Raw genomic sequence first — 72,089 nt, 5'->3', positions numbered from 1 at the left:
TAGGAGAGTGCTAGTGGTAACTGACATTATTTTGATAGTATACTAGGTCCTGGAAAACCAAAATACGGTGACACTGGACTGAAAATATAAGGGGGGACAAATGCAATGGGATCAAATATGCAGAAAGGAGAAACTGGCAGGAATGGATTTAACAGGTTAGACAGTGAAGAAACGTTATAAGGAAAGTAAAAAACATAAGGAGAAAACCATGTTTGGAAGACTTCAAGACAATTTTAGAAGTTGTAACTATATCAGGAATAAAAGGATTTCTGTTAATGTTTTTTGTCTATTTCTAGGAATGCAAAGATATGCTGTCAATAAACATGCAGAATAGGCAGAAGTCTTCTAGAAATATTGTTATTTTCATTTTCGGAAAGCATATTAGGTGATGCTACAGTAAGGTCATGCCCAAATATATTCCACTGCAGCAGTAACTAATTGTTCTGGTTTCAGCTGGGATAGAGTTTATTTTCTTCCTAGTAGCAGGCATAGTGCTGTGTTTTGGATTTAGTGTGAGAAGAATGTTGATAACACACTGATGGTTTAGATGGTTTAGTTGTTGCTAAGCAGTGCTTATGCTAGTCAAGGACTTTTCAGCTTCCTGTGCTCTGCCAGGTGCACAAGAAACTGGGAGGGGGCACAGCCAGAACAGTTGATCCAAACTGCCCCAAAGGGCTATTCCATACTATATGATGTCATGCTCAGTATAGAATCTGGGGGGGGTTGGCTGGGGAGCAGCGATCGCTGCTCGGGAACTGTCTGTGTATCGGTCGGCAGGTGGTGAGCAATTGCATTGTGCATCACTTGCTTTGTATATTATTATTATTATGATTATGATTATTATGATTATTATGTTATTATTATCATTACTATTTTACTTTATTTCAATTATTAAACTGTTCTTATCTCAACCCAGGAGTTTTTCTCACTTTTCTGATTCTCTCCCCCACCCCACCGGGGTAGGGGGAGTGAGTGAGCGGCTGCGTGGTGCGTAGCTGCTGGCTGGGGTTAAACCATTACACTAATGAAGGTATTAGATGTCACCCATTATAATGCATACTTTAAAATAAGCATATAGGGATAACTTGCATCCAAATGTGTTTTGGTGTTTTGTTTTTTTTTTTTTAAAGCTGCCAGAGGAGGCCTCCGCACTTTTAATACTGATTTTAATAAGTCTTCAGATACTTCTTAAGAGCTGGAAGAAAGCTAACACTGTGTCAGTAAGTGGCTATTGTTTATGTAGACTGTAGAAAGGTTTCAAAATAATGTTTCATAGCATCTTGAAACCAAACTGAGGAGGTGTGTACTGGGTAACTGGGCAGGAGTGATAGGTATGCTGGAGGGCAGGGCTGCTACTGAGAAGGATTTTGACAAGCTAGAGAAGTAGACTGACAGGAAACTTTTGAAGTTCCGCAAAACTAAGTACAGGGTCTATCTGGAGAAGAGTAAGACCATGTAACAGAACAGGCTGGGGACTGACTTGGTAAAAAACAGCCTTGCAGAGCAGGAACTAGTAGACAAGTTGAACATGTGTCAGCAGTATGCCCCTCCAGCTATGAAGGCCTGCCTTATACAAAGCTGTATTAGCAAGAGAGTAGCTAGAAGGTCTAGGGAAGTAATTATTCCTCTCTACTGAGCACTCAAAACTGCATCTGGGATGCTATGTCCAGTCATGGGGCTCTGAAGTAGAAGACACTGGCAAACTGTAGAGAGTCTGCAGGAAAGCTGACAAGATGGTTAGGAGTCTGGAGCACATGATGTATGAGGTGAGAGAGCTGGGTTTGTTCAGCCTTAGGAAAAGAGAGCTATAGGGTGATCTTGTTGCTGTCTCTAACTACCTTATAGGTCCATCTTTGAGAAAATGGAGCCACACACTTCGCAGGGATGAACAGTGGAAGGCTGAGGGAAATAAAGTGCAACAAGGGAAATTCCAGTTAGATACAGAAATGGAAGTCTTTCACTGGGCGGGGTGGGGGGGCAGTGATCAAATGATAGCACAGGTTTCCCAGAGAGGTTGCGGAATCTCCATCCTTGGAGATTATTCAAAAGTCAGTCAGACACAGCCTTAAGCAGCCTGATCTAACTTTGAAGGCAGCTCTGTTTTGAGAAGTGGTTGGACCAGATGGCCTCTTGAGATCCCTGCCAGCCTAATTTCCTGTATAGTTCTATGGTCTAACGAGTAAAGGGGATCAACCATTCAATGTTCAGCTTCTATTATTTATGGACTTTCTTGTACACAGTTTGGGTGATAGGATTCTTTTACTGCCACAAATCAAGATGGAAGGTAAGATATCCATTTATAATTGTTAAAATAATTTTAACTTCTCTCTGAGAAAAAAGGAAAACTAAAAACTCAACTACACAAATACCACAGAATCCCTCAAAAGTATGAAGGAAATGTGAAGTTAATGGCACAAATTTACATGAGATTTTGTCTAAGCTCATATCAAATATAGGAAAGAAATATCTTGTATTTGGGTGGTCCAAATTTGAAAGATGCAGCTTTTGAAAACATTCGTCAGCTGTCTCAATTGGATGCTTTTAAATTCCTGTAATGTCACAGAAATGCCTCTGTATTCTGAAATTATTTTTAAAATGTTTCCTTTCAGAACAAAAGGATATAGTTCAGTCTTGAAAATACCTTCACACCCTAAGCAGCAGTAACTCCAGTATTGCTAACAGCATTGTCATTCATGTTGCTGCTTTTTATTTAAAAGATCCAATGTAATATGTTTACAGTGTATCTTTACTAAAACTTTTAAGTGCTTCAGGCATCAATTGTTCTTAACTGCCAGTTCCACGCAGAAATGATAAATAACTGCGTGTCATAGGAATGGGTTCTTGAAGAAGAGGTAATTTGCTTTTGGCCCTTTTCAGTAGCAGTGTATTGCCTGATCCTTTGGTAGGGTGGAGCCAAAGTTTTGTTACTCTCTTTTTTTTCTTTTTATTTCCCTCCCACCTGGGGATGAAAGAAATGACCGTGCGCTGAGCCTACCTGTGTGTAATGCAAGAAACCTGGTAGTGGGGCAGAAACAAAACTGAAATCCAGTTAGGCCGTATCATAGTCTTATACATCAGCACATACTTAAGCCATGAAACAGTACTGGGCAGAACCACTGCTGTATCACCACCTGTCATAAGAAATTAAAGGGAACCTGTTCTTTGGAAGTAGAAATACTTCAGTACCAATTACCTATAGTATATGATGGGCTTGGGGGTAAATAGCAAGCATCACAGTGACAGCTCTGAAAACTGAAAAATGGACACAATAATAATGAGATTTTAATAAATTTGTACTGTTTCCTGGTAACACTAAGACCATTATCTGGGAGTGGAACATGAGTCAGTTGTTTTCTGTACTGTCTTAAGTCAGGAGTGTGTGTATTTAAACAGTTGTTGATGAGTGTATACTTGCTCACTTGGTTATCTCGCTTTTCTGGCTAGATTTTATAATTCCTTCTGTGATTTTTTTTTTTTTTTTCTTCATAGTTTTGTCACCCACTGGAGAATGAGGCGAGAGGAGTGCTTACAATCTCTAGTTAATGGTAGAACAATTAAACTGTCCTAGATATAATGGTTCAGATTCAGTTTCATTGAAGAGGCTACAACACTCTCTCCTGGTATTTCCTGTCTACTATATGGACTTGGAGGAGCTCAGATAGGTTACACTCTGTAGATGCAAGTACAGTACAGTAGGTTCTTAGCCAAAAACAACTCTGACAAGCACCCTTGTGAATTTTTTCAACTGCAAGACCTGTGCAGTATTTGTACAGGGAGCAGGAGTCTTATCAACAGTGCTGACTCTACCACTGTTTATCAGTATTGTGCATGTAGGTTAAAACTGGTGTCAGTGGGTGAATGAACTCAAGCCTGAAACCAGTGTCTGCCTGTACCTCCTGTTTACCCCAGTCCTTATCAGAGAAGTTATAAAGAAGCTGTTCTATCTGAAACCATTTGGATTATAAAGAAGCAACAAGAAATACCATGCTTTAATTGCTAAGATCCCAGATACCTGGACTTTGCACATAACAAATCTCTGTTGGCTGCAACCTTTGCACAGCACAATAAATACGTCTGCTGTGTGGCAGTGAGCTCATTGAGTTAGTAACAGAAAAACAAAGAAATGGTTTGAAGTCAGTAATGTAAAAATACTCTTAAATGCAGAAGGAAACACTGCTTTACAGCAAATGTATGCTGTAATTTGTTTCAATAAAGAAATTACCTTAATAGAGGAAAAAAGCCTTTGTCTTTCAGTCCTGTTAATTAATTATAGTTTTATGGCAATATTTGAATTTTACTCAGACATGGAAGTGAGATATAAACAAACCAGAAAAAAGTACCTTTTGGCTAGAAAAACAATTTGATATGTGCCAACTGTAATGCCAGATGTACTCTGATACACTTTCTGGAAAACTAAAACCAGATAAATAATTCAAATTGTATATGTTTTCACCTAAACTTTTTTTTTTCCCTGGGAAAAGCAGAGAAAATACACATTATGTTTTCATAAATTTCCCCTTTGCATTTTACAGTCAAGTAAACAGACCTATAGTTACAGTGTTAAAAGTTGAAATTTTTAAGGGAACTGGGCCTTGAAGATAATTTCTTAAAACATCTGGGCAGCGAAGTAGAAGTGACATAAATGGGATTGCCTGAAGTAGTAGCATAAATGGAAAACATAAACTGGTATTCCCATTAGGTGCCTTTATATATCACAAGATTTTTAAATGCTTTTGGAAAACTGGCTCTAGCCATTATTCTGCCTTCATCAGTTGTAATTGTTTTAGATTAGAAAAAGAAATGCAAGCTATTCACAAGTTGCAATTCTTTATTCTTTAAAAAAGCAATCCAAGTGTAAATTTCAGGAATACTCATATTTTGTTAATTCGCAGTGTTCAAACTTATCTGGTCATTTTTAACATACATGTTTTACAGGGAGATAAGTGTAGAATACTGTGCATGGAAGTGCACTGGACTAACACAAAGCCTGAATTCCATCCATTTGCTTTCAAAGGGGCAGGGTAAAAAAAGACCGCTGGGCACATGAAATTCAATGCAGTTAGGATTTTAGGCAACTGAGTTAATTAGAGTTTTTTATATAAATCTTATTTAGGCACCTAAAGTTTTGTGGGTGCTTATTATTTTAGTGCAAACTGAATTTGGTGCCAAAATGTTTTATGTTCCCTGAAGCATCACCGTCTTGGCTTCTCAGTGCTACTCTCTCCCTCAAGCCTGTTTATGATTTACAAACAAGGCATTTCAATGTCAGCTCCTTTGGGAGGTCAGTTCAATCAGTGGTCTCTCGGCACCTCTAACACACATGGACAGCATTTATTTCAGCACAAAGTACAGCAGTCACAGACAGTTTCATCCAAAAGTACAGCTGGAGGAAGCATCAGACTTGTGTATAACAGTCTAGAGAGTTAAACGAATTGTCCAGGAAATGGAAGTCAGGGTTTCCAGACTCTTCTCAGTCCATACTTGTTCTATCTGACTTTGCTCAGCTTTCAGATGACTGCTCTGTCCCTTAGCTGATAGACAAAAATGCAACACAAACTAGTCACCACTCCTTTTACTAGATAATTTAGTAAATAAATTTGAAGAACATTTTATTTTTACTTTTACTCAGATATTTTATCTGTGTAGCATAGCCCTTGCTTAGTCAAAATTCCTACCTAGATAAGAAGTCCTGAGCAAGCAAAGAATACAAGACTAAGCTCTGTTTCTTACAAAGGTAACATTGACAGGCTTACATCGTCTTTTTAATTTCTAGGGAGATGATAATAGTAGTGATAACATGCTGATTTCTTGAATTAATCTTCTAAAAATAGAAGACCACTTTCTGAGAAGTGATGCTTAATCTTACATGTTCTTTAGTGGAAGAGACACTGTAAGCCTTTTGCTTTCCAAAATACACAAAATAAAAGCAAAGGAATGAAAAAGAAGCAACTGAAAGAAGTTAAAAAACAAGCAACCAAATCATTGAAGAGTCAAGGAAGTAGAGAAACAGCTAAACTTTCACAGTGACAGCTGACAGTGTTGCAGGGATAAGAGGAGATACAAGACACTCCTTTATGTTATTGTTCTAGCTATCGCTATTATGAGGAAGAGACAGGGGAATGAGAAGGAGGGTGTGATGCAGGTAGATACTCCAAAAAGGACTGAATCACTTCAGATGATCTGAAGATGCAACTACATTCACTTCTTAATCTGGATCCAGCATGTGTTCCTGAAGCAAACCTCCCACTTACTCTGCTTTGATTCACATTATGGAGCTGTCTTGGAGTGCACAACCTGGATTCCTTTCAAATGAAACTAAACCAGGTGTGCACCTTAAGCTCTTCAGTCCTAAGTTGTATTGTCTCTGGGACCAGATCAAAACTAATCTGAAATCCACAAAAAGTGCATACTATGGCAACTAGGTCGTCAGCATGAACAGTTTTGGTCTGCGTGTCCACTTCTTTTGATCTGCAGTACTTGCTGGTGAAGGTATAGCATGATTAACGCCCAGGAAGAAAGTACATCTTTCTACTGATTGTAGGTGAATCTTGAAGTATTTGCCAGGTCAGTGCCTAAGAATAGGTGGCTGAATAAGCTCAGTGAATCTCATTATTTTTTTCTATTTTGCCATTAGCCACCACATAAGCCTGCAGCTCCTTATTGTCAATGTGTGGCAAAGCCAAAGGTCATTTCCAAAAAGAGTACCATAGTTAGGAATTATTTGAAAATTAATATGAAGTTGTTTCCTTCCTCAGCACTTATTGTACACTTACATAATTTCCTGGTAGGAATTTGTTGACCATTCATTACCACTTCCATGTTTCCTCAGAATCCTTTCTGCCTGGCTCAGTGAAAAGAGCAATAAGCAGTATTGAGCTCTCCCACAGTTTTCATGTGAATCCCCACAGAAAGGTTGCTCAGAAGACAAGATACACAGAAGGGAGTGCAAATGTTGACAAAATGTGCCAGCTCAAAATAATAACCTCCTATGCCAAGATAGGAGACCAGTGTTAGATAACTGCTGACAGTGGGCAGAGAAAAGCAAGCTCTGTAAGAGATGCTTGAAGCAATGTGAGAGAAAACTGACAAGAAAGGTAATTTTTAATGGAAATGTAAAATATATGAGCCAGGCGTGTTTCTGTAATAAGAATACCCTGTAACTTAGAAAAAGAAAGGTAAAATATATCAGACAGACAGAGCTTTGGACTATACCGGTAGTCCAAAACAGTTAAAACTTATGCAGCTTTGAGGAGCAGTAGATGTAAAGTGCAGACAGATCATAAGGATTGTAACCAAATGCTGCTCCATTTCAGAAATCCATGACCAAAATACTATATTTATTAAAATAAAAATAAATAAAAACTAAATATTAGCATTCAACTTTCAACTCGGATATAAGCTCAATTTATTCTGCCTTCAAAAGTTATTTCATGCCAGCTAAGCTGATCTAGCTGTTGACATACATGTGCTTAACCCTACGGAGATGTGAACTTAACCTGACATTAAGTTTCATTTGCTGCAAGCTAGGAGTGAGCACATGGAGAATTACTCTAGTAACTTGGCTGTTCGACTAAACCTTCATTCTATTCCTAGTGGATAAGCATTCAACCATATGAAAAAAAATACAACCATGTACCTTGCATATTATTATTTCTTTTCTTTGGGGTAATAGGGATGGATATATTTTATAATTCACTATAGAGCAGTGGGAGTGGTTCATGACCTAAATTATACTGAGCTGCAAAACCCAAGATTTTGAACCATGAAAACTAATTCTGCAATTTATCTCTAACAAACAATACTTTCTTATACCTCTTTGTAGGTGAATAGTGTGGCACTTACTGGCATTCAGAGAAACAAATGGTTAATGGTGAAGATAGCAAAATAATCTTTGTAGAAACAGTGGCCACCAAATAAATGTTTAACTAAAATAAATTTGCCCTAGATTTCTTTGGCAAAATAACTAGGACACTGAAAAGTATATAGAAGTTTTCCCAGCACTTCTCATTCCCTTTTCATGGAAAAACAATGGTTTAAAATTAGAGAAAAGGAGGTCTAGTCTCAAAATACTTTGCTTTCTATTAGAATTTGTTCATGAGAAATTTTTCTTAAATCTGTGGAGGATTTTCTAGGAGAAGTTTTCCATCTTGAAAAGGCTTTTTAAAACTAACAAAATATGTGATGAATCTCAGTTTAAAAGATCTGAGTTCAGTGGTTTTCCTTTCTTTTTTTTTACAGTGCATCTTTACCTGTCAATATTTGTGGCTTCCACATAGTGCTGGAAGGGAGCAGAAGTGCAAACCCACCACTGGGAGGGACCATGGCAACATGGCATATGACTGCTTTTAGCAAGAAAGATCTGGTAGAGCTGTGAACCCAGTAAACCCTGACTGTAACTTTGGGCCAAAATCTTTATATTTCAGTAGCCTTCACCTGCTGTCACCCATTCTGTGAGCGGTTTGAGAGTCTCAATCTGAGCATCTTCTGTGCCAACCCTTGTCCAACTCGGATATCTATGAGTGTGCTGATAATATAAAGACAGAGCAACCAGGATTTTTTTAGCTTAACCTCTTCCCTTAGCAGATTTTTTTAACAGATAAGTAATGAAGGCTTACAGGACTGAAAGATTTCTGAAGAGGCTGCCTAGGGCGAGCTCTATTCCTCTCTGTGAACAAAAACTCAAAGGATGAAATCCTGGCTCTTGTAGTTGATGGCAAGCTCCCATTGACTTCAATGGGGATAGGATTTCTTCCAAAGTGCACAGAGTATTCCCAAGTCAAAATGTAAGCACACCGGCTTATTAATAAATGCACAATAACACAGCAAGCCAAAGGCAGTATAAATACTTACGCGGCGTGTGATTCAGTTTAAATGCCAATAGCAGACTTACTTTTGGAATCTGTGAAGGATCCAGATGCCACAGCTAAGATCTCTCACATTCAGACATCTGGATTTACTGATTGCTATTCAAAAGGAAATAATTAATAAAGAAAAAGTGGCAGAGTGGTGCTATATATGTAATGGCACAGGACTTTATAGTGATTATGAGCTATTTTTTAATGTTTAAGTAAGTGAGAGCTGGATTCTTTTTGTACAGTCCTTATTCCACCTTTTTCCAAGAGAAAGTGAAAAATAACAACTGGAGTTAACAGAGTGCATATGAAAGTATCAGGAAATTTTGAAATTGTGATTTAAAAACATGAGAGAAGATGAAAATTTTAATTAATTTGCTTTCCATTTTATAGGTCTCTCTACAAGCTGGTTGGCATTTGTGTATATGTTTGAGTTAAAAATGAGTATCGCACTGTTGACTGCTTTCTACAAAGAAACAAGTAATACGTGTTACGTAGATTTGATTTAGCGTGGGGACATCTTTCCTTTATGCAGTGTAACTGTGGCTGAGTGCAGTGATCTGTTCATTTTCTCTGTGCTGCAAAGGAATACCTCTGCTAATTAACTGCAAGTGAGACAATTGTCTTATATAATAGTTGAATTTGCATGTTACTTTTCAGTGTTTCTTATCAAAGAGTAGTCTTGAAATCGTTCTTCCTGTCTGTAAGGGCCACAGAAAAGATGCTTCATGCCTTAAAAGAGAGAGAGAGAGAGAGAGAACAGAGAGAGGTCTTTTATGTAAGTTGTTTTTTCTGGGTGTTTTAATCCTATCTTTGGAGGACTGGTGACCCTAACAAGGGGTTGCAGCAACAACCTTTTAACAGAGGTCTGATAAGCCTTTGAAGTAATCACCTTTTGTCTAATCATTTCCACTGCCATGTCTTATACTGAAAGCATTTGCAAGGCAGGGAGGAAGGTACTCAGTAAAAAAATTTTCTTTGCACTCATTACTACATGATTTTTAGTTTAAGAAAACTATTTTTCCCAGTTCATACAACTGTAAGGAGACATATCATACATATGTATAAGACTGCCACTTGAAATTCGCACATCTGCTTGTGACACTGAGCTTGGAGCAGTGCTCATTTCTATACTGTAGGTATCAAACATAAGCAAATGCTGACATCCTCTCTTCTATAATTTATCTTAAGAGGCGGGAACTTTACACATGAACTGAATAGTTGTTTGCAGTGAATTCATTGTCCTTGATACAAGCAATGCAATTTCCCTTCCACTGCTTTCCTGAAGGAACAGGTAAAGGATCCTATTTCAGACTATAAAAGGCAATTTATATTTTATTCAGTCTCCTAATTAATAAATATCTTATTACTGGTTTACAAAGAATCGGGAATGGTGACATAAACATAGAAAGCATATATGAAAACAACTTAGATGTCTATAGAGCAGTAACTTAATCTCGTGTTCCATAGCTTTTCTTATAAGGAGGAAGGGTAATAAAAGTTTAGACCACTGAAGAACACCCAGAGAGTGAAATTCAGTTCAACTGTTTATGTAACTGTAAACACACAATCATTAGGCATCTATTGTAAGTGACTCCTCAAAGTTAAACTAGGTTAGATGCACAAAGTTAGATGAAATAATTCCTAGGTAATTAAGGTATTTATAATCTTGTTTAATTTCATCAAGACTTAAGACTTCTGAGGGATGTATTGTAAAAATTCTTAGACACCAAAATGAGAAGATAAGCACTTTCTGAGATTTTATAAAATCTCTTTATACTTTGGAATTTAGGAGAGTGCATCTTATAAATATTTAGTGTGTAGCACTAAAATCTGCACCAGCTGTCCAAGATACCATTATATGCAGTGGAAAGAAATAGGCATGTTTAGCACAAGTCACCTGCTCTATTTTAGATTTAACTTCAGGAGGAGATGAGTTCTGCCTAGAGGTCCCTTTTTCTCCCATTAGGTATGGGAGGAATCTGGGTTCTAGATGAAATACATGTATTTGTATTAGAGATGTTTGGTCAGATTAATCTAGATGGCAAATTTAAGATTGTAGATACCCAAAGTTAGGTGAAAATAATCCCACTTTAATTCCATACCTGTAGGTAACTAAATGCCATTAAAATGTTGCCTGAGGATATAAATCAAGAGAAGAAAAAAAAAAAACCCAGCAGCAAACTGGAGGTGTTTTAACATAAAGCGTCTTGCTATAATGTGGAATCTTCTGGTGTAGGGTGTCCCTCTGCAAGCCTAAGAAGTTTCAAGTCATTGAAAGTAAAATACATACTCTTCAGAACCCTAACCAGAAGACGACAAGGACTCATGGCACTGAGGAAACTGAGGAAATATATACTTTAAAAATGAGAAAAGAATAAAAAAGAAAGGAAAAAGAATGAAAATTTTGATATAACATGGCTTGCAAACCTTATCCCGATAGAAGAGCTGTAGTACGGACATCTTGCATAGGTTTTACTGAACTGAACAATGAAGAATACTTTGGCTTCATGTCAGGTTATTTCATTTTGGGCCCAATACAGCCCCCCTGCTCACACATACTTCTAAAAAAACAGGTTGTAATACTCTGTGCATTTTTGTGTGCCTGTCCTCATTTTTCAAGATGCTGAACATCATCTCCTCAAATCACTACTTGCTTACTCCCCAGCTCTGGCAACATCATCTGCTGTCTTCAGCTGGGCTACCAAACAAAGGATTGGCATGGAAGTAATGGTCACATTTGTTGGCTTTGATTTGTCCATGTCCTCAGGTTACACTTTTGTCAAATGACAACCCTGTAGTTCAGAAAGCCAATGATGTCCCAAGACTTCAGTAATGCTTGCAGCACATTTGACAAAAATTAGTATAGGAAGAACCATAATAAGGCATTTAGTTATCCAGGTTTTTTAGGACACAAAACATCCTTGTCTGCTTCCATGGAACATACTGGTGGTGCTATATAAGGGGGATGAGACCCTGTCAGCAGTAACGGAGCCTGTCCTGATATCCCTTGAAGTTCTTTCCATCAGGTCTAGCTCTTTTTTATCTAGTAAAATAGCTTTTTGTCAATCAACCATACCGTGGCAAACTCATATCAAAATATCTTTTATTTAGTTTCTTCTTTTTTAATGCCTTTGTTATCTGTTAGGTTAACAAGTTTATGCTGAGTTTCTTCACTTTGATCTTTCTTCTTTTTATCCCATGCACTTTGCTCCTTGACCCCTTCCTCTGAGCTTGCCTTGGCATATATTTATATAGTAAGGACTGCAGTGCATGGAGATGATCTTGAACTTGGTAATAAGGATTCTGCTCTCAAGCAGAGCCAGAGCAGGGCAGAGATCAGTGCAACTTCACTACCCAGTCATTCACCCAGCTTCTGAATTGGGTTTTGCTGCTTTCTCTCAGCTTTTTTATCATGACTGATAACAGTCTAAAATTGCCCTTCCCTCTATTTTACTGTTAAAAACCAAAATTGGTACTTGGTTTGTAACAAGACACTAAAAAATTGTTATCTTAGCAGCTTCACTGATGCAGAAATAATCAATGCTGTACATTTTCTGAATGTCTGTAATTGCAGAAATACGTTGTACTAAAATGAATGCAAATACAAAGACAAAGCATTTTTGACGGCACTGCTTACTTTCTTGGAGATATTCCATGGAAGCAGCTACTGCTGTGTCCTAGAAGCAATTGTTCTGTGCCTGTGCCTCTCTCCAGGGTTTCACATGAATTCCCAGTCAACACAGGGCACACATTTCACATGCAGTGAAATGGTATGTCAAGAATTATTACCTTTAAGCAATTTCAGATACTTGAGGAAATTTCACTGTTGTGGCAAAGAACTCTAAGAACTAATTTATGCCACAGTTTTCCAAATACATCAGTGAACACAAAGCATCTTGCTAGTGCCTTTAAAGATCCACCACAAAAAAAGAATGAAAGGTACCACTGAGTGGCAATAAGTCACTACTCTAACAAGACCAAATGTTTTTAAAATGTTAGGCTCCCAAGTCTGTATTTAGTATTGGAAACTAGTAGCCTGATTTTCATTGCAACTAACTTTTTAATCAACTTTTTAAAATTTAATGGAGGCTACTAGATTCTGAAAAAATCTCTGTAGTCTTTAATTGGTTAAATAGGCACTCATATTTAGCACAGTTAGCAGCTTCATTTTGATTATCACCGTTATTCAAAATCTTGGCTCAGATCTTTTCCATCATTAACTTTTATGACTCTATCTATATCAAACACCAATAAACATGTAATTTAAGCACGTCTCTCTTTTAACTACGTTCATGACACCATGAGTTTATGCCTGTTCTAGTGAAACACAATGTACATGTTGTCCCCCCACATCACTTGTAAATCATTCCTTGGCTGACATAAGTAGCTAACTGTAAGCCAATGGAAAGAAATCTTAAAAATATTCGTAAGAATTATCATGGTTAATGACAATGTAACAGATTAATAGACTCCCCCTGCAAATATGAGAATAGTCACTACTTTCTACCAGTAAAGTGTCAACATTAATTTACAACAGTAAGTGCTTTATGAAGCTCTTTGCATGGCCATCACATTGCCCGAATTTTAACAGAAAGGTAAACTAAAATTCAAAGAGAGTTTGATGAGTTCTGCTGTCATTCAGCAGTTCATTGACATGCCTTCTGTTCTTCGTAATTCCTTTCTTGCCACGGAATGGTACAAATTATCAAGCATATTCTAATAAACAGTGATCTGAAAGGTTGGTTTTCTTAATAAAAATCCCCACTGTAGGAGAAATCTTTTACAAGTGTTTTGGGAGAAAAGCCAGTGAAGGGCAAAATGGGACCTGGCAAGGTGTGACTGTCAATAGAGGTGGCTAACCCTCCTGCTAAAGAAAGTTGGGATGATCCATGGGTGGCTTCTTAAAGTGTTGAAATCTACATCCATGGGAATGACTCGCCTTAAATCCTGTCCACCACTTACTCCAGACATTATTACATAGTTTAGGGGAAATTATTTTAAATGTCATTCCTCTACATTAATTAATAGTATGGAGTGTTTAATAAAAATAGTGTTTTATATAGGCAGAGCTCTTGGGAGCAGGCTGATTAACTTGGGTTTGTCAGATAGTTTAGAATAATAACATTGTCACACGAAACTAGATACCTCCTTGAAAACTGATGTTTTCTACCAGTTCCAGTCATTGTGGAAAACCAGGCCTGTTTTAATATTCTTTTGCATTGTAAAAACATGGATTTTTGTCTCAAGTGCAATGAGGCAAACTTCTTTAGTTAAGGTAAAATTTGACTAAAGGTTTTAAGGGAAAGACTCTCTCAGAGAAAGAATGTATCCAATTGTAGACCAATTGCTCTGGCAGAACTGGGTTTTTTGCATATATTTTTGCAGATACTGGTAGCCCTATGTACATCATTAATTGCAGAGGTTATGAAATCTATATGCAAAGGAGTAATACCCCTTAGGCACCTAATTTCCATTGATAAACTGTTCTCGGTGCCTTTGAAAATCTTGCTTTTTGTCTTCCTCTCTGTTTATGCATTCCCTGACATAATCATGTATCTAATAAGAAAACATAAAAAGGGCAATACTGGGCCTGAGTATTTCAATGTCATAACAATTTAATAATCTGTGTTCTTCTGCATAGTTGTCAGCCATTAACACTAGACAGAGTTCTTATTTTAGAAACAATATTCCTGAAATCTCTGGTGTAGGTTTTTAGTGGGATTTTTTACCTTTTTGTTTTTTAAAAATCCATTACTGTTTGAGGAGAAATACCATCTGATGTTGCAATGAGGGGCTTCACCTTTCAGGGTAATGTTTAACCTTAGGGGTAAATGTACGCAAACAGAAAGGTTTTTCCATAAGAACTCGGTAGATTTAGTCTACTGATCTTGTCAAAGAAGTAACCACTGTGTATTTTTATCATTCTCATAATTCATTTCTGCTTAGCAAAGTTCTGCAGCATTTCTGAAGCATAAAACTGCAAAGGAATATTGAAATCCTTAGGATCAGAGTCCTGCCTGCAATCACAAGCAACTGTGTTTTCTTATGCTAGTCATAAATGTATTAAACTAGGCTCTAAAAATGTTTAGTTTTGGCCCCTTAGATACCACCATTCCTCTTCAAAGGCTCATAGACTGAGGCATAATTTCCAGTCTTCAGCCTTGAGGTACCTTTGACTGCTTTATTTTGGGCCCATAACAACATCATCCTTAAGCTTGTATGGCTCTTCTCTCTTCCTGTGGATTTACAGGGATCAGTCATAGCCCTCTCAAACTTTTCTAGGATAGAAGTGTCAGGCTGCTTTGTACCCTCTTGAAAAAACACTTTTTGTTTCTGTATTGATTCAAATAGTCCTTCCATTCCCATCTAGTTTGAATTCATGTTTGCTGAATATGGGTAACAAGAAGTGCTTAGAATGTTCTACATGAGGTCCCAGCAGTACCGGGGAAAATAATCGATAATTACTGTTATATTCTAATGAGTAATAGGTAATACAGCCCTATCACTAGTACAAATACTTTCACTGATAGAGCCTAAGATGGCAGCTGCTCTCCACTTGTGCTACAGCTCACTATGCAGTTATCCTGCCCATGAAGGTTATATATAAATCCTTCCCTTCCTCTCTTTTTTTCCCAGTATACAAGTTTCTAGCTTAAAGCAGAATTTCCTCCTATCTGTTCTTAAAAGAATGACCTTTCCTTTTGTACTACTGAAATTCATGCTATTCCTAATGTTCTGGTTCTTAAGATCATTTAGTTCCTTCCTGGGTGATCTGCTAATCTTCTGTGTTGACTATAGACTAGATCCACAGAAATATATAGTAGGATTCAGTCAAATTTTTAGGTTTGCTGTTTTCGCTGAGTAGCTCACTATCTCTGATGGCATTGTCGTTGCTAAGTACCTCTCTCTATCACTAGAAAGTTCCATAGCAATCTGTTCCTGCATGTGCCCCAAGCTTTGATGGTGAGAATTGAGGTTGATGTCAATTTAATTTTCAGACCAAGCTTAGCAGTATCTTTCTATCAACTCCTTTTTTCCTATCCTTCCTCTGCTTTCTTTTTTCACAGCAGTCATACTTTCCCTCTGGAGTTTTGGCAGTTCTCCCTTAACCCTTCCAAGATCTAACTTTTTTGCTGATCTGCTTCTTTTTCTTATTCATTCCTAATGTTCTGCTTATTTTAATAATATTTTCTGACAAGGTTATTTATTCAGTTAGGCTTGGAGTTCTTCCTTTAAAGTTTTTTCCCCTTGTTTAATATGGAAATTCCAAAGTGGTATTGCAGTAAAGAAGTTACATTCTTCTTCCGCATAGTTAAGATCATGCTCCTCATTTTAATTTTTTCCCTGAGAACAGTTCTCTTTTCATAAATGCTTGCTGGTGGCTGAACATTTCTCAGTTTCCTAGGAATACCAATCAATAACCTACCTCTATTCCTTCCCTTGTCAAATCTTTATCCTCCTCCTTTGGAAGAAAAAAAATCCCTGAAATTCCACTAGAAGAATCACTGGAAATAACACCGCTTTCTTGAATGTTTTCCCTAAACTGACATTTCCCTAAACTAGACCTGTTCCAGTATGAAACCAGCAGAATCATTGCTTTGCAGCATACCTAAAAATGAGTAGAGAGTTTTTCAGCCTTCCTCAGATTCATATCTCATATCCTTACTTTTGGCAAACATTGCATACTTTTGTTCACTGGGTACACTTTAATGACAACTTATAATAGCTTTCATGGCGTATTAAGTATTTCTTCATAAGATGCTTCCCAGGTTTTTAGACCTGACCTCTCCTAGAGTTTAGAGGAATCCCAGTGTTTTTCCTCCCTGCTTTTCTTTGGTCCTCAGGTCATGGCATTCCATTTAATCTTGCAGCTCTTTGTGTATTATCTTCATGTCTCCTTGGGCTCTACTCTCCCAGGCTAGCTCCCTACACTAGTAAACTAAACAGAACTATGGCAATTGGGTCTTACTTTTTCTCACAGCTAAATAGCACAGTCAACAGCATGTTTTTAACCCAGCCCAACAAGCACTTTCCCAAATAAAGCCCAGGCACCACTTCAGACTTATCTCAAGTCAGGAACCATTCCTAATACACGTTGCATGTGAGCACTTTGGTGACATGAGAGAATTTAACTTGATGGACATGGACTGTATCACGACCTCAGAGCCAGAAAGTGATCCTTGGCCCATTTCATTTTTTAGTACAAACAAATGGGATTGTCCTCATCACCCTTTTCACCTTGAACTGATTTCATTTCTGTTCTTCTTTGCCAGACATTTTCTGTTTGTGTCTCTTTCTTATTCTCTACTACAGCAAATCTGTTTGTCAAATCAGTCTTTCTGTAGTAAGGAGTGTCTTAATTTCTCTTCATGAAAGTTACTATCTGCATTTCCGGGCACCTTTAGGTGTGTGAATATTTCAGTGGCCCATTCATTCTCCTAAGTTGTCTGTTCCATCCCTGTTTGAACACCACCTTTCTACTCCTCAGACCTTTTTTCCCTTATATTCTGTTTTTTAAAAATACATAGCTTCATTCAGGTCCCCATCCAAAGACAACATACATTCTACCTTTCTGGACCTACTCTCTCCTAACCATCATCATCTTCTCTCTCTGGACCCTAACTTCAAAGAAATAGGGAAAAATTTCCATCCAAAGTAGCCTGTTTGTGGTCTATTTGACTGCTGACCATTTGGTGTTTCAATCTAATCCTACTTCTGTGCTGTGGCTGAGTTAGATGTCCATCAGCAGTGATTAAAGGAAAAAAGCTTCCAGCACAGACTCAGCTAAGAGCTGAGATGGAAATGTTAAGCCCATATGTAATTTAATTTCAGAATAATTTTTTACCAAAGTGTAAAGTCATGAGAAAATTTCAAATACTTTCCCAACATAAATCTCAGATAACTGAAATTCAACATTAGGCTTCATATTAATCCCATGAAACTGAATAATAAAAATGCTAACATCTGAATTTCTAAGTACAACTGCCATTTGTTGTCCACATGGACAACTTTTAGATTCTCAGCTTTACCCATTTCAAACTCTACCATCCATCACAAAGGAACCTGATTCTACACTCTACATTTTTCCTTAATCTACATTCTGCATTCTTACTTGGGTGCATCGGGAATTATTTCACGTAAGATACAGGAAAACAAATGCCTATTGATGTAAGTCTGTTGAAAGCAAATTTTATGTAGGAACATAATTGAATCTTTGAAAATTATTTTCTAGCCCCACTAGAATCATGCATCATGAATTAGTATTCAGACTAAAAGATGGATTTTTATAGAATATAAAGTAGACATACAGAAACAGCTACACTCTTTTCCTAGCAGCGTCAGGTGATTCACAGAGAAATACTAGAAGCTATCAGGAGGAGTTACAGAATTACCTTCGTCTGAAGGAAAATTCTTAGCTCACATGCTTAAGCATGAAAATTTGGATCATTTCAAAACTATGTTATCTGTGATGTAGGTGTCTGCAGGTAATCTAAATGTCTAAGTTTTCATTCCAGTCAGTGGAGATCTATATGTTTGATCAGATGCCTAATTATGAGTGTCCAGTGCTATTTGAGATTCTTTATGTTACTGAAGTAACTAACACCATTCAGTTGCTAACCGGGAACGGTGCAAATCTCCTCTCTCCATACAGATGTCCTTGATACCCAAAGAGTTGAAAATAAAATTGGATGGCTATGTTTCAGGAACTGTTTCCACACACAAACACCCCACAAATGTCTTCTTGTACTGCAAGAAAAGGAGACTGTCAGTGGTTTTCATCTTTCTCTATATTTGTAATTGGTTTGTGTGCCTTTATCTTACCTCTTCTTATCTCCTCTTCAAAGCAAACAATTACAGTCTCTTCAGTCTCTCTCAGATTGGAATATTTTCCATGGCTCTAACCTGCCTATCTCTGATGCTTCTCAGTTTCCACTATATTTTTTTTGAACTGGAACCACAGGAACTGAATAATAGCTCTGTTTGCTCCTGTCATTATTATTGTTACTGTTGAGAACATACCATTGTTTGCATTACTATAATATTTATTATAATATTTTTACACTCTTCTCCATTCTCTTCCTTTGTTGTTACTGCTTTGCTTTTTTGGCCACCTCTACACATTGACCGCAACTCTGAATTGCTTACAACTATGTGTACATTCTCTGCCCACCAAATCCTTACCATTACAGTAGAATACATCTTAACTAAACTTACCATCTGAACATTGTAGGCCGGAAGTCTACATTAGACTAGGAAACAGTGCACAAGCATTGCATCATGAACTTAGGAAATGGGCAGAGGGTTATTTTGGGAAGCCACACAGTAAAGCACTCTGAGGTTATGCATGGTTTAATACAACAGAAGTGGCCATTTTAAGGAGCTGAACTGGTGTGAGAATCTGCTAGGTTGTTCTCACAGAGGAATTCTGGATAGGATAGTAGATTACAAGGGCTTAGTGAACAGGAAGATAAAGAGAAGATTTTAGCAGTCTAACACCAAAGCAGGACTTAGAAAAATGCTGACTATGAGGAAGAAGTAGTAAAGGTAACACTGGGATAGTGTGGGGTGTAGGTGATGTGCTGAAACAGAGAAAATAGGAAGAAGAAATGAAAGAATAACACTAGAAAATAAAATTCTTTAAGCGTAATTGTGGCAATGAAAAATCTAACAGATACTGGATACAAGGGGAAAGATGGTGAAAGGTCAAGGAATAGAAAGACAAATGCTGGAGCAGTCAGCAGAGAAGTAGCTACTGAGAGCATCAAATAAGAACAAAGAGGCAGCTTCAGAATTGAGCCATATCAGATAGAGTAACATAATTCCATCATTGTCAACCTATTCATTCCTGCAGATAAAGTGACTGTCAGTGTTACATTTCTCTAAGAAACCTGTCCTTTTTCATTAAACTATGTCATAATTGGCATGTTGATATGTTGACTTTTTATGCCAAAAAGTATAATTCAGAAATCTTCATTCTTGCCAACTAAATAAATATTTAGATGTTTTATTTAACTTGATTAAGCATGTTTTCAAAGAACTTAATTTTAAGTTCTGGAAGTTTTCCTTCTGTTACTAAATAACATTTAAACTAAATAATATCTGAACAACAGGATGTTCCCTTTTCTTTTCTGAGCCCCAGCTGCTATTGAAAGATGAACTTTAACCTATTTTTGTAGTTTATACCTTATCTTAGTGTTAAATGAGGTTTGGTTTCATTTGAGTGATCAGCATAATGAATCACTACATTGTTGATAGCAGACACAATTGGACAGTCATACACAAACAAAACAAAATGCTCCATCTTCACTGAACCCTTCATCTAAAGGAGTTTTAGCTTAAGTGGCAACTCTTTGCAACCCATTATTATCCAGAGAGACGCATTTTTCAAAGATGTCATGGACTGATTTTGAAACCCTCAGACCCCAAAACAGAAGCTGTATACAGAAGGAATTCAGTACCCAATGTGAGAATCCAACCATGTAATTTGATGCTTAAAATTGGAATCATGATACGATGTCACTCTAGCCCCTGGGACATGATCAAATGTGAAGGCAATGCTAGTGAGGGGTAGCATGCTTGTTTCCAACATTATTCTTTCTGACTGTATAGTGTAATTAACATGATTTTACTAATAAAAATGTACTACTATTGAAAGTAAGTTTTAACCAAAATTTCAGATTTGGAAACACCGTGATTTTGGCAGAAGTCTGTATTAATCAATGCATGGAAGTGTGTTATCTATAGACAAGTGAGGAAATAACAATTCCACATGCAAGATGTTCACAGTAGAACTCCTATTTACTATGTGAAATAATAGGGACAAGTTAGTATTCTGAATAAATACACTTCTCTCATGCTGATTTATATTCCATCAAGGCCATATTCCATCCAAACTGAATTTCAGTTGCAACCATATAACTTTTACTAGTGTGGATTTTAGGAGACACATTTCCTTGTTCAGCAATACAATATCAAAATAAAGTCTCATCCTAGTTAGAAGACTGCTATTTTTTTTCTTTTTTAATCCAAACCGGTAACTTCCATATACCCAGTGCAAGCTGTTGAACTCATTCTGCTGAGAACAATGAATTCATTTTTGATTATGACCACATGCAGGGGTGGATTTAGGTATACATACTTCACTGACCCACCACAGATCCACAACAGAAAGTATAGATGACAAAAATAGCCTTTCCCCTTTCCTTCCTTCCTCCCTCCTTCCTCCCCTCCTCCTCCTCCTTCCTTCCTTTCTTCCTTGCTTTCTTCCTCTTTACGTACCTCCTTTTTTCTCTCCTTCCCTCCCTTTTGCTTATTAATACTGTATTTTTACCATTATCTATTAGTGGCTTATCAAGTACAGAGGTATCTAGTATTGAAAAGGTCCGTTCTTAACTGAATGAAAGGAGTGAAAAAGCACTCAGAAAGAAATAAGAGCTCATATATAAGCTTGAATTATGCTATGAGGATGTAAAGTCCTTAAAAAGATAATACAGTGGAACTGAAATAAGGTGACTTCAGAAAGGGGTTTCTGGAATAAAAGCAGTATATGAAGAGGATAATACTTGTCACTGTAATTTTGCTGAACAGAAAAGGAGTAATAAGAAATTAATGAAGAACAGGAAAGAGAATACTTGCCAGTAAACTGAAAAATTAATGAGGTAGAGACAAATGCTTTACTTAAAAAAATACATTAAACTGGTTAAGATTTGACAGCACATTTTAGATGAGTTGTACCTGCAAAGAGGAAGTATGTATAGAATCATAGAATCTTTTAGGTTGGAAAAGACCTTTAAGATCATCCAGTCCAACCATTAACCTAACATTACTAAGCCCACCACTAAACCAGTAGTATTTTCTGGCACCACAATTTTGCCCCAGGTAAGTAAGGATATAAATATTTAATGTCATAATTAAACATATCCCAAATATCTGTTTTTAAAATATGAATTTGGTTCCTGTCAGTTGTAAGTTAATCTAGGCTGCTATATTGAGTTTAGAAAGGAACCCAGACAGGGGGTAAAAGGACCTTTCTTCTCAGAGGACTTTTCTAAAAATCAAGAATTTTGGTTATCATCAGTAGAATTGTGCTGTTCAATCAGTAAAATACTCAGGGGTATAGGTAAACTGAAGTTATTTCAATAATACAGTGTGAAGCCTCTTTGGAGATAAAAGGCAGGTTTTTTTCTAAAATCTCTGTGACTCTTGGCCTGTCCTAGAATTTAAAATCACAACCACTACAATAATGTTTCTAATTTTGAAAACATTTTTACCCTGGGAAGGAAACTGAACCCACTGCTTATTAAGGCTATATTTATGAAGGTGACCAGAAAGTGAAAAGCCTTTGATGTCAGTACCAATAAGCTGAATGACATGTCCCCTTCCCTTCTAACTTTTCAGAGCCTCAAGCCTAACAGGTGCAGTTCATCATCCAGTAATGAAATTTATAACCTGGTCCATATATAGATTAAAGTTCAGTCCCTGCCTGACAGGCATATCTGCTATCACTCTTGTGGCTTCATACATTTTGTTATCATTCCTGGTAATGTCATGCAAAAAGTACTGACTCATTTGTTTTTTTCTTCCTTGTATAGCATCAGCGCCTTAGTAAAATGAAAAAAAAAAAAATCTCTTTCTCTTCCTCAGATGAGACATTGGGTAAACCTAACTATTTCCTTAACTACAATGTGTGAGCTTAGTCCACAGACCCTTTCTTCTGTCCTTCAAGCAGCTAGTATGTCACAGGGGCTTCTTCTGCAGTATTAATTACCTAACATTAGGAGAAAGCTTGTAGTGAGGGCTTCCTATGTTCTGTGAGGCAAGTTAGTCCGTTTACTCGTTCTGTTCTCTATTGCTAATGTGAAGACAGAATTTTTTTCCCTAAGGAGAATAGTACTTTGAAAAGGCTTAGGAATGATCTAGTAAAATTCCATGTAATATTGTGTAGAAATTTGTGTTGCACAATACCAATCAGTTAAAACTATCAATTGATGGATCAGCTCAGACACAGAGTGAAGGCAACCTGTCAGACTCTTTGACTTTGAGTGATTATTGAACAGCTCTCAAAAGCAGAAAGAAAAATGAACTGCTCAGAGTGGTGGAAAAATGAGCTCCCAAAACAACTGGAAAAGATTTAAACATGACTCCTTAGTGTATTTGTGAGCAGCAAAAGCCAGCAAAAAGAAAAACAGCAGGGCAGGAGTTCTATAAGTGACAATTCTTACATTCAAAGCTTCCATTTAATTGCAGTGCAGAAAGCTAAGTATTTAACTGTAGTGTGCCTATTTGAGGAATATGGTATTCTGTAGAAAATTAACGTGTGACAGATAAATATTTGAAAAGAAAGAATAAAAAAAGGAAAGAAACTGTTTCTATGTTGATGAACTCAACTTGTAAGTCTGGAAAACAAATTGAGTCTCTGAGAAGTGGCCAGATGCGGAGACGAGGAAAAGCATCATAGAAAGCACAGTGGTGGTGTGAATTAATTTTGGGAAAGCAGTTGGAATTTTGCAGGCAGAGATGGCATCCTGTGTACATGAAAGCCTGTGGAGACAGCATGAGCTCTGGCGGTATGAAGATGATGGAGGGTTGAAACCATGGGAGACATGAAGCAAAAAGGTGCACAGATTTTCAAGTTGGAGCTCAAAAAACATGGTTCACTGAACCACTTATGTCATGACACTCCACTGGAATATGATATTTTGGCAGGGCTGGCAATACTGGGAACATTACAACCTGGACAAAAAGGATGAAAAAAAATGCCACTGTTTCAATGGAAGTTACTAGAACAGCAGTGTGTAATTTTTCTACAGGAAATCCCTGGATTGTCATTGTGAAAGTAAATGGGTTATTTCTTAGTCTTACCTTTTTTGCAGATGCACTGAACATCTGTACCAGAAACAGTGTTATTAGTACTGAAAGAGACAGTAGAAGATCAGTCTTCCAGTGGTGAGCTTAGAAACGAGCATTTGAATGGAAAGTATGGATAAATGAGAAATTGGACGAACAGAAAAAAAGATGGAAAAAATGCTGGTATAGAAATACATTGAGCACTTCACCATGTCACCTTGTTAGTGGGAGAGAATAAAGTAGAGGTTTGCAACATCTTTGTAGGAATCTCTCAGCAGAATTCAAAACTGAATTTAGAGATCCCAACCTACCACAGTTCAAAAGTACATTTCTTTGCCTAGGGACAAAACAAAATGAAGGAACTGGGGAGGTTTAATACTTTGAAAGGAGAGTGTGAATGAAAGGTTCAACAGTGTGAATGAAAGGTTCAACAGAATCGGTACCTTTTCTTATTAGTGCAAAAAGAAGACAGACCCTTTGCCCAGGAATATACTCAAAAGAACTAAATAAATATGTAAAAAGGAAACATTTTCCGCTACCTACAAGGAGAGAAATTCTGGAGGAGATGGCTTATGCCAAATATTTTTCTACTCTTGATGCCTCAGCAGGCTTCTGGCAGCAGTTCTTAGACAAACAGAGTGCATGTTTATGCACCTCCAACACCTCCTTTGGGAGACACGGTTTCCTCCAATTGCCATTGGGTTATAGTTAGCACCATAGGTGTTTTGCCAGAAAATACAACCATTTTTCTCTGATGAGGGACATACTAAGACCTAAACAGATGACACTGTGATCTGGGAAACACAGTAGAAGACTAAGACCAATGTTTCCAAGGAGCTCCCAAAGAACCAGAAGTGCTGGGCCTTGACCTGAATGAGTAATAATGAAAAAAATGTGAACACCGTGTAGTGGGTATATTTCTTAGAAAAGACAAGAAGAAAGAAGGAAGAAAAGGGAGAGAAAGGAAGGTGAAAGGAAGGAAGGAAAGAAGAAAGAAAAAGAGAAGGGAGAGAGGGATAGAAGGGAAGGTACACAAGGATTCTTTGGAATATAAGCGACTTAGTGCCAAGCATAATTGGTTCCATAAACTAACTGTATTGTTGTCTTACAAAAGTCATAGGACAATGAGATGCAAGACTTAATAAAGAATCTAAATTAGTTAATTGAAGAGGGCCTTATCCTAAGAGAATGCAATAAGCACAAGATAAAATTTCTGGTGGATGTGTCCAGTGAAGTTGTTACTATGTCCCTCTCTTAACAGTACTGTCAAAACATTTGACCCAACTCCAGTGATAGAAAAAGGAAATCTCAGTATCATCAAGCAAAACAAAAGACCATGGTCTATAAAATATAATGTAATGTATAATACAATATAATATAATATAATATAATATAAGCCTAATATATATAATAACTGTAGAATATATAATTTAGCAAAACCATTGTTGTCATTGTCAAAACAGGCACGGCAAAACCAGTTCCTCACTGGAAGAGACAAGTGTAGGAAGGAGGGGATTCAGTTTCAGATGAATGATTTCATGTAGTTTCCTCTGTGCAGCTGTGGAAAAAAGTGTAGTGAAGTGAAGTCTGAAGACACAATTTGGTAAAGTAAATTGTTCTTTCTAGAATCAAATCTAGACTCTGAATGTCAGGAGAACTCCTACAGCTAAGACTTTACAAAAAATAAAGTGTTAATGTGCAGTATGGCTAAGAAACAAATTCAAAGCCAAAATCCTATCATTTTAAGAGGCTCAGTTAAAGTCTGAGTGTTAGATGGGTTTTCTGTTTAATGGTATTCATATGACAATCCCTAAATACAACAGAAGAAGTGTTACACAAAGATGCATACATTTATACCGGAAAGGAAGGGGGTCAGTGAATGTCCCTCTACAGTGCTGTGGAGACCATCAAGACATGCCATATGTACCATAAATACAGCACACCATAGCACGCGTTATGGAACAGGAGCGATTAAAAATGCTTTCTGCTGCTGATTCTCAGCTATATGCTGGCATTAACTTACTGTACTCAGTTTCCTTAGCTTTTCTAAATTCTACAGGTGACTGTGACTGTCAAATCCATCTTCATTATAAGTGGTATACTCATGTGTGTGATGTGCCATGGCTTACGAGTAAGAGTTTAAGCAGTCTGAAAGTAAGCAATACCTGTACTCAGTCCTGAGCCCTGGTCCCTGCTACATGTATTATGTTTACATTTAATCCACATGTGCAATACATACATAGCTGAAGTTAGGACTTTGTACTCCCAGATATGTGTCCCAACATGCACAGGAGTTGTTTCATTATTTACTTGTTCAATTTTCTGGCTCTACAAACTTCAAATCGTGGCTACATAGTAGTCCAGATTCATCAGAAAGGCTGCTTCCAACCAGAACTACATGTAACCTTATACATAGGACACTTATACATAGGATCAAACCCTCTCTCATGATTGCAAAGCAGGAAACTTGGTCATCTACTTCTCAAGGAAGTGCTGTAGTTCCAATAGAAATGCAGCTGTTGCAGTCATTTAGAGTACAGTAATGCGCCCAAATACGTAACTTCTTCATGTACATGTGAGAAGGCAGTAGCCTGTTAATACTGCAGATAGATTGAAGTCCGTGAAGGACAGAACATCAAATGATCATGCCTTCATCATTTGATTGGACTCCACTGTACAAGGCCTGGAGCATCCTGATCTAGTAAGTTCTGTTTTGAGTGTGGGGTTGGACGAGATGACTTTTAGAAGTCCCTTCCAAACCAAGTTTATTCTATGATTCTACGATGGCTAAGGATTCTACATCATGTCAGAGATTTTCCATATCCATAATACCAGTGCACAAATTATCTCTCTGTACAAAATTAATTCAGCATATCAAAAGTATTGTCGTACTTCCTATATTTCATAAGACCATTGATTCATTCTGTACGCAGTATGTCTGATGAATGCGTGAAGTAGTGCACTTTGTGAACACCCAGTCCATGCACGTACATGTGACACCTTCAGTTTATCAGTTGTTCTTTACACTGCACTTACTCTGTGTTCTACAAAGAATCTGTATGTGTTCTATGTTTTTCATTTTTAGGTAGTACCAACGTATGAATAAGCAGAACATCCTAAACCAGTGGCAAGATTTTTAGGAAAGAAGACATAATTGGCAAAATCCATGAAATGTATGACAGCTCCAGCTAGCTTATTTCATCAGTATTAATAAATGCGCTGCATTTTCCTCAATAAGCCATGAAACTTCATTTCACTGATAGTTAGTTACAAGATGCTCATTTTTATCTCCTTTAGGGAATTTTCCCCTTACTAAGTTCTCCTAAGAAAAAACATGTGCAATGTCCAGAAATAGTTCCTTTCTAAATATAATTAATCATTGGGTTTTAATATTTTTTAATATTGGTATTTAAGTTTTTGGATGGGAATGGTGAACAAACTTAGTGGTCTCTTGCAGTACCTAGTTCTTCAACAATGCTACCTTACCATGGTGAACACCAAGGCCCAAACTGTCCTTATTTCCAAGTAATGTGGACTTGTCCTGGTTTTGGCTGGAATAGAGTTAATTTTCTTCCTAGTAGCAGGCATAGTGCTGTGTTTTGGATTTAGGATGAGAATAATGCTGATGATAACGCACTGATGTTTTAGTTGTTGCTGAGTACTGCTTATGCTAGTCAAGGACTATTCAGCTTCCCATGCTCTGCCAGGTGCACAAGAAACTGGGAGGGGGCACAGCCAGAATAGTTGATCCCAACTGCCCAGAGGGCTATTCCATACCATATGACATCATGCTCAGGATATAAGCTGTGGGGAGTTGGCCGGGGAGCAGCGATCGCTGCTCAGGAACTGTCTGGGTATCGGTCGGCGGGTCGTGAGCAATTGCATTGTGCATCACTTGCTTTATATATTATTATTATCATTATTATATTGTTATTATTACTACTACTATTTTACTTTATTTCAATTATTAAACTGTTCTTATCTCAACCCAGGAGTGTTTCTCACTCTTACTCCTCCAATTCTCTCCCCATCCCACCGGGGCAGGGGGAGTGAGCGAGCGGCTGCGTGGTGCTTAGTTGCTGGCTGGGGCTAAACCACAACAGGACTAAAGGAAGAAAAAAATTCTTGAGGGAAAAGAAACATGGAATACATCATTTACCTCAGATGGCTTGATACAATGACAGTTGGAGAACTTAGGTGTTTGGTTTTTAGATCAGGCCCAAATCTGTGCAGATTAGAGATATACAGCATATACCAAAGATTGGAGCTATTTCCAGTGTAGAACATCAGGGAGTAAAGTCTGATGTTTTTGTCATCCTTTCTCTTTTCAAATCTGTACCAATACACTCTGCCTGTCTTTGTCATACAGAGTGCAAAAGATGCAAAGCTGTAAGACCTGTGATACAGTCAGTGGTTTTCAGAATGGTTCCATCTCCAAAGTCTTCATTTCACTTCCAAGAGATGCACTCAGAGTACTTTTTAGCCAAAAGTAATTGAGAAACACAAAGAATGAAATGAAATAATACACTTTAGAACAGATTGGTATGGAAGATAAACTGTCTTCTGAGGTGAAAGCCCACAATTTCACAGATATAGCTGAAAGAATATGTTGTCTAACTCCATGTGAATATTGACTTCTTCCAATGAGCTGAAAGCACAGGGATTCCTTGATGATTGAACAGACAAAAGTAGCGTGTGGCATTTTGTGGGACCTGTTGTGAAAAAAATGCTGTCCCTTGACTAGATAATACAGCAATGTAAACCTGCCACAGTAAAGTGGTGCACCCATGTTACGTGCATGCTTATGGGCTGAGTCATAACTTCTGTAATCTGTTTATGTCCATGCAACTTCCTATTAATACTGTCAGTCAGCCTCATCTTGAGCCCAAATAACCACCAGAAGGCAGTGAGGAGACACAGGCAAAACAGGGAAATAGTTAGCAAATCTCTGAATGATGGGCAATCCAGAGCTCTATTTATCTGCAGTGCTAAAGTGAACAAATAAATAGATTTTAAGTAATAGTCAAAACCTCTTGATGTTTGAATACAGAAAGGGATCAAATGCTATGGGCAAAATTATGATATTTTTGTACAGTCTTTTTGGTAGAATTATACTACAAAGTAAAATCATTGTTACATATCACATCACATACTGAGGCAGCTTGTGGACACAAAAGCATACAAAACCCTATGTTGCTTTTTGGAAGTAAAAAATAGTAATCTCCTATTGGTTGTTTTATTGTGTCTGTGATTGGTATAAGACAAGTAAACCGAAATGGAAAAATCTAAGAAATGCTTTCTTTGTGGTGCCTCCAACACTCATGCATCCACAGAAGAAATTTCTGCAAGAAATCTCTCTGAAATGGCATGCCTTTGTTAATGTCATCAGACAAAATCCTAATTACAAGAAAGATGTCTCCCTTATTGGAAAGTATGCCCCATCGTACATCAGTGCTTACCATTTGGTTGAACTGATGTTAGGAGTTACATGACCATAGTGCATCCTGAGAAATGTAACCCAACTGTGAAGTCCAAGAGAGAAAGGGTATGAAGAAATAAGAGACTTTAAAGATAGCTACCATGATGCATGGTAACATGGTAACAATTCAAGGGAAAAGAAATCACCACTTAGCTAAGCCAAAATTTGATTTTTGATTCCACAAGCTAAGAGGAAATATTTTGATTTGGGAACGTCAAAACATTTCTATTTGATCAGATATATGAAAATTTAATTTACTGAACAAAATGTTCTTAACTACTTCCATAGTCAATTTTTTTTACTGCTGTTAGCTTTGATAGATATGAGTAGAGAAAGAATTCAAACTACTCAAATTTCTCATGACATAAAACCAGTCTTTTTTAATAATATACACATTTGTAAAAAGCTTTTTGGGGGGGTTGTATTTTAGTCAGATTTGTCTTCTTCATAGGTTTATCTTCTTCATTCAGATAAATTTTGTCATCTTATTTTCATATTTTTGCTATTAGCAGCAAACAAAAGAAATTGAGTTTAAAAATAAGGAAACAAAAAAGTTATACAGAGCTTAATTTCAACTGAACATGACCTGATTTACCAGAATAGTGCATGTAAATGTAAAATTATTTTTAGAAAGATATATGACAAATTTTCGTACAACAAAGGAAAACAAATCTTAAACTCTCATTCTCCTTACTGTAAAGGGAAGATGTCTGAATTGCACAATACTCTCATTTTCTCAAGTACTCATATCCTTAAGCCTCTCAACATCTACACTGAAAGCATGCTGCAGTGATCATTTCTTCCAGCTATAATTTATGCATCCTAATTGTTCCTATGCAGATGTGGGAAATGTATTTGAATTTATTGTTTGAGTCTGTAGTGAGGGATTTTGCTTTTAAAACTCTGTTAAAGAAAAAACACAATGAACTGGAAGAGTGACTCCTCTCCAGTATATGCTCAGTCTTCTGCCTTCAGGGACTCCCAGCAACCAAAGCAGAGCATTGTCTGGAGCGCAGCGAGGATCTGGGACTCTCACCTTTGGACCTTTGGCAATTTGCTCTGAGCTTTCTAAACCATTTGCCTCAGCTGCTTGCTACAGACTATATAAATGGAGGTCCAAGTCAGAAGGCTCATTCTCCCTCTGAGGCAGTAGGGAAGAGGTGAAGAGGGGAGGGAAAGAAAAACAGAGAAAAGGAAAGAGCAGCAAGAGGGTTCGGGGCTCACCATGGGCCCTGTGCAGCTCTTGCTGCTCTTGCTGCTGCTCAGCAGTGGTGTTCTCACACGTAAGTACTGTCTTTTATGTTAGTGCTATTTGCTACTTTATTTATGAACCTGTTAAAACAACAATAGTGCAAAAATCAACAGGACAATGGCTTATAGAATTAGAGAGGGTAAGTGTGGCAAAGATATCATCTCTTCCCTTTGTAGGACTGGGCAGTCATAGGAGGATCCCAACGTAGAGAGTCACAAATGTCGCCTGGTGTCTTTTGATCAGATTTAATGTATTTTGCAACTTGTAAGGAATTCACATAATTTATTTTGGCCTAATTGTTTTTCTGTAATGTTGTCCTTTTAAATCCCCATGGAGATACTGTAGCTTGGAGATAACATACAGACTTATCCCAGCTGTTGCTAAGCCATTTTGCGACAAATGTGAAGATGGAGAGCAATAAAGCAAAATGTATTTGGCAGGCAATACTAACATTTGAAATGCAATTTTGTGTTAAAGGGACATAGCTATCAGTAGTACTAGTAAAAGTAGGCGAGTAGAGGTTTTTTCCAAAGATCAGAAAAGACAGCCTAGATCAGTATGGTGATGTGGATTGTGAGCTATCCTTACTTCCCAAAGAAGTGGCTTTTTAGAATATGACACTGTAGTGTTACTTAAGACTTCAGGAACCTTAAGGAGGAAAGTGAGTCTGGGGCCAATTATACAGGTCTGGTTTTATATGCAGATCGAATTCATTGTAAATACACCTTTGTTGAACTAACATTTTGTTGTTGACTGAGGTTATACAATTTTAAAGCATGCACTTCTTTCTAATGGTTATTAATAATGTTATTATTGTTACTATTGTAATAGTAATAGTAGTATTACTGTTGCTATTGCTGTTACTGTAACTAATGTTGCACTCTATTTCTATAGAGTGGTCAACCTTAGAATTCCCAGAATGAAAACTTGGAAAGCATGCAGAGAATATTGTGAAAAGTGCTGGCATTCATGTGTGATATCTCAAAGAATGACATAGCATCAGATTAATGCAGCAAATTTACTAGATGATATTATATTTTACTTTATTTTATTTTATATAGAGTCATATGGGACATACCTAAGACAGACTAGAGCAAATGGTTCTTCTTAACTTGAATAGGCTTTCAATCAGTGTTCTTTTCCTCCAAAGAATGAAGTCTCAATATTCAGAAAAGATTTAATAGCAGAGAATTGTAGTGTTAATCATCAAAGTTGTCCTTTTTTAAATGTACAAAAAGCAAAATGTAGCCATTCACCCATTATGCAGTATTTTTGTGTGCTCAAATAGACTAAAATTTTAAAATAAACCACATTATATGGTACATTTCATCTGTCGACCTCTACATTTTGTGCCCATCATTTATAAACTTTCTATTTCACATAACACAGGGTATTTAAAAATACTTGTTAACCTAGAAGCTGATCCTTCTCAGTTTAAATCAAAATAATTTAATTCAGTGATTTAAAGATCCTGTTCTGAGGTCTTAGTTCACAACATCAAGACAACTACTGTGACTGCTTTTAGATTTGACTCTGTACTGTCAATGTTAATAGTAGTTTTGCTATTTACATCAGTGTGCCAAACTACATCAAAAGTTGGTATGAATTAAAAAGGTCTTACAATGAAAATGTAGTATTTCCATAGCCCTTGTTTTATAGCTATAAACTGCTTTTCCAGCTTTTCATTCTTGTTTTTATTCTTTGCAGAAGAAGAAACACCTGAAAGTGGAAATCCAGGATGTTCAAGTAACTGATTTCTTGCATCTGCTTTTGTTATCTTATGTTGCTATATTAACTGAATAAATCTTTCAAAGCTTGACTTTTCCTATTCCATAAATCTCTTCCTCTGAAATAACTGAAACAAAAGTGATGGCAATATTCTGAAGTCTTTATTGCCATTTATTTTAGGTATTTAATTATCCATAAGGCTTGGCTCAAAGAATTTCAAAAGTTTCCTAAGACTGGAGAAGCTGAGATTGAGTTTCTAAACTTTTAAAAAGCTCCCATTAAGAAACTGCTTTCCATTGTTTTGTTGCTTGCTTAATTGTCAGGTGCGAATTCCTTAATCTAGAAATCCCTGTTTATCAGATGTGAAGCTTTAGCAGTGAGGTTATGTACATTACACTTTACCATGGGCTGAGTCTTACTTCTCATTTACCCTTCACAGTGGCTGCTAAACCCACAGAATTACACTTGGATATCTAACTAAATACCTGTAGAATAAATCATCAACTCTGTCAGCAAGGACAGCAATTTCTTTAAACAAGTCAAGACTCAGGAAATGCTGACTTTATGCCCTGTCTTTATAATGAACTCTGACTGGCCATGACTGCTTGGTTAGATACATAATGTTCCACCATAGGGTCAAAGTACAGAATGAGTCATTTTGTTCTTTGTCCCTTTGGATCTTCAGGGTTTTTTTCCCTTGTTGGACGCTTTAGCACCATCTCCAGGCAATTGGGTTTATTTCAGCTACCTGAACCAAATTAAAGACTTCTGGGCTTCATTGACAATTTCTTGTGTATTTTTGATACAATAAATTATTTGGTATTTGCATTTCTAATCTTATAATTTCCCTATTCCTCTTCCATTTAGTTCTGTTTAAAAGCAGGAAATGAAGCAATAATTAGCCTTTAGGCTTTAGCATGGTAGATACTGGTGTTGCGAAAATTTCTGAGAACGTACAGTTAAGCAATGTTATAGTCCAGGATAGCCAAAAGTGACAGTGATAGCGCTGAAATTCTTTTTAGCCAATAATTTTAAGGTTATTTAGAGAATTTAATTCAGTTTTCAAATGTTTGTAAGATGCTGATTACTGTGTGATAGCTACTATTAATTATATTAATTCTGTTTAGCAGTTACAGGAAAGTAATCTTGGTTAAAACACTATTAAATTATGTAAAGCTTACAAAAGTGATAGTCCAAGGAGGAAATATGAGATTTATAGTACTATTCTGTTCTCCTCTCTAAGTATGCAATTCTGTGACATAAAGGGCAAGATAACATTGCTGTTGGCCTCTCGCATGACAAATACTTTATAAAAGAGGAAGTGTGAGCTACATTCATGGCAGGTGTAGGCAGGCAAAATCATACAGATTTGATGGTGGGCATGTGGCTTTACACTGAGATGACTTTACCTTTTCTTTTCTATAAAAGTAAATCAGGATTCTAATAGTTTCAGACAGTCACAAATAACCACAGAGGAGCTATTTAGGAAATTGCTTTTCACTCGGCATCACAACAGTGTCACAGTCCCAGTGAGTTGCTCAGTCTAAACAGAGGGAACAGTAACTTCTGGTTCAGATAGACCTAAACTGCTCTAACACAGTCACTTGAAATGCCTGATCGTCATATGTTTAGTTTAAAATGATGCCTGCAGTTACAATGGGAGTGAATTTTAACTGAGGACATTGTTTGGCCTATATTATGCATTCCAGACACCAAAAGAAGATCTTATATCCCTGTATTTCTTATATCTCTGTATTTCACACTGAGACAAAATACGTTTTTCTTTATGTCTGTATTACCACTTCAGGTGGGTGTTGGTCTCTTCTCCCATGTAATTAGCAATAGGACGAGAGGAAATGGGCTTAAGCTGCGCCAGGGGAGGTTTAGGTTGGAAATTAGGAAAAATTTCTTTATGGAAAGGGTGGTCAAGAATTGGAAGAGGCTGCCCAGAGAGGTGGTGGAGTCCCCATCCCTGGAAGTGTTCAAAAAATGGGTAGATGTGGCACTTTGGGACATGGTTTAGTCTAGTCTACCCTTGATTGGCTTAGAGTAGACTTGGTAGTGTAGGTTAATGGTTGGACTGGATGATCTTAAAGGTCTTTTCCAACCTAGACGATTCTATGATTCTATGATTCATTCCTGCTTGTAGGGTTTAAAATTGCAGATGAATTGCCTCTGAAAGCGACAGGGACAGATTAAATACAGGTGAAATTCATCCCTTTGAGGAAGCCTATTAAGTTTTGGGTCTTCCTTTGATAAAAAGAGAAACACCTCTGCAAATACTCCCTCTTGCCTTATTCTAACTCATAACTTTGTGCTTTTGCCTTCTTCTGGATGGTCTTCATATAACTAAAGTTTGTCTCCATTAAAAAGAGTCTACTCTAGTAAAATTTGCTGATCTAATAAGTGAATTAAAGCAGATAATGTTTCAGGAGAGTCTGGGGCAGAAAGATACTCTGTAGATTCAGGTGAAATGGTATTGAGGAATGCTAGTTTTGGTGTTCTGTCTTTTTCTGTGTTTATTTGCTTTCAGTCTCAGTCATGTGACTTATTCAAATGCAAGGAGCTGCTTTATCTTATGATGGAAAAATCTGAGCTGAAATGAATCATTTTATTACCAATTTGAAAACTACCATTTGATTGGTTTAATTTAGAAGCAATAGGGTCATTTTTAAAACATTTCCACATCTTACGTTTTCTCCTGTTTTTGTCATTAACTTTAATGGGGCACAATTTGAAGGCCAGATGGGGTCATATTGTCAGATCTCATCAAACAGAGCAGTGGACCCCAAAACTTATGCTTCCTCCACAAGTTTTGTCTTACGCTTCAGAAAGTATCCAGCTGACATGAAACCATTACTTCTATGTCTAAAAGCTATTCTGTAAAAGGAAATAGTGGAAGGGTCCTCATGCTTCTTTTGTATGTGGCATTCATTTTAGTTACACAACACTAAGCATGTATTTTAAGGGACTACATATGCATATCCTACCCCAGTCATAAAAGCACTCTTGTTTTCCCAATTGCAGAAGATGCAACCAGATTTAAACACCTCAGGAAATATGTTTACTTATATGAAGCAGAAACATCAAATGGAATCACGGGAACAGCAGATTCTCGAAGCGGTTCAAAGATCACTTGCAAGGTAGGGAAAGAGGAGTAAATACAACTGATTGGTACTGTATACTGAAAAACAAGGGAGCTGGCAGCTGGGGAGCATCCTTCAATGTTTTTCCAAACAAGATCATTCTTTTGAAAGGCGCACGTTGAGAGTCCTGAAGACTAAACCCTCCCTGTCCTAGACAGAAGGCACTGAGGATGGCAGAAGTCCTTCACACCACTGTGCCAGTGCATTTCAATCCTGATCTGGCTGCACTTTTACACAGGAGAGGGGGAAGACTTGGTAGTTCAGTTTTCCTTAGCTCCCAGGATGAGCCTACCAATGTCCATCAAACAATTCTAGAAGTTGAACTAAACCAGCTCATTGATGCCATGAAGAACACTTGATAGCCTGTTGATGGTAACAGTCAAGCCAGGATCAGGGTTGTAGGAATAAAAGGTCCTATAGGCCATTAAACTACCCAATGCCCCTCCATCTTGCCCAAGACATTCCTATCATGGCTTTTTTTTTTTTTTCTGAAATGGAGAAACTGGGGAAAATATTTTTTATTTAGTACACACTGTTCTGACAGAATCTAAACATTGATCAGTGTAATGACTCAAGTTTTCATAGCGTTCTAGTACCATAATTTTTCAGAACCTAAGTTGCTTGTTTACCATGTATACAGTATACTTCATGCCATTAGCCAAGCAAATACCTGCTTTCATATCTTCTCCTTCAAGTTACCTTAAGCTATTTAGAGTACTTTGGAATCTTTCCCAACAGCTACTAGCAGGGTGATTCTGACACTTTACAAAACCCAAGGAATACCATATTTCCAAAATTGTAACTGGATGATCCTGGAAATATGATAATGCAAAAAGGATAAACACTTCTCTGGAGCGTGTCCAGAGAAGGGCAACAAGGCTGGTGAAGGGTCTGGAGCACAGGCCTTATGAGGAGCAGATGAGGGAACTCGGGTTGTTTAGTCTGGACAAGAGGAGGCTGAGGAGTGACCTTATCACTCTCTACAACTACCTGGAAGGAGGCTGTAGTGAGGTGGGTGTTGGTCTCTTCTCCCAAGTAGTTAGCCATAGGACAAGAGGTAATGGGCTCAAGCTGCGCCAGGGGAGGTTTAGATTGGATATTAGGAAAAGTTTCATTGGGTAAAAAACTGGTTGCGTGGCCGAGCCCAGAGAGTAGTTGTAAATGGAGTTAAGTCCAGTTGGCAGCCAGTCACGAGTGGTGTTCCCCAGGGCTCAGTTTTGGGGCCAGTCTTGCTTAATATCTTTATCGATGATGTGGATGAGGGGATTGAGTGCACCCTCAGTAAGTTAGCAGATGACACCAAACTGGGTGAGAGTGTCGATCTGCTGGAGGGTAGGATGGCCCTGCAGAGGGACCTGGACAGGCTGGATCGATGGGCCGAGGCCAACTGGATGAGGTTTAACAAGGCCAAGTGCCGGGTCCTGCACTTCGGCCACAACAACCCCATGCAGCGCTACAGGCTTGGGGAAGAGTGGCTGGAAAGCTGCCTGGCGGAAAAGGACCTGGTGGTGTTGGTAGGCAGCTGGCTGAACATGAGCCAGCAGTGTGCCCAGGTGGCCAAGAAGGCCAACAGCATCCTGGCCTGTATCAGGAATAGCGTGGCCAGCAGGAGCAGGGAGGTGATTGTCCCCCTGTACTCGGCGCTGGTGAGGCCGCACCTGGAATACTGTGTCCAGTTTTGGGCCCCTCACTACAAGAAAGACATTGAGGTGCTGGAGCGTGTTCAGAGAAGGGCAACAAGGCTGGTGAAGGGTCTGGAGCACAGGCCTTATGAGGAGCGGCTGAGGGAACTGGGACTGTTTAGCTTAGAGAAGAGGAGGCTGAGGGGAGACCTTATCGCTCTCTACAACTACCTGAAAGGAGGTTGTAGGGAGGTGGGTGTTGGTCTCTTCTCCCATGTAATTAGCAATAGGACAAGAGGAAATGGGCTTAAGCTGCGCCAGGGGAGGTTTAGGTTGGAAATTAGGAAAAATTTCTTTATGGAAAGGGTGGTCAAGAATTGGAAGAGGCTGCCCAGAGAGGTGGTGGAGTCCCCATCCCTGGAAGTGTTCAAAAAACGGGTAGATGTGGCACTTTGGGACATGGTTTAGTCTAGTCTACCCTTGATTGGCTTAGAGTAGACTTGGTAGTGTAGGTTAATGGTTGGACTGGATGATCTTAAAGGTCTTTTCCAACCTAAACGATTCTATCATTCTATGATCTTAAAGGTCTCTTCCAACCTAAATGATTCTATGATTCTATGATTATATTTGTGTTTTTAGGTTGAACTGGAGGTTCCACAGCTGTGCCACTTCATCCTGAGGACAATGCATTGCTCCCTGAGGGAGACATTTGGCATTGACACTGAAGGAAGAGCCATGCTGAAAAAGTCAAAGAACTCTGAGGACTTTGCAAATGCCATGTCCAAGTAAGCAATATCAATTACCATCAATACTCGTAGCCCTAACATGGAACAGACTGCAGTGTTACAGTCCACCCTATGTTCTTCCAGGCATAGAACACATTTCATGATAACATGGTAGATTTTTAAGATGGTTCCACAGCAAAACTCTCCCTGATATAATTTAGGGCTAACTTGGCACAGTTCTCAATTGCTGGTAGGGAAGTTATTTTTCCATCCGGAGTTTTCACCTGGAATGTTTTTGTCATTTATATCATCTACATCAGGAAATTGTTGGGTGGTCCCCTAAAAGATTATTGCAAGTGGAATGTTCCTTCTTGTAAGCAAATTCTCAAATAGCTGTGTGCAGCCATTTGTAGATAATTTTCCTTTGCTGACATGGTACAAAGACAGTGCAATAGAAAGGCATTCGAGACTGAAGTCCAGATTTCCTATCACGATCTTTAATGACCCGTGCAACTTATATTTTCCTTACTTATCTGCTTTCATAACTTACTGCTACTACTTCCTCCACCCAACTAGTCTCTAGTGCTTGTCAGTGCATGTTTTACTCATGCACCTTCATGCTTGTTTCAGTGTCTCAGTATCCACTCCATCTTGTTTCACAAGCCATAGATCTCAAAACAACTTGAGACAGTGTTAAAATATGTCTTTCAGAAAAAAATCAAGGTCTTATTTAAAGACTGCAATTAGTAGAGAATCCTTCCCATCATTTTGTAGCCTTTTGCAGTAGTTAATAATTACCTTATTCTAAAAATTTGCTTATCTCCTCTCTGAATTTGTGCAATTCCAACTTCCAGCCATTGCTCTTGATATTTGCTTATCCTTAGATGACGTAGTCTGGTGATACCAGAATGTCCTTGGTTAGAATTTTGCTGCTTTAATAGCAATACTCTCCAATAGTAACAACAGTGAATAGTAAATAGTGATAGACCAAGATAAACATGATGCTTTAGCTCTAGCCTAGCAGCTTATTGATAACATGTTCTTCACTGGGTGGCTTTAACGTGATTTCATACTAATGTTGGGCTTTTTTGGGGCAGGCATGAGCTAAAATTCAGCATTCAGGATGGAACAAAAGTCAAGCTGTATCCAGAGAAGGATGAACCTCTGCATGTACTGAACCTCAAGAGAGGGATCATCTCAGCTCTACTTGTGCCAACAGAAACAGTAGAAAATGTAAAAACAATTTCAATGGTAGGTGTTTTGAAAACATTCACTTTATTTCCTTAACAAATGGGAGAAATCTCACCTAGTAGTTACTCCTGAACATCCTTTTCAAAAGACCTGGAAATTCTGATGAGAAAAGTTGCCTTTCAGCTAGATCAGAAATTGTCTGACAACATGAACAGACACTGATTTCTTTCTTCTTTCCAGGATACTGTCTATGGAAAGTGTGACAGTGAAGTTGAATTCAAATCTAGAAAAGGAAATGTTGCAGAAGATATTTCAATTAACAGGGACCTGAAAGCCTGTGACAACTTCAGTCCCATCAGAGATTATGTCAGCCCTATTGCCATTGTAAAGGGACTAGTAAGTATAACATTAAAAATTAAACAATATTCTTCACTACATCACTTAAAATAACTACTACAACAACTAAATTTTGTATTTATCTTCTAAAAGCTTACATAGGTTTTCTGCACCCTTGCATTAGATCAGACTTTTTTTGGTTTTGTTGGCAGTCAATAGAGAAAAAGAGATGCAGAGAAAGAGTGTAATTACCTTCTTTCACGTTCTTCTCATTATTTTTTAAAGGAGAGCTTTTCATAGATGGAGTTAGTACTATTGATTACATGATAACTTATCAGATCAGATTCAAATTTTTAGTTTTGTGGGTCAAAAATTTCAACATTCCAATTTCATGTGAAACATGTAGTCCGCCAAAACCCTGATGTGTATATGATGTGCAGGAGGAGAGGGCTCTAAACGCCCGGAAGTAAAAGATTTGACATGTTGTTCAGGCTACCTGTTAATCCACAATGATCAAATGCAGTTGCTTGCATGAATATTGTCAGATTTCTTCCTGGTATCATGGCATCTGTGCTTTTGAGTGTTTTCCCTCAAAAAAAAAAAAAAAATTAGGATTTCATATCATGCTGAAAACACATTTTATAATTTGTGCCACTTCTACAGCTTGTTGTAGAAATCTTTAAAATTTGTATAATAAGAGTGAAATTAAAAAGAGCATCAGCTGTTATGAGGGGCCTGAACTACTCTCAAAATTACAAACTGGTTTCTATGAAGGAGTCCTTTGTTGTAGGCAGCAGGGGATCAATCATGAAGTAACTACTAAGCCAAACACCTCAATAAGGCCTGAGGGAAAATTTCAGTGGGACTTTTGCTGGTGAAGAGACTTAAGACTATAGCTTGATACTGGCACAATTTTGTCCTTGTGTGAGAATGATTCCAGTTATGCACCGTTGCTTCCAATATACTGTAACTGTTAATATTACAGTAAAACTGTGGCAGCCGTTAAAACTATGTTTCGTATACTATTCAGTAAAATGACTGCCAAACTATTTATTTTACAGAACAGCCCATTATCTACCCTTCTAAGGAGCACTCAATTCTGTCATTACAATATTGATGCAAAGAAAAGGCATATAAGAGATGCTGTCTGCAGTGAAAAACACCTGTTTCTGCCTTCCTCATACAAGTAGGTTGCTCACTATTTCATTACCCTTTATTTATAAGTATTCATTTTAAATGGTGATGTATCACATTTTGCCCTGACTTCATCCCCAAATACGCATTTTGTTCTTAAGAAGGAAGGAGGCATGGCAAGACTCCTCAAAGATACTTAGACCCAAGTAAAACACTGAATTTTTCTTTGTTTGCTAGAAATCGCTATGGTGTGATGACGGAGGTCAACCAGACACTGAAGCTTGAAGATACCCCAAAGATCAATAACAGAAATTTTGATGGAGGTATAGCTACAATTCTCGATAATACAAATACAAGGACAAAATATAAATACAGGTTAAATACAGGGACAATTTTTTTTAAAAAAACAGTGAATTAATTTAAAGATGCAGTTGAGGGGACCAAAACAATTCAGAATTTTTAATTAAATTTGATCAATTTAGTCAGAAATAAGGTTTGGGTATAAAATGGGAAAACCTGAAAAGTCTAAAAACACTGTAATTTTAAATAATCCCTGTCTTTTCATTTTAATTTTGAAATTATTCCTTATAATTTATAATTTGCTTGGAAAGTAATGTTAATGTTATTGGAAATCAGTTTAATAAACCCTTTTTAGCTAACCACAATTGCTTATGCAACTTTTCGCTTCAGCTGCCAAAATGTAACAGTCCATGATTACTATATATTCGGTTCTGAAACACACTTTTTTGACATGCAGTTGCTATTCCAGGTCATAACATATTTCTCCTAAGATATATTTATTAAAAGTTGAAAAAGCAAACTATGCTAATATAAAAGGTGTTAAGTAATCATCTTCATGAAAATTTAAAAGAATTTATGCAAATAGGTATTGAAATGCAACTTTTGAGAGAATCACATTTAAATTCCAGTTCATTATTTTTAGAAACTGTTCAGCTGTTAAACTTCAACAGTTATCACATAAAATAATCTACAGAGTTTATATTATACTGAATATATGACAAGATAAAAATTAACATAGCTCCTTGATAAAGATATAAAGAATGCAATTTTTTTAATTGCTAGATGAACTAGAAGAGAAGGGACTTGCACTGGAAAGTACAGATGCCAGATTTCCCAGGCAGGGGGATGCTGTTCTGAAAATCCTTCAGGAATTGCAGAAACTTACAGCCTCCCAGCAGAACCAGCAGAGAGCAAGACTGTTTTACAAATTTGTTTCTGGACTTAGAAGTTTACATAACAGCAGTCTTGGATCACTTGTACCAAAGATGATGGAAACTTCAAGGTATGTTAACAGCAGTTCATTGTGGAAGTACACCACATGTCAGTGTCAGTTGATCATTTGCTGCAAGTGGTTTTAAATTAGAAGTTAATTAGATGTAAGGAGTGTCTTTCAGAAAGGTATCATCAGAATTATGTAGAGAGAGAAATAAGGAAGAGAGAGTAAAACCTGTAGATTTTACATTTTTCCATCAGAAATGCTCAGTTGTTAATTGGAACTTCAACATTAAATATATGAGAACAGTGTAAGAATTCAAATAGAGCTGAAAGTTCTAGTCTGACTTATAGCAAAGAACACAGTTTTGCAAGTGAGATTTTTGGAGACATGGAATGGCACAGTTCTTTGGTCTGACCAAGCCCTCCACTCCCCACTGTTACTCTTCTGTCCTAGCTGGACGTGCGTCAATTTACACATAGTTTATGTCCTCAGTCTGTAGAGGGACTAGAGCCTCAGTCTGGTTCAATATATTATATTATATTATATTGTAATACTTATTTGGGAAAGTCTGTTGTGGAGAAAAAAAAGATACATCTGTGTAGTGATAGTATTGTTAATACTTGCTTCTTGCTCATAGCTAATCATGTTATTAGTATAACTTGTAAAACTAAGAAGCTTCTTTTTGATAAGCAGTTGTGTGATTTGCTTCCAGTCATGCATAAGCATATGTCATTTATATTAAAACACCTTAATAAACCTGTCAAATGTTTATTTCAAACATGCAACATGCAGCAATAACTGGAAACAGGGAATTAATCAAAGTAATCTCTTGTCCTTTCAGTGCCATCACAGTTCAGGCCCTGACTCAGTGCGGGACTCCAGAGTGCTATGGTGCAGTCCTTCAAATACTGAGAACTGGAAACGTGAATCCGCTTGTGGTAGACCTGGTCACATATACCCTGGGACTACTGCCTTCTCCAACTCCAAAAAGAATACGGGAAATTCTTAGCATGGCCCAGTATCAGCCAAGTAGAGCTTCTTTTTATGGCTTGAGTCATTCTGTTACTAAGTAAGTAATGATAGCATGTAATTGTACAAAAAAACCTCAAGAACACGTTACAATGCTTAGAGTAAACCCTAAGAGTAGTCACTTTTTGAGGATTTTTTGTTACTCTCATGAATTTGCTCTTTGGGAATAAAAAATAAGTAGACGTTTCCCATTTTCTCCTTTTGTTTCTAAATGTGTTTCTCTATTTCTTTAGGTTCTACAATGAAAAGATGATTGTGACAGAGGAAATAACAGATGTTGCAGACTTCATGGTATCATTGCTTGGTACGGATTGTTCTGGAGAAAATGAACTCACATACCTCACACTTCGGGTATTTGTATTTCCTTCTTTCCTTATGCAGGCTATTATTTTAAAATGTAGCTCATATATTACTCTACTTCTCTTGGTGGAGATAAAATGTTTATCATCTCTCTTGTTTTTATCACTGGCAGGCTATTGGAAACATGGGCGCAGTAATGGAGAAAGCTAAACCCAACCTGAAATCTTTTCTTAAGACATGTATCAGAAATGAAGCTGCATCACTTTCAGTTCAGAAAGCAGCCATCCAGGCATTCAGGAAAATGACTATCACTGAAGAGGTAAATTGGGTCACAAGAACCAGCATAAACTGTCTTCAGTTCACCTTGAGTGTTCACAGAATTTATTGAATATGCAAAACATTCCCGTTATTTCATAGTTTTGCTATCTCCCTTTTAGCTGTCTCCATCTTTTTTAGAACTCCTTTAGTTAGTTTAGTTTCCATACACGTATCTGAGAAGTTCTGCAGACTTCTGACTTCGTGGGTGTTGCTCCTTTGAGATGCAGTTGCTTTGTATAGATAGTCTCAGTTTAAATGGGAAGTTTGGATCTGCTCCTGTTAGTGTCTTAAACAGAGTTCTCCTTATTTAAGGGTAGTTTTAACTAACAAATTACTCCAGATTTAAATGGATTTAACTAAGAAAAAATCAGGTCCCCATTTCATACTGGCATTTTATTGTCATTGTTATTAATAGTACTGGTTAGATATATGTTTACATTACAGTGACATTAAAGCACCTCCTACAGAATGGGTGTCATTATACAGAGCACTTCAGCTTAGCATAGTGAAATAGTTTCAATATCAACAAGTTTCTACTCTAAGAGACATGCTTTTGTTTCCAGACAAGGCTTAACAAGTCGGGGAACCTGGAAACACCTGGAGCTCACATCCTCAGATTCAGTTTAATTTAAAGGATTTTTTAATTATTATTATTATTATTTATTTTCAAACTATGTTTTTAATTTTCCTGCAGCAGAAGATTTTGATCACCTTCTTTTCCTAAATTGGATGGTCTTTTTTCCAAAATTTGGGAATTTGTCTGCAGACCAGAACACTTCTGATCCCCAATAATCAAAACTCAGTATTCTAAACAAAAAATGTAACCTGCCAGATATAGGATAAGAAAATCAGTTTTAATGAAACCATAATTTCTGTGACATTTTCTATCAAAGGAAACTTTACCACAATAGCTTCAATTAAACTTTTTTAGTCAGTTATAGAAATAAGGTATAGAAATAGTTATGTAGTCCAGAAAAAATTGCATCCTGGAAATTATTTCACCCTACATATTCCCAAAAGATTTTAGCAATATCATCTACTAGCCAGCTCATCAGTGCAAACCTTTCTTTATTTATATAGGACCGTTCAGCACTTATGAAAGCATTCCAAGAAGGGGATGCATCTACAGACAAACGTCTAGCAGCCTATCTCATACTGATGAAAAATCCTTCCCCCACTGATCTCACTAAAATTTTGAGAGTCCTCACAAAGGAGAAGAACGAGCAAGTGAAAAACTTTATTGCCTCACACATTGCGAACATCCTAGACTCTGAAGAAGTAGGCATTGAAGAGTAAGTAAAATTTAGTTATATACTAGTCTCCTAGGAATAACAAAGTTCTGACCATAATTGCAGTGGTAGTTATTTAGCACTGCATTTTTTTTCTTTTTTTTTTTTTTTTGTTTGCTTGTTTGTTTTCTTTGTTTGAACATTTATGGCTTTGTCAGAGCAGTGCCAGCTTACAGTCTTTCCCTTAAGTCTTATTTTTACTGTTAATATGTGCAAAGAGCTAGTCATTTACAATCACCTCTGTTGTATGAATGTCTGCAGGTGACACAAGAAATCCCTCAACTAAGACTAAACGAGTTTTTGGAATTTATACTGATCGTATTTGCATTGATACCCTCTTTCCTAGACTAAAAAGCCAAATTCAAGAAGCTCTGAAAGGAAACCAGGTTCCAACAGCCAAAGATTTCAGAAAATTCTCACAAAATTATCAGATTTCCAAAAGAGTTTCTGTACCTGGAGTTGATCCTGTCTCTGCCAAAGTAGAGGGAAATGTGGTATTTGATCCAAACGGCTATCTTCCTAAAGAGACTATGCTAAAAACCACCCTGAATGTGTATGGATTTGGCCCAAGTGATATCTTTGAGGTACAGCAATTACCAAAACCTTTTTCTAGTATTCAGCTGTTTTCTTTCTCATTTCTGTTTTCTTATAACAACTTTCTCTAAATAATGTATTGTTTTTACAAGCTTTGGGAGAATACTAAAGATCACTATTCTTACAAGAGGACTTTCATTTGATCTCAATGGGCCTTAGAGCAAGCCATCCGTTATGTGATGTCACTTGCCACTGACTGTTGGAGTTATTAAAGGCCTCAGCTAGGGTAAAATGAACCCATCTGTAACAAATTGACTTCATGCTAATGAATCATTACTGGCATACTGAACTACTCATAGTAGATTTTAAGTGAGGTACAGCCTATGTGTAGGTTTTTTGTTGGACCTCACCACAGAGATAAAATTAATTGTAAGACCTAGTATTCTGTATCTTCCCTTAAGAATCGTAAGCTTGTAGGATACACTTTAAATGCATTGTTTGTTCCCCAGAAAGTCTATTTGTGGTAAAGCTCCAAAGAAGTGGGGAAACTGTCTCAGTTATTGCATTGTCCTGTTCATTTCAGCTTGGCTTGGATGGAAAGGGGTTTGAACCAACACTGGAAGCTTTGTTTGGAGAGAAGGGATTTTTCCCAGACACTGCGAGCAAGGCCTTGTACTGGGTTGATGGCAGAGTGCCAGAGCAGGTTTCCAAGGCGCTTTTTGACTATTTTGGTTACTCCCAAGACAGCAAGCAGGATCAGGTACAGCTTGAAAACATTCTCTGAGCAGCATGGCATTCCTATCTTTACACAATAATTACAGTACTTCCCTCTTTATTGTATATGAGCCTTCTCCTCTTCTGGTAAGCTAAAATACAAATCTTTAATGCTATTTAGGAATGCTTTTTTCTTAATTGTATTTGGGAGGGGCATTTGTCTGGAGACAACTCTGTAAGAAGTGCATGTGCAGATTAGCTCATATTCACTGAGTTACTGTTCTAGACATATGATCTTACAGATTTCTCATAAATCTGTTTTACTACTTTCTGACTGAATTTTCAGGATGTCATGAAAGGAATAATGCTTAACCTTGAAAAATTAATAAAAGAACTGAGCAACAAGGAAGCTCCTGAAGGAAGAGCATATCTGAGAATCCTGGGAGAAGAACTTGGGTACATGAAACTCAATGATTTCAAATTGTTGGGAAGCATGATTTTAAAGAGTGTTAAAACTCTTCAGACTATTCCCGAAATGGTATGTTTCTGATGCACCAATATGTATCATTAATTTGGGGTTTTTCTACAAGATCTTTTTAAGATTTCGTTTGTGTTTATCTGTTATGTAAAGAATGGATATTTGATACCAGCATGAATATAAAATTGTTTAAAGTAAAAAATCCAGGGTTAGTCTGAAGGACTCTGAGAAACCCTTGAAGACTCCTCGGTAACCAAGTGGAGTCCTCCTGGAAGACGGGTGCGAGGAAGGAAAAAGGGAAGGTTCAGATCTTATTGTATGATTGAGATATCTACTGGAAAAATGCCCAGAATCTTAGTGTTGGCCATTATGTTATGCTACTAAATTTCAAATTATGAAAATATATGTTAATATTAAGCAATAATTTGTCATGTTAAAAAGACAAGAAGATGTGGTACAGTTCAGCAATATTTGGTAAAACCCTTCTTTCATTGAAATAAAGAAATGCTTCCCCATTGACTTTGGGGAAGCCAGAATGTTACATGTTATGTAAACCAATTCACCTTTGGATGTGTATGTCAAGGTAGATGATCTGTGTGTACCAAGGCAGGTGATAAAATCTAGTATTCAGTTAAAGCTGAGATTTTGATAAACAGTCTTTAGTACATTTTTTTTGAAGCAAGAAATCTGTAGAAATTAGATCCTGTACTCTATATGAAGTTAATTTTTGGATTATACAGTTACAATCATTCCATGATCAATTTTTAAAGTACAAATTGTACTTATTCCAAAGTGTAGATTTGTTAGTGTTCATTTCCTTGTTTGATTCACAGATTGCACAAGCCATCTCCAAAGGTGTTGACAGTGATATATTTGTCCACTACATGTTCATGGACAATGAGTTTGAGCTCCCAACTGGAGCAGGTTTGCAACTGAAGTTTGCCTTGTCTGGAATAGCAACACCTGGGGCCAAAGTAGTTGTGAAGCTTCATCAAAAAAGCGTAAGTCTCAACAGTTGTCTATATTTTGTTTCCTCCTAATAATCTACAACCTCATTTAGGGATAAAACTGTAACACCGGAAGAATTTTAAAGACTACAAAATACTGTTCAACTGAAAAAACCAACTTCCTTATTAGAGGTCTCCAGTTAATTTGTGGATTACATTTACATTAGAGTAAGAAGTAATACATATAATAAATTAAGTATGAGACATAATAAAATTTATGAATTAAACGTATTTTAATCATGCTTTCAAAAATAATCCTTTTAGTCTCTGTTTATTTCTCTCTCCCTGCTCTCAAATGAGAATAGTGCAAAAGCTACAGCACATGAATTTCCTGTTCAAACCAAACAGTTAATAAAAAATTTTGATGTGGCCAATTCAAAGGGAAAATTTTGATTTTTCAGTTAAAAGATATATTGAAAATTGAGTTAAATGAAACATTTTTTGATCTGAAAGGAAACATTTTAAAATTGTAACAATCAAAGAGCATGTGACAAAATTAATTACCCAGTTTAAAAAAAAAATTAAATATTTCTATTCTTTTGTACAGTTTTAATAACTATTTTGCTCTCATTTAGTCAATATTTTGTATAAATTTCTCAATAGTTTCAGTTCACCTAAACTTTTAATTTTCCACCATATACACAATTTAAGTAAAAATAAAAAATAAGTCGTCAAATTTAGTACTTGTTGCCTTTTACCTTTGGAATCTTTTCCAGAATTTTGCATTTTGTCCCTTCTTTCTGTAATGGCCAAACCAGAAGCTTGAAAATAAGCTGTTTTCTGTTTAGAGAAATTAAAATCTTGGATCCATTTCTTTTTTGTCAAATAGTTTGCTCTTTTATTTTTTTTTGAAAATTGCTTTTTTTTTACAATGGAAAACTGGCTCTTGTATTCAGATTTAAAAGTACATGCAAGTAGTTCCATGTACAAAATCTTTCTGAAGCATGAGTATTTTTACATTAAAGTAGACAAGGTTCCTTGGTGTTGTCATCTTGTATTTGTACATTACAGTTACCACTTATGTGGTCCCTCTGCTTATGTGACTTGGGAATCAAACTTTTTGAATAGCAAAACCAATTACATAAAACCTACCTCTAGATTATCAAGAATATTACATTTGTTTTATAAAACCAGTAAGAAGTATATTGAGCAAATAAATACACCATTTTGTTTTCATTAAATAGATGCAAGCAGAACTCATTGCTAAACCTTCAGTAGCAATTGAGTTTGTAACACATCTGGGAATAAACATACCTGAATTTGCTAGAAGTGGTGTGGAGATGAATTCTAATATATTCCATGAGTCTGGAATTGAAGCACATGTTAGTATGAAAGCTGGACAGCTAAAATTCAGCATTCCTGCCCCAAAGACTCCAACAAAGCTCCTCAGTATCAGGTAATGAGAACTGAATGAGACCTTTCAAGACTATGTCCTTCCCTTCTCTTCTCGGTTTTTAATGTGATGGAATTGAGAGGCTACGGCAGGCATGGAGAAATTTTCAGTTCAGAAAAATCCCAGACATTGTAAAACTGGGATAACTTCTTTTGTAAGATAAGCAAAGAGCCCAGATAAGTGGTGACTGGGAGTCATGGCTTACAGATTCTTTAATTTGTCACTATTTTCTGACATTTTCAACAAGGCTCTTATTTCTTTCACAAAAAAAATTACTATAATAATAATAATAATAATAATAATAATAATAATAATAATAATGCCTATTTTTAGATTTAATTTAAATGAACTACTTACATTAATTTTAGAGAGGGTAAATGGCTCAATACACAGAATTATAAATAATAACACTTATAATAATGAACCACTTGATCATTTAACCGCCAAACGTTATTCCATTAAGCCCCTACCTTAATAAGTGATTTTTATTCAGAAAATAACCTTGTTAATAGAACAATGTCTGAACACCTGTCCTGGGAATAAAAGGCTCACTTCTCTGTTCCAGCAATACACTACATTTGGTGTCTCTAGCCAAAACTGAAGAGATTCCACCTCTGATTGAGAACCGAGAAACCTGGACTTCTTGCAAGCCTTTCATTGCTGGTCTAAATTTCTGCACCAAATTATTGTACTCTAATGCCAGTGCCACAGAGGCAGCTCCATATTATCCCTTGACTGGAGAATCCAGGTAAATCACATCAGCTTTAACTATGTTTATTTTGTGTTTACGAACCTTCCCTCTTAGGGCTTAGTATCTACAGTACCCTCTCACATAAAGCTTACCTTTAAAAATCTTCAAAAACAGACTAGCAGAGCAACACAGAAAAAGAGCTATTGAGAACTGTATGATTTCTTCCATTTGTGGTCATGGACAAAATAGTCAATCACAAGACATTTGTTTACTCCTTTAGATTGGAAGTTGAAATAGTGTCCACAGGCGAAGTGAAGGAATACTCTGCAAGTGCAAACTATAACCTGCAGAGAGAGGGAAATGACCTGATAGACACCTTAAAGTTTGCTGTCCAGACAGAAGGTAAGGGACTGAAAAAGCAATACCGTTTAGCTCAGTTTTGAACTGTGTCATTTAATGGGAAAATTGTTTGTATGAAAAAATCATAATAGAATTCTTTACAGTATAAAATAGAATACCATTTTCACACCCAAACAGGCCAATGCTTTAACTCACATCTCATTTCATGTGTGCAATTCCAGTGCAAGATTTTAATGATCAGAGGCTGATTTTGTATCCCAAAAATGCTTCTCCATGATTTAAATAAAAGTGTGATGTTAGTGAATGGAAGCAAGGAAGAGAAGTTAATGGGTTCTCTATAAACAAGAAAAAAATACAATTTCTGATGAAATATGGAAGTAAAGCATACAAATTGAGAAGAACTGTATAAACAGCAAATTTTTCAAAAGGAGAGTCTGAGGGATGGCAAGTTTACATAACAAGAGTAGTGACGGGATTAGTGGATCAGCCCATGGTGCGTTTAGAAGATGAGGAGAAAAAAGATGACCTAGTTTCTGATTCAGGTTCATCAAAGGTTGCATTAGATCTTCCGGGTGATATAATTTCCAGCTGATCCTTTTTTATTGTCCTTTTAAGAAAAGTCCAAACAGATTCTATAGTTGCAAATAACCAAAGTACATTATATTTTCCAGGTGTAAAGCAGCATGAGGCTACATTGACCTTCAGGTACAACAGAGACAGAAAGATTTTGACCAGTGATGTCCACATTCCAGATGTTGATGTTGACTTTGGTACAAACTTCAGAATTACTGATGAATCCATTCCTGGGAAGAAAGCATATACCTTTGTCTTAGACTTTAACAACAAGAAGATTTCTGAAGTTACTCTTACTGGCCAGATAAGGTACCTCAGAAAACCACTTAGACTTTTACAGATACGTTTGAATAAGATAGCTGAAGGTTTTATTGAAGTTAGAAAATTTTGGGAAATTTTATCCCATTTTGGAGAAATTGCTTACATAGACATACAAACTCGTCATTCAAACCCTCTTTAAAAACTCTTGAGGTATTTTGTTTGTAATCCATCATGTATACATCAAATAAATGCATGTAATACACCAACTGATCTTTCCTACTATATATATATATATGTATATAAAATTTGTGTTACAAGTTCCTTGAGCTAGTTCTTCCATGTTTGCATACACATGACTACAAGAATGACATTGTACTAGTGTTATTGCAGGTGTGATAATCCAAGGATATAAACAAGGCAAGGTTTGTTCAGAGACATATTATCTTTTACTGGATATGTTCAGCTCTAAAAGAAGTTATTACATCTCCCCATGAAGAAATCTAATGACACTCAATAAGCAACAAAACCAAAAATAACTGAGAGCTTCCTGTAAAAATTCCCACGCTTCACGATGAGAATATTTCCGGGAACATCTACAGGGGAGCTAACAATAATGTTCAGCCTGCCAGGGTTTCTAAAATTGTCTGCCTCACAAGCCCATAGTGAAATGAGCTGATCACATTCTTTAATAAACCTCAATCTTCCATGGAATTCTGTGATCTTGATGGTGCCCCAGGGAGTCTTTGTCTTTGCTGTTCATGCAGAATTGCCTCCGATATCAGTGGGAGCTTTGGACAGATGTCAGGGACCTCAATTCCCTTTCATTTGCACTAACATAATATTAGAAGTTTGCTCAAGTCAACAAAGTTACAGAGATATAAAATAAATGTGAATAAAGGAAAATTAAGCCCCATGGCATAATATATTTTATCAAGTGTTTTGTTTCTATGTGATTCATGGCCACAGTCTGTATCCTTGGTAGAGAATTCAGCTTGAATAAGGAGTTCAGAATTTGGTTCAGGTACAACTTTACCAAGACAGGTACATATTTCCATCCATTTCAGTATTATGAAATTAATATGGTATTATTATTGTGTGTATCTGCACAGTAGCATTATAACAATTTACCATAGATTTCCCAAAGTAACTAGCAAAAGCTGAAAACATTCATTGAATTGGAACAAAATTCACAATTTTGATTCAATCTATTTTTTTATAACCCCTATTATACTTTTACTATAGATTTAAATGCTGAAATTGCTCCTGAAACGTAGGTGAAAAAGTAGAGTGAAATGTTTTATATTAACATTTACATTTTGCTTTCACAGATATGCTGGAATGGAAGAGGCAATGTTAGGAGGCACCATTTCTATTCCTCGCCTGCAAACCGAACTTAGAACTGAAGCATTGGTTAATTATTCACCAACCAAAGGATTTCTTCAGATGAGCTCAGGTGTAACAACTCATGGAAACTCAATTTCAGAAAGAGTTCTTCTCAGATATGGTAGGGGTAAAAACATGATCCATGTGTACAACCTATACATTTAAATATCTTTTTACATTAGCTTATAGTATATCCCTAAATAGAGTAAGAATATTACTAATTTTAGCCTCTTCTTTTAAATTCATGATTTTCAGATTCTGAGAAAGTTGAGCTGGAGTGGAATTCAGGTGCCAGTGCTGCTGTGAAAAAAATGTCTTCTGGCTTCCCAGTTGACTTTTCAGACTACCCAAAAACTTTAGAGAATCATGCCAATGAACTGCTGGATCGGAAAGTGGCTCATACAGATATGACACTGCGACATATTGTGTCACAATTTATCGTGGTATGTTTCAACCTACAGTAGATATTACAGCCTGGTCACATAGCCCTGGTGACTTCTTGGCTCTACCATGGAAGCCAAAATGGGAACTACTTGTAAAAGTGCTCATCAGATTGAGTAAGATGTATATTTCCAACTTTGATTGAACCAGCCACTTTGTCAGATGCCTGGGGATCAGTATATGGATAGTTAAAATGTCTTTCAGATACCTTACTGGGAATTCCTAAAACTTGTTAATTTACTTTGAAAAACTTGTCTCCTCATTGCAGGCAACCAACACCTGGCTGCAAAAGGCATCAAAAGATGTCCCCTATGCCCAGACGCTGCAAGATAAGCTAAGTGGACTGCAGGAACTGAGCATTCAGAAGATTAGCCTGCCTGTTATCACCATTCCTGAAGAACTTTTCCTGAAAAGGTAGGGAGAGAAATTAGGATGGTCACACAGGAACATGTAAATAGATATTTGTTCACATTTTGGTGTTATTTTATTTTACTTTGTATAATAAAACAGTGTGGAATTGCTGTAAACGTTATAAAATTGGAATCATAACAAAGAATTTTAAGACCAGAGAGATGAAATTATATGGAGGAAATGATGCATGTCTTTAATACAGACTTGACTTCACAGCAGTCACTCCTGCAGTGTATCAATATACCCTGAAGTATTGTGTTATATAGTCATGAGAAATGAACAAAAATACAGCTTTCAACAATCTTTAGTCTAAGCCACAGAACTAAGAAGCCAGGTTTCCCATAGACTTGTGTCCTGCATCCCTACAGACCCATTGTCTTTGGTCATAATCCTAATATCTCTACTTTTTCCTGTGCAGTCCTATTGGACAGTTCTTCCTATTCCCCTACACACACTGGTTGACCTCCACCAATATAGTACCCTGACCTCTTCCCATGTCTGACTCCATCTGTCACTTGCTCAGAGGCAACACGTGCCATGGTTGTACACATGTGGACTGGATGCTTGCACGAGTTGGGGCCCATCTCCTCCACCTAATAGAGAGTTTCACAGAATTTGCATGAATGTAATTACCCTTAAGGCTTTTATCCTTCTGTCCAGTTTGATAGAAATCATCCAACATGTTAAAAATTTCTAAACAGTAGGCTTTGACAAACAAAAGGGGAGACTGGAAGGCAGATAAATAGTATATTTCTTCTGTTTCTAGGAAATCAGACTGTAAGTCAGCCAGAGTGGATCTAGACTTTAAAATGCTCATGCACCTGCCAGGATTTGCTCTCATTACAGTTCCTAGCACATATTGTTCTTGCCATTTAACGTTCATATCACATTGCTGCTCTGCCTATGTGTAAGAATTCAAGGAACAGTGTTGCTTGGTAGTACCTTCAGAATACAGCTACAGCTACCACTGTGATCAATAGAAACATGTCTATATAGTTTTCTCATGAGCTAGGGAAATATTGATGGCTGAAAGGAATGTAAAGGACAACAGAAGCTAGTGTAAGATTGGATTACAAAAACAGGTGGAGAACAGTCTTGTATTTTATCTCTCTCAGCACTGTTTTTCCATGTACTATCTTTCACTGTGGTAATATGAAACTGTATGTTAATGACACACATCTCTATTGCTTCCACTGTGTTCCTAAGTTCCCAGAAAATTGGGTTTTTTCCTATGTTCTTATTAGGAGTGCATATTAGAATAGTAATAATAGGAATTTCTACTGCTCTGTGATGTTGCTTTTTTAGCCATTTGATGTAAAGGAACAAATTTCAGAAATGTTTCCTTAATTTTCATCTTAGGATGTAACTTTAAGTGTAAAAAAAGATGATTTTGTAATATAAAAGACGAGCTAGGGAAACAAGAAAAGCATCTTTGCCAGCTTATTGTTCATACAGAAATTAAGGCTGAGTTTCCTCCTGTTTTGCCTTTTCGTAATGACACTTTGATGACAATCCATTTTTTTCTAGTCCTAGCTCCTGGTCAAATTCCTTCATTTTGAGGATCATTTTCATGCCAATACATCTTTTCATTCATGTTCATAAAGCAGATTTGGATTCTGAGAGTAGAAAATCAAATTCAAGATTCATAACAATTGTGTATTTAGCCCCTTGAATAACATTCTCCACCTCTGAGCTAAAGTTACTTAAGCTCTGAACAAAGAATCAGGAACCTTTGAATTCTAATGCAAACTCTTACAGAAAGAATGTGTTTCTGGACTACTTGACCTATGAGTCTCCCTGATTATGAAATAAGGGGAAAAAACATTGACAGAATTCACTGATATCAGAAGTGCTTTCAGTAAGTTCTGATAGATGAGTGCTTAAAAAATGCTGATAATAACAGATGATCATTACATTTCTCTCTAAACCTAAAGTCAGGACATTGATATAAGCATGTAAGCAAGCTCAGTATCATGGAAACAGTAGGAATCATGTAAATTTCTGTATGTGCTTCATGGACTTACAGTTTCTAACAGAGTCATTTTTATTTTCTAGTGAAGGCCGGATCAGATACAGCTTAAATAAAAACAGTTTTCTAATTAATATCCCGTTGCCATTTGGTGGAAGATCATCCCATGACATAAGGGTGCCACAGACTGTTAAAACACCTCCTCTGGTAATGGAGTCAATGGGAATAAGTGTGCCATCTCAGGAATACAGAATCCCGACATTTACTGTTCCAGTATCCTATCCTCTTCGTGTGCCTTTACTTGGTGCTTTAGAGGTCTCTGCTAATGTGTACAGCAACTATTACAACTGGACAGCAGCATACACTTTGGCTAATAGCACCACAGAGAAAGCATCCAGCGTAAGAACTACTTACACCACAAAAGCTGATTCGGTTTTTGATCTACTTTCCTACAGTGTGAAAGGTAAGAATGTGTGCTAATACTGCAATGTTGGCAAAACTATTTTAATGACTTTATTTTCCATGTATCAGGTACAGCACATTCATTGTCCTGTTGCTTATTTAAAGAAAGGTGTTGTATAATCTCAAATCACTTTCTCTTTGTTTTTAAAGATACTATGTGAGTCTGTTTATTCAGGCACTAAAGATGAAGTCAGTTTAATTCAATAAAGACTTTCAAGGTCCATATTTTCCTAAATATTCCCTACTGAAGAAAAAGTCCTTCAAAACTGAAGGCATGATTCTACAAACACTTATGTATCTGACAAGTTAAGTGTTTTCAAAATCAGGTGTGCAGGTTTATGTGTAGGTATGCCCACAGTTTATTTCTTGCTCTCATTTTATATTTTTGTATATATATATATATATAAAAAAATAAAATAAAAAAAATGTATCATTTATATATGTCCATATACTGCCATAACTACATAGCAGTTACCCTGGACTTAGACTGGATAGGTCTTAAGACTGGTATTTTTAAGTTAGTTCCTCTAAAATCACAGTATGAGTTCTCAAACTGCAAAAGGACAAGCTAACTTCAGTCTTTTCTAAACTCCCCACCATAAATGAAGCATGATAAAGAAAACTTCAAAAACAAGGAGTGTTAGATACAGGTTATTCTTAAGAGTCCATCTTCTTAATTTAAGTTTAAATAATGACATAACTTTGTGTTGTTTCACATAATTATATTTAGTAGAGTTGTGTAGGGATTTAATGTATTCATAGTTCAAAACTTTAGCCCCAAATATCAAAATAATAACAATTTTTACAGAAATATTCAGGATTTACCAAAACATTTTGGACTTTAAAGCAAAGTGGTATAACAGTAATTGCAATTCAAGCAGTAACATAAAAGCTTAGTGGCATCAGACAAAGTCTTAAAGAAAAAAAGGTATAAATTACAGTTATCTTTTGTCTCCTTTTTCCTATTTCAGGTTCTGGAGAAGCATCATACAATAGAAATGAATTCACCTGTGCCTATGAAAATCACCTGAAGCACAGACTCTTAACATCAGTTTTTAAGTTGGCCAGGACAAAGACTTATGAACCTAGTCCAGTTGCAAACTACACCATATCTCTTATGGCATCCAGTACTCTGGGTCCTCAGCTTTCATTTTCTGGTGATATTGTTTCTGAGAAAACAAATAACGTGAATATCAATAATGTCAAGATGGAAGGGCAGCTGGAAGTGGCTTCTGTCTTTGCAAGAAGCATTTACACTCTGTCAAGCTCATACAATGAAAAGAGACGGATTTTAGAAGGAAAATCAAATCTGAAGTTGGATTCTTCTTACCTTCAGGCTACCAATCAGATATCTGGCAGATACAGTGATGATTTATTTTCCATTACTTCAGTTTCTGATGTACAAAGTGGACTATTAAAGAACACAGCTTCACTGAAGTATGAAAACAGCCAGCTGAAAATGACATCTGAAACAAATGGGAGATACCGACATATTGCAGGTGTCAATAAGCTTGAATTAATTTTGTCAAAGAAGATGGCAGCACTTCGATCTGAGTACCAAGCCACTTACAAGCAAACGCAGTATTACGCCTTGTTTGCAGGTTCTCTCAATTCCCAGGATCTTGTTTTCAACACTGATATCTCTATGACTGATCAAAGGAATCGAGCTGCACATAAGTCCTCACTCAATATAAATCAGTATGGTCTAGCCAGCAGCGCAACCACAAATGTGCAGTTTAGTCCATTGACAATGCAGAGTGAAATGAATGCCAAACTTGATACTGCTGGAGGCTCCATGTCACTGTCCTCTTCTGGGCGCTATGGCAAAAACAATGCAAAATTCAATCTAGGTGGAAGAGTGAGCTTAACGGAAATAACGCTGGGAAGTGAATATCAGAGTACAGTTCTGGGTATGGACAACAAACATGTTTTAAACTTCAGAGTGAATAGAGAAGGACTCAAGTTTTCAAATAATTTGCAAGGATCATTCAGAGAGATTAAGTTGGAGTACACAAATGACTTGAATATTCCTGGCTTATCCTTAACATTTGCTTCAAAGTTAGACAACAGTTTCAGCTTTGACAAGTTCCACAAGCATGTTTTTGACCTACAGCTGCAGCCTAGCTCACTTACAGCTAAACTGAGCAATAATATTAAATACACTAAAACAGAAGCTTCCAACAAAGCAGAACTGCTTCTCGAGCCTCTGAAGCTAAACTTGGGTGGCAATGTCAGAGGAGCCTATGGAGCAGATGAAATAAGGCATACCTACACCATTACATATGCTGATCTAGCTGCAAACTTTAAAACAGATACAGTCGCAAATGTTCAAGGCACAGCAGTAAGTCACAGGGTTAATCTGAATGTGGCAGGACTTGCTTCCTCAGTTACTATGAACACAAACTGTGATTCCAAATCTCTCCATTTCAGCAATGCTGTGCGTTCCACTATGGCCCCATTTGCTATCACTGCTGACATACATACCAATGGTAATGGAAAGCTGATTGTTATGGGTGAACACACAGGAGACCTTTACAGCAAATTCCTGTTTAAAGCAGAGCCTCTTGCTTTCACTTTCTCCCATGATTACAGAGGATCTACCAGCCATAGCTTGAAGTCTAGAGGAAGATACACCACCCTGCTTGATAACAAAGTTCATATGCTTTTTACTCCATCAGAGCAGTCAAGTGCTTGGAAATTGAAAAGTCAGCTAAACAGTAATGTATATTCACAAGATCTCAGTGCTTACAACGATGCAGAAAAGACTGGTGTGGAACTTAGTGGAAGAGCTTTAGCAGATCTCTCTGTAATGGATACTTCAGTCATACTACCATTCACATCGGAAGAAGTTAATTTAATTGATGTATTGGGCCTCAGGGGCAGTGTGTCAGAGCCTCAAGAATTCAGCATCTCTGGCTTTGTGAAGTATGACAAAAATAAAGATATGCATGTTATTAACCTACCATTCCTGGAACATTTGCCAGTTTACTTTGAACAAATCAGAGGCACCATTCTATCCACACTGCAGGCCATACAAAGTTACCTGAAGAACATTGACATAGAACAACATATAAAAAAACACAAGGCAGCTTTGGATAAACTCCCACAGCACATTAACGATTACATGGACAAATTAGATATGAAAGGCAGAATTAGCAACATGAAAAATACTTTGGTTGCTTTCACAAAGGACTACAGAATAACATCTGATGATCTCCAAATTATGCTGGAAAAAGCCATAGCCAATCTTCAAGAAATACTGTCTCAGCTGCAGGTCTATCTGATGCAAATTGAGCAATACATCAAAGATCATTATGAGCAGTATGACATTAAAGAACTTATTGCACAGCTTCTTGACCGTATAGTAGAAACAATGACTGCTCTAGATAACAAATATAAGATAAGAATGACTGTAGTTGACACTATTCAAAAATTGCAATTTTTTTTTTACCAGTATTATCCTAGCAAAATTGGAAGCAGCACTTTGGCTTGGATTAAAAATGTAGATGACGAGTACAGGATTACAGCTAGGATACAGGAAAACCTAGAACAACTCAAGATTCAGATTCAGAATATTGATATCAGACGCATTGCAGAAAATTTGAAACAGCAGATTAAAATGTTTGATGCTAAAGAAGTTTTAGAAAAATTGAAGCGTTCATTACCAATTGAAAAAATTAATGAAGTTCTTGAACAAATCAAAGACTTTATTCTAAATTGGATGGAGGAGTATGAAGTGTCTGAGAAGATCAGTGCTTTCCGTGGTCATATGCACAAACTGATTGTAAAATATGAAATTGATAAGCAGGTATATTTTTTAATGGACAGAATGATAGAACTGCTTAACCAGTACAGAATAAAAGAAACTGTCCAGAAACTGACCATCTACCTGAAAAATACTGATGTAAAGTCATGCTTTGATAAAGTTGTTGCTTTTATTGATGATGCTGTCAAGAAAGTGCAAACCTTTGATTATGAAATGATGATAAAGGAAGTCAACAAGTTCCTTGACAAGGTTATTAAAAAGCTCAAGTCTTTTGACTATAACCAGTTTGTTGATGACACAAATAACAAAATCCGAGAAGTGACTCAGAAAATAAATGAGGAACTCAGAAATCTAGAACTTCCACAGAAAGCAGAAGCACTGAAACAGTATATGAGAGATTTTAGAGCTGTGATTTCAAAACACATGGAACAACTAAGGGACACCAAGCTTGCTGCATTAATTAACTGGTTCAAGGAGCTCATAAACTCAACAACATTTGCTAATCTGAAAGCCAAGGTAAATGAACATCTGGAAGACCTGCGAGAGAGGATTTCTGAAATGGATATTTCCCAGGAATTCCAGTGGTGTCTTCAGAAGATAAGCCAATTCTATAATTCTGTTGTCATATACATTTCTGACCAGTGGAACATAGCTTTTAAGAAAATTGTTGCTTTGGCTGAAGAGTATGATCTAAAAAATTGGGCTGAAAATTTAAACCAGTTTGTTGAAACAGGATTTAAAGTTCCTGAAATCAGAACTGTTATAGTCACTATACCTGCCTTTGAGGTTAGTCTCCGAAGTCTTCGGGAAGCAACATTTCGAACACCAGACTTCATTGTTCCACTGACTGATCTGCATATCCCCTCCTATGAGGTAAATATTAAGAGACTAAAGGACATGAAAATCCCAGTTAAATTTACTACCCCAGAATTTACAGTTCTAAATGCCTTTAAAATTCCTTCCTATACAATTGACTTGAATGAGATTAAGCTTCAGATTGTGAGAATAATAGACAAAGTCATGTCTGGTGAATTTCAGTTGCCAGCAATTGATTTGTATTTTAAAGACCTGAAGATGAGAGATATGCCTTTTTCTGACATTTCTTTCCCAGAAATACAAATGCCTCCGTTTCAAATACCAGAATTATTGGTTCCAAAGCTAAATCTAGATGAGCTCCAGATTCCTAACATGAAGATACCAGAGTTCCAGCTTCCACGTATCCCACATACTGTGACTGTCCCTACATTTGGCAAATTGTCTGGTGCTTTCAGAGTCACCTCTCCATTCTTTACACTGTCTACACAAGCTGAGGTTCGTAATACTACAACATCTGCAAACAGTCCAGAATTTGTGACCTCCCTTTCAGCTCAAACAACGTCCAAATTAGACTTCCTTGTTTTTAGTGTTATTGCAGATTCACGTCTCTTGGCCCCTGAGATGAAGCAGCTGAACCTTAAAAATTCCATGAAGGTCAACCACAGGTTCCTTAAAGTTGATCACACCAATGAAGTGGTATTTCTAGGGACTTTGGTAGAAGGTGAAGCTGAAACTAGAGCTAACTTATATACAACAAAAAATTCAATAGAACTACAGAATAATTTTATGGTCAAGCTGCAAAGAAAAATTTGGATGCAGAGTGGAACAGCATATTCCCACAGGCTGAATATTCCACAAGCTGATTTCTCCAGCCAGGCTGATCTGGTCAATAATATGACAACAGAGGTAGAAGCAGGACACATATCATTTACCTCCACTGGTAAAGGAAACTGGAAATGGGCTTCTCCTAATTTCTCTGATGAAGGCACTCATGATTCACATGCCACTTTCAGGGTTGAGGGCCCCATTATTACATTTTCAGCCAGCAACAGAATAAATGACAAGTACCTGAAAGTCAACCAAGCTATGAGATATGAATGTGGTTTCCTAAATTATGCAACACTTCAGATTCAGTCTGAAATTGAGTCACAGCGTGTGGGACGTAGTATTCTGAATATAAAAGGCACAGGACAGCTTGGAGGAATGAAAGTAGAATTAATAGGCTCTCACAATGCTCGGCTCAATGGACGGATTACTGGAACTGTAAATAATGAGATTTCCTTCTTAGCACAGCCTTTCGAAATTCGTCTATTAACAAACAATGATGGAAATGTGAAAATCAGCTTCCCAATGAAACTGACTGGCAAAATTGACTTCCTGAATAACTATGGTTTTGCACTCAGTTCCTCTGTTCAGCAGGTCAGCTGGCAAGCTACTGGCAGGTTCAATCAGTACAGATATTCCCATAATATGTCTGCTGGCAACAATGATGACAGAATTGAAGCTCATGTCGAAATGAATGGAGATGCCAACCTGGACTTCCTAAATATTCCTCTAACTATTCCTCAGCTTCAGGTTCCCTACACTGGAATCAAAACTCCTCAGCTAAAAGATTATTCACTGTGGGAACAGGTAGGCCTGAAGGATTTATTGAAGACAACAAGACAATCCTTTGATTTAAATTTGAATGCTCAGTATGAGAAAAACAAAGACATGCATGTAATCCCACTTCCTTTAGCAACAGTGCATGAAGCACTTAATAAATACATCACTTTCTTCAACAAGTATTTTGAGAGAGGAAGAAACACTGCTTTAGATTTTCTCACAAAGTCATATAATGAAGCCAAAACAAAATTTGACAAATACAAAATACAGACATCACTGAACAAACTACCACGGACCTTCAGGATTCCAGGCTACACCATTCCAATTGTGAATATTGAGGTTTCTCCTTTTACTGCTGAGATGCCAGCCTTTGGTTACATGCTCCCAAAAGAAATAAGCACAACAGGATTCACAGTCCCATTTATTGGCTTTTCAGTACCATCTTACACACTAGTCTTACCTTCTCTGGAGCTTCCAGTCCTTCATGTCCCACAAGATCTACGCACTCTAAAGCTTCCTAGATTCAGAATCAACAGCCCGTCAAACCACATCTTAATTCCTGCCATGGGTAACATTACTTATGACTTCTCGTTTAAATCCAGTGTGATCACTTTAACTGCAAATGCTGGGCTGTTCAATCAGTCAGATATTGCTGGGCAACTCAGTGTCTCATCCTCTTCTGTCATTGATGCACTGCAATTTAAGCTGGATGGTTCAACAAGTTTGACAAGAAAAAGGGGCTTGAAGCTGGCCACAGCATTGTCCCTGAGTAATAACAAATTTCTAGGAGGAAATCATGACAGCACTATTAGTCTCACAAAGAGGAACATGGAAGCTTCAGTGGCAACAAATGCAGAAATCAACACACCAGTTTTAAAAATGAATTTCAGCCAAGAACTTTCTGGAAATACTAAGTCTAAACCCACTCTTTCCTCAGGGCTAAAATTAACATATGATTTGAATACTCCTAAATATGGCACCAGTGCTAAGGGAGGAATTGCTCACAAACTTGCTTTAGAGACCCTTACATCTTACATATCAGTAGAAACTTCTACAAGTGGGGATATTGATGGAGTATTTTACACTGGAAATGCATTTTCTGGAAGTCTAGACCATGAGGCAAACACCTATCTGAATGCTAATGGAGCTCGGTCATCTCTCAAGCTTGTGGCCCACTCCAAAGCAGATGGACTCTGGAACAGTGAAATGAAAGAAATACTTGCAGTTGAAGCATCTACCCGTCGTGTTTATGCAGTCTGGGAGCACAGTGGGAAGAACTATGCACGATATACACCTCTTTTCACAACAACGGGGACTCAGAGATGCAAAGCAACCTTAGAGCTGGCTCCTTGGGGTATATCATCAGATCTTCAGATTCAAGCCACTCAGCCAAATTCCTTCCTGGACACAGCCTCAGTTAATCAAGTTGTTGTAGTGAAAATCAGTACTGCAAGCCAGAAAGTTGGCTGGAAGGGCGAAGGCCAAATTCAGTCATTATCTCTCAGTCATGACATGCAGTTATCAAATGAAAAGTCAAAGGCAAAGTTTGATATTTCTGGATCTTTGGAAGGGTACATGGACTTCCTCAAGAACATAAAGTGTCCCATTGCTGAGAAGAGCTTATGGGATATCTTGAAGTTGGATGTCACTACCAGTGCTGACAGAAAACAGTACTTAAATGGTTCAGCATCCCTCGTGTACACAAAGAGCGATGATGGTTACTTTTTCCCCATACCTGTGAATAAGCTGACCGATGGCTTCACTTTCAGTATTCCTGAGTTACATCTAAAGGTTCCAAGCCCTGTTCTCAGCACTCCAGAGTTCAGAGTTCCTTTCACCACTCTTCAGGTCCCAGCATACACCATTGACTTGCGCAACATAAAAATTCCACAGACACTAAACACAATGCCATTTGATGTCAATTTACCCACACTGCCAAAACTAAGATTCCCCAAAGTGGATGTAGGAGCCAATTATATTACATTAGAAGAATACAAAATGCCATATTTTGAGGTGACAATACCTGAATACCAAATAACTGTGTCTCAATTCACTCTTCCAAAGAGTATTTCTCTTGGCAGTTTCCATGTAGGTCTGGATGAAGTAGCTAATAAGATTGCAGATTTTGATCTGCCTACAATTACAATTCCTGAACAGAAAATTGAGATTCCCCCTCTCAAAATATCCCTGCCTGCTGGAATTTACATCCCATCATTTGGTGCCTTGACTGGATCTTTCAAAGTTGCTTCCCCTTTGTACAATGTCACCTGGAGAACAGACTTAACAAACAAAAAGGACTCTTTCGAACAGTCCATTGACTCTACCTGCAGCTCAACATTGCAGTTCCTGGAATATGACTTGAATGGTAAGGCATTAAAATTCTATATGCCATGATTTGGGGGGAATTACTGTATACTGATTTTTTATTCCAGGACTTTGCATATGAAGGTGTTGCTGTCTATTTAGCATTAACATTAGATTATACTTCATTTATCATCAGCAGCATTTTTTCATAAATTATTATTAGAGTCTCAGTCAGTCACCCTGAAGGCTAATGACTAGATATTTGTATAACTAATAGTATACTGTGAAAAAAATGGAAAAGATCTCTTTTCTCTGTAGTGGTTTCTTACTTTGAATTGTGAACAACATAACATTCTCCTATTACTTATGATAATACATGTAAAGGAGAGAAGGCAGGCTGACTTTTTATCTGACTTTTTATCTTTTTTCACTTCAGACAAAGAAATACCTATGTTCTTCCTTAAGAACTAAGCGTATTTGATTTCAAATATTATTTCAACTCAGAAAACTCTGGAGTCCCATATAGCATTGAGTTCTAGACTTTAAAATAATACTACAAATATACATCAGAATAAAATTCTGAACTCCCAAGAAATTAGAATCTCTGTTTATGATCTGCAAGAATGAAAAATGTTGTATCTATGTTGTTCTAAATATAGAGAAAAATTGAATTTTAAAATACTCTGGTTGAACAAATATTTTCATATCTTTTTATTTGGGGCATTACGGGCATTCAGTTTCTTGATGCATAATTTTACATGTTACTGAAACACCCCACAACTGGCCATCTAACATACAACTGGGTATGTATTTTGTTTTGCTTGCTGGTAAGTTTTGGAAATACACACATTTTAAACCTTTTTCACAGTTGTTTCAAACTACAAATATGAAGAAGGCATGTTTGTTATGAAGACAACTGGCAGCTTTTCACATCGTGACATGAGCGCAAACTACAAGGAAGATCTTACTGTTTCGGGAATTAGGTAAGGAGTTGCTCTAATAATATAATAGACAAAATTGCCAATGATGTATTGTTGGTTTGATCTCTAATGCCCCAGAGTGCTTTGCTGTAATTAATAAGAACCTGTGTATCTACCCTGTCATTATCAGCTGTGCCTGATAGCTGGAAAGCTGTTCTCTCTCAGCATTTCTAGAATAGCTTTTCTCAGCAGCCCTATTTCAGAAAACTGCTGAGATATGAACACACTATTTTATAGTCAGAGCAGTTCTAGATCTGACCATCAACACAGGTTTGGGGTTTTTTTCACTGGAACCCTCTGTCACCACAAGCCATTAAAGAGTAATTTTTGTTTACCTGTGCTGGTACTAGGGATTATGGCGTTGGCCTTCTAACTGCCTGTTTTGATCTGCAAGTGTTGTGTTAATATATCCAAGGGACAGAGTCTGTGATAAAAAATACTGCCTATACTTATGTTGGTGGAAAAAATTGCAGTCAGCAATTGAGTTCTAGACTCAACTTGTTTTGATGCCCTAATTTAATGAAAATTATCAACAGAGCTCAATATACTTTTATCTAAACAGGAAGATTAGAGCGAAATTTTGCATGTGTTAGGCTAAATTCTAAGAAATGTGGATAGTAAAACCCTACATTTTCACTTGATGACATATATATATAAAAAATAATAGGTAGTATTGTATTTAGACATACTGGGCTTGTGCTTTGTGCATTCCTTCATAGCTGTATATTCACTGTTCTTGTAGAGTCATGGACAACACTGCATCACTAGACATCATCAGCCCAACTTTTACAGATGTTCATATACATTATCAAGAGACTGACAGGAGCTTATCCTGCTCAGTATCTTCACCCTCTGCTGGGACCTTGGGCTATGTAATTGAAATGGACACTGACATTCTCACAGCAAAAGTTTACTACCGAACTCGGGTAAGCTTGATATAAGCAATAAAAAGCAAAATGGTTGGGTGTGGTCAGAGGAAAAGTTCCCTTTTAAAGTTTGTGTATGTTTATGTTAAGACACAAATTAACCACCCTTTGTCCAAAGAAAAGGTATATTATCAGTAATTAAAGTTTTTGTTTCCTGCGCTGGCCTTTCCAATACTAAAAGTAGCATCTGTGTGAAGAGGCTGTTTCAGCTCCTCCACACAGTTAATTTTGCCATTTCCTATAATCAGGAAGACATGCCACTGAAAGTGAAGAAAGTACAAAGCCAGTTTTAGATGAGCTACCCATCAGGTTTAATGTATACCCATCAGGCTACATATAATTACTACAAAAGTGGCCATTACAGGAATCAGGCCACTGGAAGAGGTCAGACCATCTGTAGAGTGTCTTTTTCAATCCATTAATATATCACAATACGTTATGAGAATTAAAAACCTTACTAGATTTGCTAACAAAACATGCTATTATTATTGGCATAGTACAACAATTTCAAACTTGAAATCTTACCTTCCAAAAAAATACACTAATTTAGGAATCACAAGCAACTATTCACTATTTACTACTGAAAACTGGAAAATTTGTTTATGTAAATAGATTCTCATTCGAGGATCTTTAATTACTCTGAGTACCTCTCTAAATTGTCTCATTGATTTAAATGATTACAAAATGAAATCCTCTAATATTTTCACATGAAGAAAATGCTTTTTGAATTCACTTCAAACAATTTCAAGAATGAGTAGAAGGCTCATTTTCCCAAGTAATTCACATGCCTTATGAGGCATGATAGGCATTTAATACAAAGAAAGGAAAAATCTTATTTGCAGTCAAATTTTAAAAAAGACCAGACTAAGGTATGTTCTGATCCCACTGTTTGAAGAGGCACAAAGTAGCTTGATACAATATAATTTCTTCCAAAATAACCTTTCAAGATGAGAGCAAACACACAGTAGACAAAAAATTGTAATGTATTTGTCCTAATATATAATAAAATTAAAGATGCAAAATGAGAATGTTGAAATACATAAATAATATTGGATTTGTTTTATATACAAGCTACCTTTTTCTTATCCTGTTCTTTATTTTCAGTCTGCTCCTCAGAAGGACATTGACATATTAAAAAGTGAGATATCCTTCAAGAAACCTGACCTGATTCAAATGAAATTCAACTGGAAAGAGGATGCTGCCAAAGACTTGCTGTTGGGTCTAAAAGAAAAAGTACCTAAAATGACAAATGCAGTCTATAGGTATGTTAATCGGTATCATAAAGAGCATATGGGACTGGAAATTAGTGCTGCCACCTTAAAGATGAAGAATATCATGCAGAGTAATGCTGACAAAGCATACTCATTTGCTGTAAAACAAATAGATCAAATAGATGTTCAGCTTCGCACAGCTGCCAATGAGGCCTCTGGCAAATACCAGGAGATGAAGGTCAAAGCTAAACAGCTATATCAAAAAGCAGCAGATCAAGCTGAACAGTTTGACTATCAAAGAATAAAAACAAAGCTATTGGATGCTACAATTGACATAATAGAAGAGTATCACAAAAGAATAAAACACCTAATTGACTCAGTCATTGAATTCCTGAAGACCACAAAATTCCAGGTCCCTGGCCTGTCTGAAAAGTACACTGGTGAAGAAATATACCTTATGACTACAGAGAAGGTAGCAAAAAATGCTGATTTATGCCTTTCAAAACTTCAGGAGTACTTTGATGCCTTGATTGCAGCTATCAATGAGCTGGAAGTCAAAGTTCCTGCTTCTGAAACAATTCTTAGAGGTCGTAATGTACTTGATCAAATTAAAGAAATGCTGAAACATTTGCAGGAAAAAATCAGGCAGACATTTGCTACTCTCCAGGAAGCTGATTTTGCAGGAAGGCTTAAGGAATTGAAACAAGTAGTGCAACAAGTTTTTCAGAAGACAGAAGAAATGGTTAGAAGCTTGCAATCCAAAAATTTTGAAGACATCAAAGTCCAAACACAACGGATGTACAAAGATGCAATGGCTTCAGACTATGCACAGAAACTGAGATCCTTGGCAGAAGATGTTAAAAAATACATTTCGCAGTTTAAAGATTTTAGCCAGAAGATATTCCAGGACCTTTCAGAAAATCTGCGCCAGCTGCTCCTCTATGTAAAGGCATTGCGGGAGGAATATTTTGACCCAACTACACTTGGATGGTCAGTGAAATACTATGCAGTGGAAGACAAGGTACTAGGATGGCTGAAGAATCTAATAGATACGTTAGTAGATTGGCACAACAAGTATGTTGGAGATCTTGCTGACTCAGTTACACACCTGACAGACCAAGTAAGAGAATTGGTGGAAAACTACAGCCAGGAATATTATGACCTTATAACTGATGTTGAAGGAAAAGGAAAACAGAAGGTCATGGAGCTCTCTGTTGCTGCTCAGGAAAAAATCCTATATTGGTCTGCAGCTGCTAAGAGGAAAATCAATGAACATAACAAGCAAGTCAAAGAAAAGCTCCAGGAGATCTATGGGCAGCTTAGTCATTCCCAAGAAAAGCTAATCAGTGAGGCCAAAAGGTTAATTGATCTAACTATAGAAAATTACTCTGCCTTCCTGCAATATATCTCAGAGCTTCTTCGCTGGTTTGAGCAAATAACAGCCGAGAGCATAAAGCCATATATAGCTGTTCGTCAAGGAGAGCTCAGAATAGATGTGCCCAAGCCATTTGACTGGCAGTCCATTTACCAAATGCCCCAAAGAAGCCAAGAGGCACTCAGAAAAAAAGTGGAACTAACACGCACACTGATTCAACAAGGCATTGAGCAAGGCTCCAGGAAATGGGAAGAAATGCAAAGATTCATTGATGAACAGCTTGCCACTGAGCAACTGAGTCTTCAGCAGATTATGGAAAATATACAGCAGCGCATGAAGACCTGAATGGACATGCAGAAGAGGAGAAGTAATAAGTTTGTACCACAATGTATTTAAAAATAACAGCAATCAGCATACTGGAGCTTCAGGTAGATACTGTTTGAATCTGAATTTGTAAATGAAAACTGAATAATCTACACTAGGTTATTTTAATAAGCTTAATAAGCCAATAAATGAGTTCTTTATTACATTTTTGTGTCATTCATTACAGCTACTTTTACTTGGACCATAGGGCTTAATCCAACAATTGTCAAGGTCAATGGGAAGTCTTTGCTTTGATTTCACTGAATGTTGGATCAAGCCAATAATGTGCAATACATATTGTAAATAGTCAGAAAAGCTATGGAATACATAGAATAAACAGGTTTTAAGAAAAAGGTCATATCCATAAGCCAGTTGAAGAACGACTCGGAAACACATCTATTTCCCAGGATAGAAATACCTTCATAGACAAGTTTGGGAGAAAAAGAAGAGGAAAAGAGCATGTACAAAAATATGAAGAAAAAAAATGAATGAATTCTGGAAATAACATCAAAGTGAAAAAGAACATAGAAATATAAACATATATAAAAACCTGACTCCTGGAAAACTGCTGATAATAATGCCAATGTTCTGTTAAGAAAAATAAATTTATGTATGTATCAGTTTTCAGAAAACTATGCCAAGAATTTTAGATGGGTTTTCTTTTTACTGGCTAATTTATGATTCAGAAATACAGGGGTTTTTTACCTGTTTCCCCATGATATTTCTGATTTCACATAAATTGTCTAACTTCTACGTAGCGCGAGTTTAGTTAACTGTCAAAGTTTCACTGTCATCACTGTGTATGATGGGAGTCAAAAGGTTTTCCCCTCAGTCTCCTCGGCTGAAGCCTAGACCTCATTTAAATGAATTCTTGATTTAAAGATGAATTTAAATAATGTTGAAGAATTCACTCACAAAATAGGACTATTTTTGAGTGGAAAATGTGTGGACCTGTTATGGTTTATTTTCAGCTGTTGGAATACTGTATAGATAGTCGTTGAGAAAGGCATGCTCAAGCTGAAGTGATGTTGCCTCTTTGAGAATAAACTCTTTAACAAACAACACTAAAAATTTTGTGTACATGTCTGTTTTGATACAATCAGTTCACTCTGTAATATGGTTGTTGCTTGTTCATTAATGGGAAAACAGAGAGTCTGGTTTCATCCCATGGTATGATTGGTTACGTACATGAAACAATGGAGCGCCAGTTTACAAATACCAGAACAAGTTTTGTGGCAGCAGATACATATTTACAGCAAAGAGCAGCACCATGCAGAGATGCTAGCTCAGGTCCTGGAAACGGGAGAGCCCTGTGCCAATGTTGAGTTTATGCAGCAATAATGCTCCCGACTCCACAGCTGGTCCACACCGATCTTAGCCAGATCTCAGAGCGAGTTGGGCTATACGACTCTGATATCCCTATTTCCAGATAATATTATTACCCAAGTAAGTCTTCCAGTAATGATTTTTATCAGATGAGCTACATTAACCCCCAAATCAGAATGTGACAAGCAGAGTAGTATACACACGCCTATCTAGCTGTCAGCAGAGAGCGGGCATCTCTTAGAAACTAAGGTAAATCCACTTTCTCTTTAGAGCTTTCAGCCATCACAAATATAGCAATAATTCTCAGATAAAGAGATGGATTAGTCTCCTGTGAACTGTAAAATAAGGAGTTTTCATTCTGAATAGAACTAATCTGCGTATGTCACCCTGCCCGGGGGAACCAGAGGTGTAAAAATCCCTGTTTACATGTTCTACTGAGTATCCCAGCAAATAGAGATGTTGGCTGCAGAGCCCTTTCACCTTCTTTTACAAGGAAACTGAAGCCTATGGGTCATCTGATCTTTATTTGATGTCAGATTGCACAACGTGTTTCCCTGAATTTCACAAATGTTTAAGCACAACCAGATTTCTCAGACACTGTCTGTTTCTTGCTTCCCTTCATCATGACAAATAGCCCTGCGAAACAAAGGACAATAGAAGAAATTATAAAAGTTATGGGAGAGGAGAGATTTAAAGTTTTGTTTTCTTTCGTTTTCCCCCTCATGGCTATTTATTCCTGTCCATCACCCATAGTTCTTGGGAAGGTTATACCTTCTAAAAAAGGATTTACTTATAAGGAATGGGTTAACTGAATAATAAATATGCCAAATAGCATAAATACTGGCTCTCTTTGGCAAGAGTGAAGCTTCCCAAGAGCAAACACAATAGTTTGCACACTAAACTGTGGTTAGAGGTTAGAGGAGATTTCCAAGTCTCATAGCAGCGTTGCCGCCAATTGGATTAAAGCTCTCAATCCTGTAATCGATGTGACAGCCATCTTGCAGTCATCTCACAGTTGGTTTTGGGAGGGCCTGGAAGCAGAACATTGCTCTCAAAAATGAGATCTTGCTGGAACTTAGCTGTTGTTAAATCTCCACACCAGAGAGGTCATCTCAAGCACCCCGTTGAAACTCTGGCAATGTTTTGACACAGGAAGGGGCGTGTATGTTTGCATGTGTGCATAGGTACGTCCCACAGGCACATACAACCAGGCATAACTTAAATTTCCATGGCTTTTCCTGTTGTTTGTTTGTTGGTTTGTTTTTCTTTCAGGTTCCAGCAATGTGTATCCTTATTTTCCATGTAATATGTTATGGAAATGTAGACAAACCCACAATTATTCAAATTATGCTGCAATTCACTCTACTTATGAAACTTTTGCAACATAATCATTTGAAATATTATTAGTTCTACTTTGGCCTCTTTTTCAGTCTAGGTTATATAACAAGAAAATATTATGTTTCATTAAATTGAATTGTGTGGGAGATAACTGGGAATCAGCAACTATCTGGGGCTCAGAGACACTGTTTCTTTTTTTTTTTCTTCCTATAGCCTTCATCATCTGAATTCTCATAAATGCCAGAGGGGCTTTTCTTTATAATTTACAGCAAGTATCAGACATAGAGCAGAACTGGTTGTAAAAGTTTAATTAAGTGAAACATTTTAACAAGAAATTCAGAGAACAATATGCCCTGCTCTAACTAAGTGATTGTAGAAATAACATTGACAAGAAACGTGTGTGTTCCTAAATGAAAAACTTTTGCAGACGTAGGACAGCAAAAATGTTCCAGAATTTTAGATTATGCAACTGACTAGAGCTGATCTTTTATTAAGTGATTTAAAAATACATGTATAATTTCCTGCATATACAGATATTCTACACACACATCCACATCCACAGACACCATATAGTGCATCATCCACCTCTGGCTCTAAATTATGCTATTGATACTTTTAGAGCAACTGTCATTATGGCCTATTGATACCTTACAAAGTTTATATTGAAACATTTACTTGTTCAGTAAGTGACACCAAATTTTGTACTACTCTTCTGCTGGCAGATTTATTGCTCAGGTGGGAAACCAGAATTTATTAAAGGCCATACGGACATACAGAATTGCTTGTATTCCATTTCTACACAGCCAAATCCTGGCCCAAATGAAATCAATGGCAAAATGTCTATTGGCCTCAGCAGGAGTAGGCTTTGGCCAGTTAGGTGTATAACTTGAGAAGCACTTTGGGATCTTGTAGGA

General features: G+C 37.1%; 1 protein-coding gene across 1 annotated transcript; it reads left to right on the top strand.

The window, feature by feature from the left end:
* The first annotated feature begins 30,406 nt into the window (after positions 1 to 30,406).
* Positions 30,407 to 68,493, top strand: APOB (apolipoprotein B). Its single transcript, XM_075708128.1, has 29 exons — positions 30,407 to 30,464; positions 32,141 to 32,179; positions 35,189 to 35,304; positions 37,569 to 37,714; positions 38,752 to 38,905; positions 39,086 to 39,241; positions 40,243 to 40,367; positions 40,553 to 40,638; positions 41,399 to 41,618; positions 42,394 to 42,621; positions 42,815 to 42,932; positions 43,054 to 43,200; positions 44,280 to 44,491; positions 44,835 to 45,072; positions 45,606 to 45,782; positions 46,083 to 46,274; positions 47,048 to 47,215; positions 48,406 to 48,617; positions 49,180 to 49,362; positions 49,586 to 49,707; positions 50,337 to 50,547; positions 51,828 to 52,003; positions 52,138 to 52,325; positions 52,592 to 52,737; positions 54,790 to 55,166; positions 56,137 to 63,717; positions 64,525 to 64,639; positions 65,379 to 65,562; positions 66,667 to 68,493. Exons 1-29 carry the CDS (start codon positions 30,407 to 30,409, stop codon positions 68,491 to 68,493), a joined length of 13,902 nt encoding a protein of 4,633 aa, XP_075564243.1.
* Positions 68,494 to 72,089: the final 3,596 nt, after the last annotated feature.

Source organism: Pelecanus crispus, chromosome 3 (genome assembly GCF_030463565.1).
Source record: "Pelecanus crispus isolate bPelCri1 chromosome 3, bPelCri1.pri, whole genome shotgun sequence".
Classification (NCBI taxonomy): Eukaryota; Metazoa; Chordata; class Aves; order Pelecaniformes; family Pelecanidae; genus Pelecanus; species Pelecanus crispus.
The sequence above is the reverse complement of the archived record's forward strand: the minus strand, read 5'-3'. Positions and strand labels throughout refer to the sequence as shown.

Coding starts and splice junctions, on each gene's coding strand:
- APOB (XM_075708128.1), top strand. CDS start 30,407: ATGGGCCCTGTGCAGCTCTTGCTGCTCTTGCTGCTGCTCAGCAGTGGT. Junction 32,180..35,188: donor TGGAAATCCAGGATGTTCAA/GTAACTGATTTC, acceptor TCCCAATTGCAG/AAGATGCAACCAGATTTAAA. Junction 42,933..43,053: donor TCACATACCTCACACTTCGG/GTATTTGTATTT, acceptor TATCACTGGCAG/GCTATTGGAAACATGGGCGC.